The sequence below is a fragment of the Arachis ipaensis genome, chromosome B9 (assembly GCF_059453495.1).
Source record: "Arachis ipaensis isolate K30076 ecotype BB chromosome B9, ASM5945349v1, whole genome shotgun sequence".
In the NCBI taxonomy this organism is placed as follows: Eukaryota; Viridiplantae; Streptophyta; class Magnoliopsida; order Fabales; family Fabaceae; genus Arachis; species Arachis ipaensis.
Genome location: NC_142444.1, coordinates 2788388 through 2860476, shown reverse-complemented (window position 1 = coordinate 2860476; position 72089 = coordinate 2788388). Strand labels below are relative to the sequence as shown.

The 72089-nt window shown below is 27.2% G+C and overlaps 3 protein-coding genes and 1 long non-coding RNA gene across 11 annotated transcripts; 2 read left to right on the top strand and 2 right to left on the bottom strand.

Annotated features, from left to right (window-relative positions):
• The first annotated feature begins 36807 nt into the window (after positions 1–36807).
• LOC107616691 (uncharacterized) lies at positions 36808–38820 on the top strand. Its single transcript, XM_016318634.3, has 3 exons — positions 36808–37529; positions 37678–37791; positions 38724–38820. The coding sequence occupies exons 1-3, from the start codon at positions 37026–37028 to the stop codon at positions 38799–38801; spliced, it is 696 nt and encodes a 231-aa protein (XP_016174120.1). The 5' UTR covers positions 36808–37025; the 3' UTR covers positions 38802–38820.
• A 3930-nt stretch (positions 38821–42750) lies between these two features.
• LOC107619556 (uncharacterized) lies at positions 42751–48517 on the top strand. Its single transcript, XR_001615691.3, has 2 exons — positions 42751–46272; positions 47933–48517. It is a non-coding gene; the product is annotated as an uncharacterized LOC107619556 (long non-coding RNA).
• A 6666-nt stretch (positions 48518–55183) lies between these two features.
• On the bottom strand, positions 55184–58835 carry LOC107619778 (receptor-like protein EIX2). Of its 2 annotated transcripts, none has more exons than XM_016322064.3 (2): positions 56100–58835; positions 55184–55625 (listed from the first exon to the last, which is right to left on the bottom strand). In XM_016322064.3, the coding sequence occupies exon 1, from the start codon at positions 58711–58713 to the stop codon at positions 56146–56148; it is 2568 nt and encodes an 855-aa protein (XP_016177550.1). In that variant the 5' UTR covers positions 58714–58835; the 3' UTR covers positions 55184–55625; positions 56100–56145. The 2 variants fall into 2 exon arrangements, with proteins under 2 accessions (XP_016177550.1, XP_088355972.1); XM_088499846.1 differs by having other exon boundaries at positions 55187–55643; positions 56100–58822.
• A 5285-nt stretch (positions 58836–64120) lies between these two features.
• LOC107614651 (uncharacterized) lies at positions 64121–67492 on the bottom strand. 7 transcript variants are annotated; one of them, XM_088497759.1, is made up of 5 exons: positions 65678–67492; positions 65270–65492; positions 64982–65079; positions 64662–64886; positions 64121–64459 (listed from the first exon to the last, which is right to left on the bottom strand). In XM_088497759.1, exons 4-5 carry the CDS (start codon positions 64882–64884, stop codon positions 64173–64175), a joined length of 510 nt encoding a protein of 169 aa, XP_088353885.1. In that variant the 5' UTR covers positions 64885–64886; positions 64982–65079; positions 65270–65492; positions 65678–67492; the 3' UTR covers positions 64121–64172. The 7 variants fall into 7 exon arrangements, with proteins under 7 accessions (XP_088353885.1, XP_088353884.1, XP_020966156.1 ...); XM_088497758.1 differs by having other exon boundaries at positions 64982–65052; positions 65678–67491; XM_021110497.2 differs by having other exon boundaries at positions 64662–65082; positions 65678–67491.
• Positions 67493–72089: the final 4597 nt, after the last annotated feature.

Below are 72089 nucleotides of genomic sequence, written 5' to 3'. Positions count from 1 at the left end.
TTTCTCTCTCTATACACTAGTTCATTTTAAATCTGTTCTAAGCTTTCACCAAAATTATTATTGGTGAAGAAAAAGAAAATATTATTTGTTAGCTAGATTCATTCATTATTATTCATGGCACTCTTTTATCTATAACATACAACAATAATATCTTTATCTCTTTTAATACTTTATTACTATATTAATTAAATATATATATTTATAGATAAATATAATAATTAATTTTAATATATATATATATAATATTTTATATTTTTTAAGATCACAATTCACATATAAATAATAATTTTGGTAAACTCAACAGTAGTAGAATAAATATTAATATATCTTTTTTATCGTCCCGCCAGCAGCCGCCAAAATTAAAAGTGTCAAAGTCTTTTTAAAAAAAATTGTAAGTCATAGAATAAAAAAGAAGTATTATTTGGATAAATTGTAATAATATTTTATTAATATTAAAGTATAAACTAATTTTGTTTAACATGTTCATTTATTAATATTAATATTAAAGTATAAACTAATATTTTATTAATATTAAAGTATAAATTGTTAAATTTTACCGATTACAAGTTTATATTTTATATCTACTGCTAAATTTGTCGGTAATTAACGGCAGATGAAAAATCTGCCACTAAATAATTACCGACGAGATTTATACCATCAGATTTATTCATTGCTAAATTTGACAGTTCCGGCGACTTTCTTATAGTGTTAAAATAAACTAAAAAAAATTTTCGTTTTTAAAATTAACATGAAATTCCTAATTTTTTATACAATAAAATAATATAAATTAATTTTAAAACGATAGTATTTTAAAAATTAACCTTAAAATATTGTTTTTTTTATTTGAAGTCTTTTAATAGGTTTATTTTGCTCAACCTTAGTTTTTTTTTATAAAAAAAATATCAAAATTACTATGTGTAATATAATTATACAACGTTTTACTCTAAAAAGGTAGTTACTCTTTTTTACGTAGTATTTTAGTAATTTTAAAAATGTTGCTTAAAGAATATTTTAATCTTTTTAAAATAAATGCTAAAAATTATTTTAATTATTTAAAATGAACTTTGCGAATATTTTAATATTCTTAAAGTAGAATACAAGTCTTTCGAAATACAATTAAACAATATTAAGACAAAAGAATTTTTAGTCTTTTTAATATTAATAATAAAATACTATTTTTTTAGAATATTATAAAAAATTTAATGTTTTTAATAAATTTAATTAAGAGAATATTTGAGTATTTTTATAATTAATTTAAAAGATATATTAATATTAAAGAATATATAATATATTTTTACCACAATAAATTATTTCTACGGATGATATAGTCCACATGTTAATTTATCATTAAACAATATATGTATTAAATCAATACGTATTTATTTGTTAACATATCATAGTAATTAGTATTTATTTTTTAACGTATCGTGGTAATTATTTTAAAAAATTTTATCGTAAGAAATTCATAGCTGCCAAACACATTTAAATGAACCCAATAATGCAATGTTTCAATAAAGTGCAATGAAATATGTGAAAACTTTCCTATAATTTATATAGAAATTAAAAAATAATGTGAAAACTTACCTATAATTTATATAGAAACTAAAAAGTAACGCTTGCACTTTCTTTTTTAAAGAAGCAAAGCATACTTAATACTTTCTACCATTACTAAAACATAGTAATTATCCTCTTTTTTTTTTTCCAGTAACCATATTTGGTATTAATGTTTTTTTATAGGCTTTGAATTCATCACTCGGCGTGGTTCAACCATGTGCGTTTTCATAAAGTGATGATGATATAAATGGTACGCACTCATTTTTTATTTTTGCTGATTCAACAAATTGGTCAACCCAAATTTGTAACAGAAATGTTTGGTAACTAAAGAAAATTAGCCAAAAACAGGCATAACTTACCTTATTTAGCATTTATTAATTGTTGCGACAATTAATGAATGCTAAATAAAGCAAGTTCTACCTATTTTTTTTGTCTCCCTAGCATTACTCATTTATAATTGCCCAATTGCCATACATGAAAAGCTAGAGCATTATCAAAAAGTTAATAAGTATATCTAATAAACTATGATTAAATTTTCACAAGTTAATTAAGTGCTAAGACATGACTATTTTAAAGACAATAATCACTTTGTTTTCTTTCTACTAAATTTCCACAATTAAAATGATCATTTAACATTCATTTCTCTTATACACAGCACATACACGACTTTGAATTCATCACTAAGAGCAATAAGGACCTGTATGTCAATTATTTGCATAAAAACTTAATTGTTTTCATTTTCATATATTTTCATAAAAGCATAGCAAAATTTGTTCCTCTACTTATTGCTATGGAAGCTTATGATACTTGAGGCAATCGGTTTGAGCTTGTAGGTCACAATGTCATAAAATTAAACTGTGAAATAGTTGAAAATTTAAAAAATAAAATAAAATAAACAAGTTAAGATCGAAAAATTTGATTTAAAGTATTATTCATCTCTTATTGATAAATTCAAAGTTGTATGTATAAGAGAAGTTAATGGTAAATATGGTCATTAACTTATTGGTTCATTATCTGAAAGAAAAGAAGAATAACAACGATGTTTTAGCAATTGTGAAGATTTAGTCAATTAATCTGTATTTGGAAGAGAGATTAAGGTTGAGAGATAGAGACTAAATTAAATTTATGTATTGTGTTTATATACAATTGACTAAACAAATCAACTAATCAAATTAACACACACTTACTTACAATTTGTAAAAACTTTTTCTTAAAGATTGATTGGGATATTTCTCCACTCTTATTGATAATTGATGAATTCAAAACGTATAAGAGACATTAATACCAAACATGGTTACTGAAAGAAAAGTAAGACAATTGCTATGTTTTAGTAATTGTAGAAAATATTGAATGTGCTTTGCTTCTTTGAAAAAGAAAATGTTTTGCTTCTTTGAAAAAGAAGGTGTATACTTTGAAAAAGTCTCATAATTTTATTTCTAATAGTAACGATTGATAATAACAAAACTTGCTATCTTTACTCGTCAAAATGCGTTTAAAATAGGGAGATATGAGATATCCACACTTTAAAGTATCTTTCATTTTCCTTTTCAACCAAAATGTAAAATTATATATAATAGGATAATAAATAATTCAAAATAATACCTAAAATATTATGCGTACATCAATTTAGGTTATGAAAAAAATGAGTATATATGTAAAATTGTAAAGATCCCATAAAAATGTTGAAAACTATATTGGGTTACAAAACAATATTTTATTTCTACTTCTTCTTTCCTTAAAACTCTAATTCGTAAACAACTTCACAGAAAAAAAAACCTTCAAGCTGATATGGATTAGACTAAAGTGTTTTTGTTTGAAACTATATTTATTTTCTTTTTATTATGAGTTTTTTATATCGCTTTGTCCAAAAATTTATTTATATTTTTTAATAATTGTTGAATAATTTAAAAATATTATTTGTATATTTTTATTTTATAATTTAACTTTCTAGAAATTAGAATAAATTATTTATGTTATGAAATTAACGCTTTTATAAACAAAAACAAAAAATGAAAGTCACAAACTTATTCTGATACCACTTGTTGGGCCACCAGGGAGAATTTTTTACCACCGAAGAGACTTTAGAGAATAACCAAGTGAGAGAACAGACTCTGATACCACTTGTTTGGCCACCAGGGAGAGTTTTCTACCACCGAAAAGACTTTGGAAAAGAACCAAGTGAGAGAACAGACTCTGATACCACTTGTTGGGCCATTGTGAAGAGTTTTCAACCACCAGAAACACTTCGGGGAGGAACCAAGTGAAAGAACATACTTTAATACCATTTAGACCACCGTGGAGAGCTCTCGACCACTGGGGGAGGAATAAAGTGAGAAAACATACTCTGACATCACTAGTGCATAGAGAGAGAAAAGAAAACAAGATTAAAGTGAAATTTGTAGCTTATGGTTTTGGTTTGAATAAATATTTTGGTGTAGCTTTAGAAAAGAAAATTAAAAATAAATAAAATTTGTTATCATCATCATTACACATATATATACTAATAATTTGAAAATCAAAAGTAACATATAACAATTATTACAATGTTAAAAAATTATATAGTGCTATATAGAGATGAAATTGGAAAAAAAATAGAAATGAAGATGAAGTATAACTTGAAGTTTGTATTGATTTGTTATTTACTTAAAAGTCACAAGGTTTAGGATCCTTTACTTTATTCATAAAAAAAAATGTGACATAATACAATGTGATTGATGGTCTAGTCTTTCATATTTCGCTACAAAATGTAAATATGTGACATAATATTATGTTCCCTTCCTACTACCAAACAAGAATCATTAAGTTCGAGTATGTAAATAAATCAATTTTGTGACAAATAATTTTTTTTTTAATTTGACATATATGTGCAGGTTTTGGAGTTTCACGCAAATGTGCAAAACAGATGGTAAAGTACCTTTATTTCTTGTCTCCCGAAAGAAGCTCACAAATAAAAAATTTACTTGAAAATGACCGTTCTTTATTCTAATAGTTATTAATGGTTAGGATTGAATTGTATAAAATTACGAGTGACATATTCTTAATTGATATCTCTATTTAATTAATAATTTATATTAATTGTTTAAATCATAATTAATATAACTAATTATAATAAATATAATAATAATTATATTGTAGAGTCATGTGATGCAATATATAGATGAAATTTAAAAACGTAAAACTACAGAGGAAGAATGACTTGAACGTGATATTGATCTCGTGATATGTCCCTCTTATTAATAATATCTTAAGTAGTCAGTACCAAATAATTTAATTTAATTTTTAATAAATTTTAATTATTAAAAATTTATAGACTGGTTTAGTGACTAAAATTTATTGATGAAGATTAAAATGTTTAACTAAAAATTTCTTGAAAAAAATTGATTTAAAGTATTATTCCTCTTTTATTGATGAAGTCAAAATTGTATGTATAAGAGAAGTTAATGATAAATATGGTCATTAACTTATTGGTTCACTATCTCAAAGAAAAGAAGAATAACAACTATGCTTTAGTAATTGTGAAGATTTAGTCAGTTAAACTGTATTTGGAAGAGAGATTAAGATTGAGAAATAGAGACTAAATTAAATTTATGTATTGTGTTTATATAAAATTAACTAAACAAATCAACTAATTAAATTAACACACACTTACTTATAATTTGTAGAAACTTTTTCTTAAAGATTGATTGGGGTATTGCTCCACTCTTATTGATAATTGATGAATTCAAAGCGTATAAGAGACATTAATACTAAATATGGTTACTGAAAGAAAAGTAGGACAATTACTATGTTTTAGCAATTGTGAAAAATATTGAATGTGTTTTGTTTCTTTGAAAAAGAAGGTGCATGATTTGAAAAAACCTCATAATTTTATTTCTAATAATAACGATTGATAATGACAAAACTCGCTATATTTACTCGTCAAAACGCGTTTAAAATAGAGAGATATGAGATATCCATACTTTAAAGTATCTTTCATTTTTCTTTTCAACCAATGTAAAATTTTATATATATATAAAATAGCATAATAAATAATTCAAAATAATACCTAAAATATTATGTGTACATCAATTTAAGTTATAAAAAAAATGAGTATATATGTAAAGTTGTAAAGATTCCATAAAAATTTTGAAAATTATATTGGTTACAAAACAATATTTTATTTCTACTTCTTCTTTTCTTAAAACTCTAATTCGTAAACAACTCCACAGAAAAAAAAACCTTCGAGCTGATATGGATTAGACTAAAGCCTTTTTGTTTAAAATTATATTTATTTTCTTTTTATTATGAGTTTTTTATATAGTTTTGTCCAAAAATTTATTTATCTTTTTTAATAATTGTTGAATAATTTAAAAATATTATTTGTATATTTTTATTTTATAATTTAACTTTTTAGGAATTAAAATAAATTATTTATGTTATGGAATTAACGCTTTTATAAACAAAAACAAAAAATGAAAGTCACAAACTTACTCTGATACCACTTGTTGGGTCACTAGGGAGAATTTTTTACCACCGAAGAGACTTTGGAGAAGAACCAAGTGAGAGAACAGATTCTGATACCATTTGTTGGGCCACCAAAAAGGGTTTTTTACCACCGAGAAGACTTTAGAGAAGAACCAAGTGAGAGAACAGACTCTGATACCACTTATTGAGCCATTGTGAAGAGTTTTCAACCACTAGAGACACTTCGGGAAGGAACCAAGTGAAGGAACATACTTTGATACCACTTGGGCCACCGTGGGGAGCTCTCGACCACTGGAAAGACTTCGAAGAGGAATAAAGTGAGAAAACATACTCTGACACCACTAGTGCATAGAGAGAGACAAAGGGAATAAGATTAAAGTGAAATTTGCAGCTTATGGTTTTGATTTGAATAAATATTTTGGTGTAACTTTAGAAAAAAATTGAAAATAAATAAAATTTGTTATCATCATCATTACACATATATATACTAATAATTTGAAAATCAAAAGTAACATATAACAATTATTACAATGTTAAAAAATCATATAGTGCTATATAGAGATAAAATTGAAAAAAAATAAAAATGAAGATAAAGAATAACTTGAAGTATGTATTAATTTGTTATTTACTTAAAAGTCACAAGGCTTAGGATCCTTTACTTTATTCATAAAAAAAATGTGACATAATATAATGTGATTGATGGTCTAGTCTTTCATATTTCGCTGCAAAATGCAAATATGTGACATAATATTATGTTCCCTTCCTACTACCAAACAAGAATCATTAAGTCCGAGTATGTAAATAAATCAGTTTTGTGACAAATAATTTTTTTTTAATTTGACATATATATGCAGGTTTTGGAGTTTTACGAAAATGTGCAAAACAGATGGCAAAGTACCTTTATTTCTTTCCTCCCGAAAGAAGCTCACAAATAAAAAATTTACTTGAAAGTGACCATTCTTTATTCTAATAGTTATTAATGGTTATGATTGAATTGTATAAAATTACGAGTGACATATTCTTAATTGATATCTCTATTTAATTAATAATTTATATTAATTGTTTAAATCATAATTAATATAACTAATTATAATAAATATAACAATAATCATATTGTAGAGTCATGTGATATAATATATAGATGAAATTTAAAAAGGTAAAATTGCAGAAGAAGAATGACTTGAACGTGATATTAATCTTGTGATATGTCTCTCTTATTAATAATATCTCAAGTAGTCAATACCAAATAATTTAATTTAATTTTTAATAAATTTTAATTATTAAAAATTTAAACACAGGTTTAGTGACTAAAATTTATTGATGAAGATTAAAATGTTTAACTAAAAATTTCTTGAAAAAAATTTGATTTAAAGTATTACTCCTCTCTTATTGATGAAGTCAAAGTTGTATGTATAAGAGAAATTAATGGTAAATATGGTCATTAACTTATTGGTTCATTATCTCAAAGAAAAGAAGAATAACAACTATGTTTTAGTAATTGTGAAGATTTAGTCAATTAAACTGTATTTGGAAGAGAGATTAAGATTGAGAGATAGAGACTAAATTAAATTTATGTATTGTGTTTATATAAAATTAACTAAACAAATCAACTAATCAAATTAACATACACTTACTTACAATTTGTAAAACTTTTTCTTAAAGATTGATTGGGGTATTGTTCCACTCTTATTGATGAATTTAAAGCGTATAAGAGACCTTAATACCAAATATAGTTACTGAAAGAAAAGTAGGACAATTGCTATGTTTTAACAATTGTGAAAAATATTGAATATGCTTTGCTTCTTTGAAAAAGAAGGTGCATGCTTTGAAAAAATCTCATAATTTTTTTTCTAATAGTAACGATTGATAATGACAAAACTCGCTATATTTACTCGTCAAAACGCGTTTAAAATAGAGAGATATGAGATATCCACACTTTAAAGTATCTTTCATTTTCTTTTTTAACCATATATATATATATAATAGTTTCGAAATAATACCTAAAATATTATGCGTACATCAATTTAGGTTATGGAAAAAATATATATACGTAAAGTTGTAAAGATTTCATAAAAATGTTGAAAACTATATTAGGTTACAAAACAATATTTTATTTCTATTTCTTCTTTTTTTAAAACTCTAATTCGTAAACAACTCCACAGAAAAAAAAAAAAACCTTCAAGCTGATATGGATTAGACTAAAGCCTTTTTTTTTTGAAATTATATTTATTTTCTTTTTATTATGAGTTTTTTATATAGCTTTGTCCAAAAATTTATTTATCTTTTTTAGTAATTGTTGAATAATTTAAAAATATTATTTGTATATTTTTATTTTATAATTTAACTTTTTAGAAATTAAAATAAATTATTTATGTTATGAAATTAACGTTTTTATAAACAAAAAATGAAAGTCACAAACTTACTCTGATACCACTTGTTGGGCCACCAAGGAAAATTTTTTACCACCGAAAAGACTTTGGAGAAGAATCAAGTGAGAGAACAGACTCTGATACCACTTGTTGGGCTACCAGGGAGAGTTTTCTATCACCGAGAAGACTTTGGAGAAGAACCAAGTGAGAGAACAGACTCTGATACCACTTATTGGGCTATTGTGAAGAGTTTTCAACCACCAGAGACACTTCGAAGAGGAACCAAGTGAAAGAACATACTTTGATACTACTTGGGTCACCATGAGGAGCTCTCAATCACTTGTCAAAGAGGAATAAAGTGAGAAAACATACTCTGACACAACTAGTGCATAGAGAGAAAAAAAGAAAACAAGATTTGTGCCATATACAAATAGCTAAATTTATTATATTAGATAAAATAAATTTAAAAGTGTTATAAAGTAATTTAATTATTTATTTATTTATTATTATCTTTTAGAAGATAGCGCTATGTGACATAATTTTAAAGTTTGGAGATTTAACTTCGCTGTCACGCACTTAAATACCAAATAAGAAAAGATAGACCAATAAACTATCATAATAGTGTTGAGCAATTCTATTATTTAATCACTTTAATGTTTATCAATTATCATGATAAAGCCACAATTAAAGGTAAATTTATTAGAAAAATAAAATTTTAAAGTGTCTCTTATGAGCCTGGACATTATTTAAAGAGCATAAATGAAAAAATATTTTATCATTAAATGTATAAAAAAAAATTTAAAGTTTATATTTGTGTCAAATTTTTATAATAAAATATTTTTTATATATATTAAAAAGTAGTCATTAAATTAATTATTATATATTTATGTATATTATTTATATTTATTAATTCACATATTTTTTGTTAAATGACTAATAAAAGTAATTAAATTTACAATAGAAAAATAGTTAAATTTATTTATAATAGTATAATAAAAAAGATTTATGAGATGGTATAGCAATGATTTATTAGTATCTGCTTTTTAAGGTATACATAGTACGATTAATTTCATAAAAATATTTTAAAAATCTTTAGTTAGTAATTTTAGAACACTTGGTTAGTTGGTAACAATAATGTTAGCACTAAATTGTTTGAATTCCAAGTATATTATTTTTTCCAATTTGTTGAGAGAACTTTTTTTTTTACACAAGAACAAACTTTTATAGTTTTATTTATAGAAATAATTAAACGTCACTTATAAATAATAAAAAAATATTAGTTTTAGAACTAAAAATGAAAACAAATATTTTTTATGTTGAACTATAAATCGAAAGAAGACACAATATTCGATCACAAAGAATTTAAAAAAATAAAAATAAAAATAAATCTAAATCATTTTATTTTTAAGTCTATACTGATGTGTTATTTTTTTAAGATAAATTTAGAAGTCTTCTTATTAATCTGTAAATATGTTAAGAAAATTTATATGAATATATATTCATTTACATTAGGGATAGGAAAGACTGAACTTATGTACATACCAGAAAATTGACATAAACTTACGGGAGATGAATGTAATAAATTTTTGCTTAAAATGTAAAAACATTGTGTCAACTTCACTTCAAAATTTTTTCATTTATTTGCTATCCTAAGTTTGAAATTTCCACACAAGTGCACAACCCACCAAATAGAAAATGTGTAAAAACAATATTTTAAAAATATTTATAATCATTCATCCTATATTTTTTGTTTATTTTTAAATATTATAATAAAAAATAATAAATATACTATAAAATCATATAAGTTTTTTTATAATTTCACGTAATCACAAATTCTACTAATTTGTTTTCTAATGTTATCATAATTGATGTGCATTTCTACCGCTATTTTGCTATATAATATATACAAATAAAACGGTGATCAAATGTATCGCGCATACTACAATAATTTCGGCAGATAACGACATAAATTTTGTGATGGTATTATAACACCAAGAATCAACTCTCTTACATGTTTGGTACGGTCTCGGTCTCTAAGTCTTTGAGCAAGTAGTCTCTGTGAGTTTGTAATTATTGGTGGAGTAACAATTTTGTGTTGTAAAAAAATGTATATCCCTTAACCCAATAATGGCTCATTGACTCTAAGATTAATTTAATTAATTTTTAAAATTTTAAGGATAAAAATGAATTACATCTAAATTTTTATAGACTATTTTAATTATACATAATTAAAAAATACCTAAAATATTATGCGTATATCAATTTGGTTTATGAAAAAAAAAAGAGGAGTATATATATAAAATTGTAAAGATTTTATAAAAATGTTAAAAAGTATATTAGATTATAAAATAATATTTTATTTCTACTTCTTTTTTCTTTAAAATTCTAATCCGCAAACAACTCCAAAAAAAAAAAAAAAAACCGCTTCAAACTTATATGGATTAGAGTAAAGCCTTTTGTATTGAAATTATGTTTATTTTCTTTTTATTGTGATTTTTTATATAGCTGTGTCTAAATTAAAAACTTCTTTATACTTTCTAGTAATTATTGAATAATTTAAAAAATATTATTTGTGCATTTCTATTTTATAATTTAACTTTTTAGGAATTAGAATAAATTTATATAATTTTAATATTTGATTATTTTATTATTACTTATGATAGAAAATTTTTATAATTTTATACCATCAATATTATAAAAAATTTAAAATTTATTTCAATAAGAATTTGAAATCCATAGTAATTTACTATTAATAATTAATTTTTCTCTGAAACTAAATGTAGAAAATTTATAAATGTGTTAAAAAATGTGAATTTAATTGTTATTGTGAACAAAATATAAGGTCATTAAAAATTTAAACTGGTTTTAGTCTGTCAAACTAATCTATAAATTTTTTTACCTCAAAAATAGGCTAATTAAAATGGAATGTTGAACAAATTTAATTTGATTAACGTGAAAAAAAAAGAGTCTAGCCAACAAGTTAAACATATTAACTCGTTTATTTAATTTAATTTTTTATTTTCAACTATTTCACAGTTCAATTTTATGACATTGTGATCTACAAGCTCAAATTCATTGTCTCAAATATCATAAGCTTCCATAGCAATGAGTAGAGGAACAAATTTTGCTTTGCTCTTATTATTTCAGCTTCATATATATGCTTCTAATATGAAAATGAAAACAATTAAGTTTTTATGTAAATAATTGACATGTAGGTCCTTATTAGAGTGAATATTGCTTGGGCTAAGCTATTTGATCATCACCAAGAAGCTCCAAGGATTGCATATTTGTATAGAATATATATTAAAATATAAAATACATATTAAAAATATATTAAATAATACATATATTTATTGTCAACAGAATCGAATCAGGCGATTCAACCAAAAAATAAATAAACTGATAGTTTAGCCGATTTAATTAATTAATTAAACTGAACATGTAATCAAACTAATTAAAATCGGCCAGTCGCCGAACTATTGTAGGAGCTCCGTCCACAACAATTCCAAAAAATTGCAGCCAAGCTAGTTCAAACACAGGTTGGCAAGCATGCAGCCTCTCTCCCTTTCCGCTATGCCATCTTACTTCTTAATAATATATATAACAAAAATTAAGTATATAATAAATCATGAATGAATTTTTATTTTTTTTAATTTTTTTAAGTATAGATTAACATGGATATCAAACAAGTAATAACACATAATATACAAACATATTGATATATTGATATTGATAAATTAAAAAAATATTTTATAATAATAACTAATTTATTATCTATTTTTATATCATAAATTATATCTAAAAATTAATATTTAATTATTATTAATATATTTTTTGAAAACATGCATTTAATTTCTTATTTTATTTTTATTTAATTATAATCGGATTAACCGGATAGCTAGATCAGTGATTATCAGTTAAATTAATAATCCAATGATTCAATCGTATGACCGAATTAATTACCAATTCGATTTTAATAACTATGCATATATTTATATATATCCGTTGTGGCTAATTTAGTGACTGACTTTTGATATGTACATAATATTTTTGATATATTATTTACCAATTATATTAAATGTAATACTTATTGAAAATAACTTAAATAATATATATATATAGAATAGATTTAATTGTTAATTTTTAGTGTTCACTTAAAAAATATTGCGTACAAATGATACATCCTTCGAAATTAATAATAATATTGAGTCATGTAATATTGTCGCCTTATATAATATTATTGAAGGCAGAAGAATCTGGCGATATATAGCAACATATATGTATTACAGTATATATTGTTAAACCATGCAAGGAACTTCAAAATATAGGTTATGATTCCAACAATACAATTTTAACATAATAACACTTGTCCGCCACCAGATGAAAAAGATAAAAATAAAAAGTTGTTATAAACAAATTAAAATAACTTTAAAATGAAAATACATGTCAAGTTATTATAATTAAATTTATTATTGTCTAAGTAATAACACACATTTAATTTTGGTGAAATAAAAAGTCCCATCAAGTAAAAATGCATCCCAGAAACCTCAAATTTTGTACATACATAGACCGAAGGGTAAGTTATAATTCTTTGAACGTTAATTTTAACATTAATACATATTATAAGCAATCTACAAAATCAACAAATATTATTATTTTAAAAATATTTAATAACTAAAATAAATTAGTTAAAAATAACCAAAATTTATCATATTTAATATTTATTAATTATTGTATGAATATTAAATATAATAAATTCTGATTTTTTTTAATATTTTTGTATTTTTTTTATCAGTACTTAACTAATAATAATAATTTATACTCATATTTATAGATATTTTACACATATATTTACCAAAATTTTGTACATATAAATTAATACAGTTTGTATTCATATTTTTTCAGAATGTACATATATAAATTAATAAAATTTATTTATTAAAAATAATTTAATATTTATATTAATTAAATAATAACTAAAAATACTAAAAATTATTAATTCCTAAAAATTTCTCATATTATTGTCAACTAAAGAATAAAATTTAGTACAGACTCGGGATTCCATTAACAATACATGTTAGAAACTTTTCATTAATCTTATCTACTTTCTAAATAGACTTTGACACTTTCAATACATGTGAGGTTCATTAGTAATATTTATTCTATTACAGTTGAATTTACCAAAATTATTATTTGCATGTGAGTTATAACCTTAAAAACTATAAAAATATTATATGTATACTAAAATTAATTATTAAAGCTAATTATTATATATTTATATATAAATATAAATTTAATTTAATTTATTTAATATATATTTTATATTTTAATATTTTTTTGTGATATTTTATATTTTAATATGTATCTTATATATTTAATATTTTAATATGTATTTTATATTAATAATTATATATTTTTATCTGTAAATATAGATATAAATTATTAATAATTAAATATTAGTTAAAAATAATAATATTTACTAGTCATATAGAATTGTTCTAGCTATAATAATAATAATAATAATAATAATAATAATAATAATAATAATAATAATAATAATAGTGGAAAGTAGGTGAAGATCACACAGAAATAAATTATAGTTTTATAATATGAATTTTATTCTATATCATCATAAAAAAATAAAAAAATAAAAATAAAAGAAGACGTAATAATGAGATACTGAGAGTACATGTGCATATTTTATGAAATTATGGTGAATTCATGTATGTTCATGAGACAGATTTATGAGAAATGTCCTTGTCTTCATCTCATAATGTGCTTAGCTTTTTTTATGAATGGTGTCATCTAATAATCAATAATGTGCTTAGCTTTATTTTTTAAAAGGCGTGAAATAAAAATTATTTTATCTATATATATAAAAGTACAATTTTATCCTCTAATTTCTTAGGATACTGGAATATACAATTGCTGTGGGCTTCTTGTTGGTATATATATATATATATATGCATAATAATAAATTAATAATTATAATATTTTAATATGATATATGTATAATAATAAAAATTTATATGTTAATTATCTTTGTATATATTTTGTTAAAAAAAATTATTAAAGGAGAGTAACTCAAAATGTAAATGAAATTTTGCATTCCTATAGTGTAATCAATTATAACCACCATTATTAAAGACATCTTGTTAAAATAAGGAAGGGTTTGAAACAAGGATCTCAATAAGGCAAGAAATGTCACATCGCATTATTGAAGGCACCTTGTTATTAATATGCAAGACAAGATGGCAATGTACTTTTATTTTTTGCCTTCTAAAAAAGCTCACAAATAAAAAATTTACTTGGAAGTGACCTTTCTTTATTTTAATAGTTAGGATTAAATTGTATAGAATCACAAGTAACATATCTTTAATTAATATTTTATATTAAATTATAACTAATTAAATTTGTGAAAATTAATGTAGTCATTATTAATATGCATATATTAGTGACAGAAAATTAAAATATCGTATCTTATTTTATCAACTTGATTGATCATTAAATTTGTCCTTTATTCTATTTAACTCGATCATAATTAATATAAATAATTATAATAAATATTATTTATATTATTATATTAAATTACAACTAATTAAATATGTGAAAATTAACTATAATTTAGTTACCAATTTTTAACTATGGTTTGATTAAGTGATGAGGTAGACAAATTAAAGTAAGAGTTAATATTCTTCACATGCGGTGTGGAATTGTCGAATTGGAGAAGAGGAAGAGTATAGGAATATATATTAGGGATAGAGCTTATAAGCAGGTGCATTATGCATGGGACCCATCACTTTTGTAGCAATATTAGGGTTCTTTTGTAGTCTACTTTAATTTTTTGGTCTTTTGCTCAATTTTGCTGAGACCCCAAGTCATGACCCAAAGCCAATAATAATAATTTGCGTCTTCAAAATGGTATTCTTTCTTTCTTCCACCAAAAAAAATCACAAATTAGAGATAGATCATATCCCAAAATTATATGTAGTTAAACAATAAACCAAATTTAAATATAGCTTGCCATTCCAATACATTTTTTCACAACACGGATCCAACACACATATATATAGTGCATAAAGAAGGAAAGAAGAGACAAGATAAAGTGATATTTGAAGCTTATGGTTTTGGTTTGAATAAATATTTTGGTGTAGTTTTAAAAAAAATTAAAAATAAATAAAATTTGTTATCATCATCATTACACATGTATATGCTAATAATTTAAAAATCAAAAGTATCATATAATAATTATTGCAATGTTAAAAAATTTATATAATGTTATATAGAGATGGAATTTTTAAAAATAATAATGAAGATGAAGCATGACTTGAATGTTAGTATTAATTTATTATTAATTTAAAAGTCAAAAGGTTTAGGATCTTTTACTTTATCCATAAAAAAATAAAAAAATAAAAAATGAAAATCACAAACATTATATTTAGCACCGTATTAGCCTTAAAATTAAAAAAAAAAGGCTACTTTTTGTAATTATTATTTTCTTAACTATTATTACTGTCAAGAAGATATGATTACATACGAAATAAAAAAAAGAAAATTAGGAGAATTATGATATTATATTAATATTAATTTGACGGAAAATGATGTATGTGCATTTTTCTTAGGATTGCACATAAATTTCTAAGAAAGGAAGAAAAAAGCTTAATTATATTGATATTAATTTAATGTAAAATGATATATGTGCTTTTGTTCTTGAGAATTCGTTCACATAAAAACTTAAAAGAATGATTATATATATACGGATCCACTATGTTTTCTTCTTGCACAGCGTAGCATACAAATTTTTAAGTAATCACTTTTATTTTTACACCTTAAATTCAATAAGCAAAGTATAAAAACAATACAAATTGAACGTCCATGTTTTAATTTCAAGGTCTTCAGTCTAAAACATAAATTTTTTGGATGAATTTAAAAAAATTAATTTAAAAAACTGATTTTTAATATATATATATATATATAAAACGGTAAAATTTACAATTATCAATCCGTCGAGTATTTATTTTCTATTTTTTTATTAATTTTTTTTTATCTTAGTTAGTAATGACTTAATTTATATAACCTAGATCAACATAAAATAATAGATAAATAATTTTGACTTTTTAATTTTAATATTTATAATTTTTTATCCAAAAATTATATATATTGGTGGTAATTAAATAGTAAATAATGATAAAATTTATTAATTTATATAATAAAAATAAATACTACTTTATTATAGTAATAATATTAGGTTACGTAAAAGGTGTCTAAAAGTTGATTTTTCAAAAGCATTCAATTATTTTAATGCTCATGAAACTTGGTTCAAGCTGGCACTTGGCACTTGGCACTTGGCACTTTGGCAAAGTTCAATAGTTCATATTAAAAAATAAAACAAAGGATTCAATGATAGCAACATTAATTTCGTAGAGTACAGATTTTTTAAGGTTTTATCTTATTATTAAAAATTTTAAATTTTTCAATAAGATTTTTCTATACTTAACACCAAATGTGGTTCAAAAAGCTTCTTTACAACGGTTCTAATTAAGCAAATAAAAAGAAAGCAAACTCATTTAACTTTTACTTAATTTCTTATCTTACAGAAAATCGGATTATTTATTTTTATAAGTTAAATAAATATAATAATTATTGAAATAAATAATTTTAAAAATATTTACTGAAATAAATATCTCTCTCTTATCACTACCAGAAATACAGGCGTTACCAACGGGAAGATACCCACGAATAAAAAACAGTGGTAAATTTATATGATCGTGTTAATCACTTGCAACGTCTTGTACTTCCGTGGCTAAATTTTTGGAATTTTTCGACGGTTTTATTTGTTCGTGGCCAACTTGAGATGAGTTCTCTCAATTACCACATATCTAATGATCACCGTGACAAATTCATACGATTTTCACTTCAAAATTTTGCGCTTAATTTTGTGTTTTCCTCCATCCCTCTCAAAATATTTTTATGCAGTTTATATTTTTTTCCAATTTTAAACTCTAATCTAAGGTAAATTCAACTTATCAGGGTGCAGGCTTTTCCAATTCCTCAATTGTTAGTTTTTTTTTTCCTCCTTTCTTTTGAGTGCTGCCACTGACAAAGTAATAAAGTTTGCTAATAGTTTGATTTTAGATGTGGTTAATCATGTGCAATTTTTTCATTTACTATGATTCTTATACTCTGCCGTATCTTCGAATCTTGTTTTTTTTCTTACTGACTACTAGTTCGCTGATTTGGTTAATTTACCCTTCTTAATTTAATACTAATTTTTTAGTGTGGTTATGTTGTTCATTACTTTGTAAAAATCATATTGTAATGTAATTAAACAGATTAATTCATATACATACAATTTTACTATTTATATTTTTTAGTTGTCAAATTTTTTATTCGTACTCTTTCTGACCAAATGCAGTTTCAGTGCCCAATTCCACAATATGCATTAATTTAAAGACTTTAGTGATGGAATAAAATGATTTAATTAAAAATAAATGTTAAAATTATAAAAAAAGTACCAAAGGAGTACAAAAAAAAGTACATATTTATCTTTAACAAAATAACTCTAGTTAATTCTAGAAAATAAAAAATACTAACTATAATTGATTGGAATAATAACTAATTTAATTACTCACTATTAATTTACGACAATATTAATGAACAAAGTCCTAACTCTTAAAATTCAGAATATTAGTTTTATACATACATTTTATTATTCTATCTATTTATTATCATTTGATTAGTTTAATAGAAAAATAAAATAAAATTAATTTTCATTTTCTAACTATGTACAAAATTTGTATTCTTTTTCAATCCAAGGGTATCAAATTCTTAAATTTTAAGTTTATTTATTTTAATTTTTATTGATACCATTTTTTTAAATCCAACAAGTTAAAATTCTAAATTTTAATTAGTATGTAAAATTTTTGAAATATAATTTAAAGTTATAAAATTTATAATTTAATATTTTTTATTAAAGTTAAATTTTATTCTAAATTAAAATTGAGAGTTACTTCACTAAACAAAATTTAAATTAACATCTATAATAAGATAAATGAAATTTTTAGCGGCAATGTTAAATGTAACTTCTTTTTGGTAGTCCACTTACCCAATTTTCATGGTAACTCCCTCACACTTTTCTTTTTTCCAAATCCCCTGTTTGTTAGCTCCTACAGGTGATTCAAGTTTGATAACATGCCGCCAACCCCTTTGCTAATAACATTTTCTTCAGTTTCTGTAAATCCGTAATTTCTTAGTTCCTATACTCAGATCAAGCCAACTAACCTTTCACTCAATCCGTTTCTGTTTAGGTTCTTAGTACGATCGCACTGGACATTTTGTGGAAGAGTAAGGGATCACGATTTGCAGTTCGAGTGCCATCAGTTCGAGTCGCCAAAGAAGCAAGCAAAATCAATCCAAACCCAAATCGCAAAGAAGACTTCCGCTCACCGTCACTCTCTCTGGTAGTGCTCTGAATCTTACTTCTCTAAAACACTATCCGATGGATTTAAGTTTTCTCTTGTTGTCCTATTGTTGGTGGAGATGAGTGCGTTGGCTTGGATTTGCATGTTTTATTCATTTATCCTTTTGATGGTATAGAGAATGAACTACTGGTACAAAGTATAATTTAAATGTATAAATATAAGTAGCTACTTAGTAGTATGTACTAATGTGATTAATTACATTCCTAATTAACCTTAGTTCTCTTTTATATGCTGAAATTCCTAAAATCAACATTATTTTGGTAATGCTCATGGCTATAGAAAAGTAGCAAACAAGAGTTATTGTTTACATTCCTTAGCATTTCTTGTGTTTCTTACTTTTGAATCTGATTTTATGCATTTAGTTCTGTATATTCTAAATCACTTCAGAAGAAGAAGTTCCACCATTTAGATCACTATGGTAGCATCCATTCTTCAAACATGTAATTTTTTATATACTCAACTTTTTTAAGAGCCTAATCTTTGTGAATATTTCTTTTTATATGAGTGTTATTTTGTGATCATAATAATGTTAGTCAGTGTAGTTCAAACTATTTTCATGAGAGAGATTTTAGTTGGATGTATGAGGAAGAAGGAAGCTCCAAGAATGGTAAGAAGCATTTTATGTGTTTACAGGGCAGATTGATCAATAAAAATGAGGTGGCAGTAAAAAAACTTCTTAAAAAATGTAAGGATACTTTATTTGATTTACTTCTTTCTTTCCTTATAGCACTAGACAGTAGTTGAGACTATTTGTTGACGATGATTCTTTCAATTATTAAAGCGTAGTTGTTGTTGTGTGATTGAAATTTGAAATTATTTAACAGAGAACAAGAAGAGAGAATTCATAATTGAAGTGGAGGCTATAGGTCATGTTAGAGATAAATATCTTGTGTGCCTGTTTGGAGGGAGTTAAACAGGTACTTATTTTTAGCAAAGCAAATTATTTTTAGCGTTTGTTTCAATGTTCAAGCTACTAATGGATTAGTATGTGAATAATGGTAACTTAGAGTAATGGATGCATGTTGCCATGGAACAAGGAACACTTACCTGGGAGGTTCGCATGCTCGATAGTTACCTGGCAAGTTCAACTTTCTACTTTAAAATATTGACTTTGATAATTGCTAACACATTTCTATTTTTACTTTTAAATTCTTTGTCTCTAAATGGTTTTGATTGCAATATGATATCTTACTTACATGAAGCAATTGAATTGAAAGTTGTTTAACAGGATATAAGTCTAGCAATATATATATTGATTGATGACGAGTTTAATGAGATGTATGTTTTATGTTGTGAAAATGAAAACTCAGCCTTATTGGATATGCATTCTTACTTTTTTTTAACTACGTTAAATTATTATTTTAAATAATGTCTTGGGACATTTTTTTTCTTGAATTAAGAGATAACACAATCTTATTTGAATGTTTTTGTAGGTACTCCCATGAAGACGTTAAAGATCTAATAATGATGCATTCTGATACTTGATTTTGTAATAGTTTAAACTCATTTACTTCAGGATATTTGCTTTTCAACATTATTACTTAAATTTCACATTTTTATTACTAAGAATACTACTTATATGGATATGGCTACTTTTTTAAATTTTGTATGATATAATTTTGTAATATATATATATATATATATATATATATATATATATATATATATATATATATATATATATTTTTTTTTTTTTAATTTATCTTTTATGATTAGCCACGGATAAAATTGTGGCAAAAAAGCCCAGCCTGCTAATATTAGCCACAGAAAAAATTGTGGCGAAATTATACTTGTTAGTTATATGGTTATCATTTAGCCACGGTTTAGAGTGTGGCTAAAGTAGTGAAAACCGTGGCTATGCAAATGTCTCCACGGATCACAAAACCGTGGCTAACAGGCCAAAAACCGTGGCTAACTGAAAATGCGTCGCCCTTGTTAGCCACGGATATCCATTCGTTGCTAACGCTTCATTGCCACGGTTTTTCTTGATTTTAGCCACGGTTTTTTCCGTGGCTAATCACCGTGTTTTTGGTAGTGTATCTCGTTTACACGATAAACGAGATACATGTATTTAAAAAAATTAAAATAATAAAAAAATATTAATAATATCAATAATTCAAATTTTTAGTAGGTAATTAGTACATAAAAAGGTTGGTAGAAGAAATTAAAATAGATAAGTTTGATAAATAAGTACTCAAAAAGATTAATGGGATAGTAGGAAGAAAATTGAAACCGTTTCAATTCTCTTCCCACTATTCATCAACCTTTTTAAGTAGTAATTGATCAAACATATTTATTTTAATTTTTTCTACCTATTTTTTTATGTACTAATTGCCTGCTAAAATTTTGAATTATTGATATTATTAATATTTTTATTATTTTAATTTTTTTTCAAAAAATACATGTATTTCGTTTACACTATAAATGAGATATACACTCTTACATATTTTTCTCTTGTCTCATTTATACTATAAACATTTTAAATTTGTTTCATTTCAATTACAATCTCATGCACGTAACATATTCACACTTATTCCTTAGTTTACGTGATAGCCCAATTCGTGTGTAATTCGAACCAATTAGGTTCGAATTATGTGTGTCTAGTTCGAACCAAATAGGTTCAATTTATATGCAATTGGAGTTCGAACCAAATAGGTTCGAATTACATATAAGTATGCTTTGGCTCATTCGTGAATCAATCTCCAATTTGGCTTATTCATGTAATAACTATCCTCCATTGGTTTATTTGTGTTTTTTACCCTCATAATAATGCTCGTGGATTTTTCAACGAGTAATATTTATTCATCATTTTGGATTAAGTTTAAAATATAGCTAACTTTTTTTAATTATAAATTTTAGTTTTAAATTCTTTAAAAAAAAAAAAAAAAAAACATTAACTAATATTAATTATTTAAAAATTGATTCCTTACATTTTTTTTAGGTTAATATTCATTTCTTTATTCAGATTAATCTATTGTGTTACAGTTCATCAAGAAAAATATAATTACTTTATAATATGAAAAATACATTATTGATATAAAAAATTTAAAACTTTAAATATATCTTTAGAGATATTAATAAATTTAATTTTATTTATGTATTAATAGTTTTAGCAGTGAGGCCATGGCCATCCAAAATTGTTATATATATATATATATAAAATAAAATATGTAGTAGTAAGATGGTGTAAATAATTTGCACAAACTAAAAAATATGCAGTATCAGATTAAAGTTAAACTAGTATAAATATTATTTTTTCTTCCAAAACTATGTCCTTTCTGTGTTCCATACCATTCATCACGATTATAGGTAAACTATAACTCCGTTAGTTCTTATTATTTACTAAAAATACACAATTATTATTGCTCTTCTCTCTTATTAGATGGAGCCATTTATAGAATTAAATAAATATGCATAATTATGTAACAAATATTATTTTGGATAAATTACAATCATTATCTATCACCATGTTGATCACATGATATATCTTGCACAGTGTTTTTTTTTTTAATAAATACAAAAAAATCATTATGTATATGCACAGATTTCTGAAAAGGATGTTAATATCATATTTATAAATAAACTAATAATATTATATATAACTTAAATTTTAATAAAATAACATATAACTTACAAATAAATTAAAAAAGTATATTCTTATTAAGGATTTCTCAATCTCAAGAACAAATATATTGTAATTGATTCAAAATAATATATGATCTTGCAAATTTTTGTGTGAATTAATTTTAGCTTGTAATTAAGGCTATTATAATAATGTGCCGTATGAGACTAAAGACTAATCATAGATCAAATAATGATAGGGTATCTTATATGGTACTGAAATTTTTTTGTTCTACACGCACAACTTCAATAATTACTTCAATTTTAAGGACATATGCTAATAATTTAATATGTATTCTAACGAGGCCACCATCAATATCATTTTTATTTGCATTTTAGCTTTAATAATTTTTATACCCTGCAGAGTCAGACACAATATAATCGATTATATTTTTTCTTTTTTTCTTTCTCCACAAATATGAAAATATGGTCATTGAGTAATTGATAGCCAAAGAAAATAAGATTTGATTATTGACTTCACAAAAGTGAAGGTTCATGAATCATAGGACGTTGAAATTTTCTTAGCAGTTTCTTCAATTGGTGGGTCCCAATTTTCAAAGGCATTCAAATTAAATTAACCCAATAAGACAAGCACAATAAACATAATCATTTCTTTCTTTTGACTGAGCACCAGGACAAATATTGAAAGCAAGCATTGTAAAATGAATGATCTCATATTGAATAAATGATAGAAAAGATGGTGCACTAATTACTTAAATTTTAAGGACATTTGCTAATAATCTAACATGTATTCTAACGAGGCCCACCACCAATATCACTTTCATTTGCACTTTAGCTTTAATAATTTTTATACCCTGCAAAGTCAAACACAATATAACCGATTGTATTTTTTCTTTTTTTTTCTTTCTCCACAAATATGGAAATATGGTCAATGAGTAATTGATAGCCTAAGAAAATAAGGTTTGATTATTGACTTCACAAAAGTGAAGGTTCATGAATCACAGGACGTTGGAATTTTTCTAGCAGTTTTTTCATTTGCTAATAATCTAACATGTATTCTAAGGAGGCCCACCACCAATATCACTTTCATTTGCGCTTTAGCTTTAATAATTTTTATACCCTGCAGAAGAGTCAGACATCATATAACCGATTGTATTTTTTTTTCCTTTCTCCACAAATATGGAAATATGGTCATTGAACAATTGATAGCCAAAGAAAATAAGGTTTGATTACTGACTTCACAAAAGTGAAGGTTCATGAATCACGAGACTTTGAAAATTTCTTCGCAGTTTCTTTATTTGGTGGGTCCTAATTTTCAAAGGCATTCAGATTAAATTAACCTAATAAGACAAGCCCAATAAACATAATCATTTATTTCTTTTGACTGAGCACTAGGACAATTATTGAAAGCAAGCATTGTGAAATGAATGATCTGATATTGAATAAATGGTAGAAAAGACGGTGCACTAATTTTTCTTAGAGTTTTCTTTTAACACTGACTACATTTTCTTGGAGTTCTACACGCACAACTTTAATAATTACTTAAATCTTAAAGACATTTGCTAATAATTTAACATGTATTCTAACGAGACCCACCATCAATATCACTTTCATTTGCACTTTAGCTTTAGTAATTTTTATATTCTGCAGAGTCAAACATAATATAACTGATTGTATTTTTTCTTTTTTCTTTCTCCACAAATATGGAAATATGGTCATTGAGTAATTGATAGCCAAAGAAAATAAGGTTTGATTATTGACTTCACAAAAGTGAAGGTTCATGAATCACGGGACGTTGAAAATTTCTTAGCAGTTTCTTCATTTGTTGGGTCCCAATTCCCAAAGGCATTTAGATTAAATTAACCCAATAAGACAAGCACAAATGCACAATAAACATAATTATTTATTTCTTTTGACTGAGCACCAGGACAATTATTGAAAGCAAGCATTTTGAAAAGAATGATCTGATATTGAATAAATGGTAGAAAAGATAGTGCACTAATTTTTCTAGGAGTTTTCTTTTAACACTGACTACATTTTCTTGGAGTTCTACACGCACAACTTTAATAATTACTTAAATTTTAAGGACATTTGCTAATAATCTAACATGTATTCTAACGAGGTCCACCACCAATATCACTTTCAATTGCACTTTAGCTTTAATAATTTTTATACCCTGCAGAGTCAAACACAATATAACTGATTGTATTTTTTCTTTTTTTTTCTCCACAAATATGGAAATATGGTCATTGAGTAATTGATAGCCAAAGAAAATAAGGTTTGATTATTGACTTCACAAAAGTGAAGGTTCATGAATCATGGGACGTTGGAATTTTTCTAGCAGTTTCTTCATTTGGTGGGTCCTAATTTTCAAAGGCATTCATATTAAATTAACCCAATAAGACAAGCACAATAAACATAATCATTTCTTTCTTTTGACTGAGCACTAGGACAATTATTGAAAGCAAGCATTGTGAAATGAATGATCTCATATTGAATAAATGGTAGAAAAGATGGTGCACTAATTTTTCTTGGAGTTTTCTTTTAACACTGACTACATTTTCTCGGAGTTTTACACGCGCAACTTTAATAATTACTTAAATTTTAAAGACATTTGCTAATAATCTAACATGTATTCTAACGAGGCCCACCACCAATATCACTTTCATTTGTGCTTTAGCTTTAATAATTTTTATACCTTGAAAAGTCAAACACAATATAATCGATTGTATTTTTTCTTTTTTTCTTTCTCCACAAATATTGAAATATGGTCATTGAATAATTGATAGCCAAAGAAAATTATTATTGCTCTTCTCTCTTATTAGATGGAGCCATTTATAGAATTAAATAAATATGCATAATTATGTAACAAATATTATTTTGGATAAATTACAATCATTATCTATCACCATGTTGATCACATGATATATCTTGCACAGTGTTTTTTTTTAAATAAATACAAAAAAATCATTATGTATATGCACAGATTTCTGAAAAAGATGTTAATATCATATTTATAAATAAACTAATAATATTATATATAACTTAAATTTTAATAAAATAACATATAACTTACAAATAAATTAAAAAAGTATTTTTTTATTAAGAATTTCTCAATCTCAAGAACAAATATATTGTAATTGATTCAAAATAATATATGATCTTGCAAATTTTTGTGTGAATTAATTTTAGCTTGTAATTAAGGCTATTACAATAATGTGCCGTATGAGACTAAAGACTAATCATAGATCAAATAATGATAGGGTATCCTATATGGTACTGAAATTTTTTTGTTCTACACGCACAACTTCAATAATTACTTCAATTTTAAGGATATATGCCAATAATTTAACATGTATTTTAATGAGGCCACCATCAATATCACTTTTATTTGCGTTTTAGTTTTAATAATTTTTATACCCTACAGAGTCAGACACAATATAATCAATTGTATTTTTTCTTTTTTTCTTTCTCCACAAATATGAAAATATGGTCATTGAGTAATTGATAGCCAAAGAAAATAAGATTTGATTATTGACTTCACAAAAGTGAAAGTTGATGAATTATGGGACGTTGAAATTTTTTTAGCAGTTTCTTCATTTGGTGGGTTCCAATTTCCAAAGACATTCAGATTAAATTAACCCAATAAGACAAGCACAATAAACATAATCATTTCTTTCTTTTGACTGAGCACCAGGATCATTATTGAAAGCAAGCATTGTGAAATGAATGATCTCATATTAAATAAATGATAGAAAAGATGGTGCACTAATTTTTTTTGGAATTTTCTTTTAACACTGACTATATTTTCTTGGAGTTCTACACGCACAACTTCAATAATTACTTAAATTTTAAAGACATTTGCTAATAATCTAATATGTATTCTAACGAGACCCACCACTAATATCACTTTCATTTGCACTTTAGCTTTAATAATTTTTATACCCTGCAAAGTCAAACACAATATAACCGATTGTATTTTTCCTTTTTTTCTTTTTCCATAAATATGGAAATATGGTCATTGAGTAATTGATAGCCTAAGAAAATAAGGTTTGATTATTGACTTCACAAAAGTGAAGGTTCATGAATCACGGGACGTTAGAATTTTTCTAGCAGTTTTTTCATTTGCTAATAATCTAATATGTATTCTAAGGAGGCCCACCACCAATATCACTTTCATTTGCGCTTTAGCTTTAATAATTTTTATACCCTGCAGAAGAGTCAGACACCATATAACCAATTATATTTTTTCTTTTTTTCTTTCTCCACAAATATGGAAATATGGTCATTGAACAATTGATAGCCAAAAAAAAATGAGGTTTGATTATTGACTTCACAAAAGTGAAGGTTCATGAATCACAAGACGTTGAAAATTTTTTAGCAGTTTCTTCATTTGGTGGGTCCCAATTTTCAAAGGCATTCAGATTAAATTAACCCAATAAGATAAGCACAATAAACATAATCATTTATTTCTTTTGACTGAGCACCAGGACAATTATTGAAAGCAAGCATTGTGAAATGAATGATCTGATATTGAATAAATGGTAGAAACAAACGTTCGTATAGGCCGGTTATCATCTACGTAACCGCAAACTTGCTTTCTTCAAGGAGAGTGAAGCCCTCGAAAGAGGGACGAGCGGAACGGCTTCGGTATTGGTAAGCATTTGCCCGCCGGGCTCAGTTTGGGCTTTCCAGTCTCGTTCCCTTTAATTGCACGATATAAATAAGGAGGAATATCAAGCGGGAAGGCAGTGACGGTGAGGAAAAGGCAAGTAGTCAGAAGCAGGAAGCAGCAGTAAGAGCAAGAGCAGTCCGCAAAGCAGCTGGTTGAAGCGGGTTAATATTATGAATGTTGAATGGGAACTGAGAAAGGAACTGCTGGGGGATGAATAAACCATTACTTTGCCTTGTTCAATGTTCACCCAATCTGCTCAAAGTATTTTCAACTCTTTCATGGTATCAGAGCACTAGCTCTTGGAAAACGTTCAGTTGGTTTGTGTGAAGTGTGGTCTGAATACCTTGTTACGTCTTTTCTCTTTGGCGCTGTCCACCGCTGCGGCTGCATCCTTTCCCCTAAGAATAGTCCTTAGGAAAGGAGACTCTATCTCTTTAAAGGAGTGGAATCAATTCCTTGGAGAGAATGATTCCTCCCAATAAGGTGGTCTAATTCCTGGAATTCTTGTTCCACAAGTTGGTTTGAACGGAACAAGCGAAAAATCCCATTCCAAAAAGGGGCTTTAACACTGACTACATTTTCTTGGAGTTCTACACGCACAACTTTAATAATTACTTAAATTTTAAGGACATTTGCTAATAATCTAACATGTATTCTAACGAGACCCTCCACCAATATCACTTTTATTTGCACTTTAGCTTTAATAATTTTTATACCCTGCAGAGTCAAACACAATATAACTGATTGTAGTTTTCTTTTTTTCTTTCTCCACAAATATGAAAATATGGTCATTGAGTAATTGATAGCCAAAGAAAATAAGGTTTGATTATTGACTTCACAAAAGTGAAGGTTCATGAATCACGGGACGTTGAAAATTTCTTAGCAATTTCTTCATTTGGTGGGTCCCAATTCCCAAAGGCATTTAGATTAAATTAACCCAATAAGACAAGCACAATAAACATAATCATTTATTTCTTTTGACTGAGCACCAGGACAATTATTGAAAGCAAGCATTGTGAAATGAATGATCTGATATTGAATAAATGGTAGAAAAGATAGTGCACTAATTTTTCTTGGAGTTTTCTTTTAACACTGACTACATTTTCTTGGAGTTCTACACGCACAACTTTAATAATTACTTAAATTTTAAGGACATTTGCTAATGATCTAACATGTATTCTAACGAGACCCACCACCAATATCACTTTCATTTACACTTTAGCTTTAATAATTTTTATACCCTACAGAGTCAAACACAGTATAACTGATTGTCTTTTTTCTTTTTTTCTTTCTCCACAAATATGAAAATATGGTCATTAAGTAATTGATAGCCAAAGAAAATAAGGTTTGATTATTGACTTCACAAAAGTGAAAGTTCATGAATCATGGGACGTTAAAATTTTTCTAACAGTTTCTTCATTTAGTGGGTCCCAATTCCCAAAGACATTTATATTAAATTAACCCAATAAGACAAGCACAATAAACATAATCATTTTTTTTTACTGAGCACCAGGACGTTTATTGAAAGCAAGCATTGTGAAATGAATGATCTCATATTGAATAAATGGTAGAAAAGATGGTGCACTAATTTTTTTTGGAGTTTTCTTTTAACACTGACTACATTTTCTTGGAGTTCTACACGCGCAGCTTCAATAATTACTTAAATTTTAAAGACATTTGCTAATAATCTAACATGTATTCTAACGAGGCCCACCACCAATATCACTTTCATTTGCGCTTTAGCTTTAATAATTTTTATACCCTGAAAAGTCAAACACAATATAATTGATTGTATTTTTTCTTTTTTTCTTTCTCCACAAATATTGAAATATGGTCATTGAGTAATTGATAGCCAAAGAAAATAAGGTTTGATTATTGACTTCACAAAAGTGAATCACGGGACGTTGAAATTTTTCTAGCAGTTTCTTCATTTGGCGGGTCTCAATTTCCAAAGGCATTCAGATTAAATTAACCCAATAAGACAAGCACAATAAACATAATCATTTCCTTCTTTTGACTGAGCACCAGGACAATTATTGAAAGCAAGCATTGTAAAATGAATGATCTCATATTGAATAAATGGTAGAAAAGATGGTGCACTAATCTTTCTTGGAGTTTTCTTTTAACACTGACTACGTTTTCTTGGTGTTCTACATGCACAACTCTAATAATTACTTAAATTTTAAGGACATTTGCTAATAATCTAACATGTATTCTAACGACACGCACCACCAATATCACTTTCATTTGCGCTTTAGCTTTAATAATTTTTATACCCTGCAGAGTCAAACACAGTATAACTGATTGTATTTTTTCTTTTTTTTCTTTCTCCACAAATATGGAAATATGGTCATTGAGTAATTGATAGCCAAAGAAAATAAGGTTTGATTATTTACTTCACAAAAGTGAAGGTTCATGAATCACGGGACATTGGAATTTTCCTAGAAGCTTCTTCATTTGGTGGGTCCAACTTCCAAAGGCATTCAGATTAAATTAACCCAATAAGACAAGCACAATAAACATAATCATTTTTTTCTTTTGACTGAACACAAGAACAATTATTAAAAGCAAGCATTGTGAAATGAATGATCTCATATTAAATAAATGATAGAAAAGATGGTGCACTAATTTTTCTTAGAATTTTCTTTTAATATTGACTACATTTTCTTTGCATTACAAGCCAATTATTTTAGTTAGTGACCAACAAACTTATGCTGTAAAAAAAATCTAAAATTTACTGTAGTTTTTAACAAAACAGATCAATAAAAGAAAAAAAAAATTCATATTATCTTAAATTACTTTGCTTCGCCAGAAATTTCCAACAGTATTACAAAGTAATGTATGTGTGGCTATAGAGGACCTCTCAAAAAAACAGAAAAAGATATCAACATACTGTGAAAATTATTAATTTAAGAAAAATTAAAATAACAACACAAGAATAATAAATTTCTTTCGTTTGTCTGTGCATGCATTTTTTTTTTAAAGAAGTAAAGTGCATTCAATACTTTTCACAATTGTTAAAATATAACAATGGTCTTTCTTTTTTTTTTTTTATTAGCTATATTTGGCATTAGTATTTTGTATGCACTTTGAATTCATATAAATGTGTTAATTTAATTCGTTGATTTATTTAGCCAATTACTTATTAACGTAAATAGAAACGCAGTTTAATTAATTTTTATTTTTTAGTCTCAATCTTTTTTTTTAAATACAATTTAACTGACTAAATTTTTACGGTTACTAAAATATATATATTTTTTTCTTTTACTGATAGTAAATCAACAAATTAATAACTATATTTAGTATTAATTTCTTTTATACATACAATTTTAAATTCATCAATAAAAAAAGAGTAATACCTCAAATCAAATATTTTTTAAAAAAATTTAGTTAAATATTTTAATATTACAAAAATATTCCTAATAACAAAAGTTCTACGCTCTACTTTTTTAATTATTTTTGTGGATAAACAAATAAGCTTACATAATTATCAACAAGGAGAAAGAAACTTCCGGTATTAGAAGTCTTATTAGACTCGAGTTAGCTAGACTCGAATCGATCATAATTCTTATCCAATATTAAAAAAAAAAAATAACTGAATCAATTCAATATATAATTAAATAAAAATTTACGTGTAGTTAACTTTACGTAAAGTTAGTAATTAAAAATTATTAAATAAAAATTTAGTCAAATTAATTAAATTATTTAACCGCTTTTAGCTATCAACTTCACGTGAAGTTGATTACACATGAGTTTTCACTATATAATTAATATATACGGTTTTAAAAATGACGCACAATAAAATAATAAAATCTTAGAGACAAAAGATAAAATTTAATAAATGTTATATAATATTTAAACTAAAATAAATGATTAGAATTCTAAAAATATTTTGCATACATTAAAAATAACGACCAAATCAACCATCATTATATATATGAATATAAATATATATTATCTAATTTATTTTTAGTATATATTATTTAATTTATTTTTAATACATATTTTTTACATAATTATTTTTTTAGTCAGTGTCAACTAATTTTTAAAAAATTATTTTATTTATTTTAAATTATAAATTTTTAACTCTAAATTCTAAAAAAATTGATTTACATTAAATAATTAAAAATTACTTTTCCTATGCTTTCTTCGACAGTAGTTTTAATACATGAATAATTCTATGAGCGAATGTCTTTGTTTCTTTTGGGATATTAGGGCGAGTCAACGACGACTTAAGTCTGATGCAATAACACCAAAAATGAAAAATCTATGCAACGAGTCAAGTGTAATTTGTGTGTTAGTGCCCAACAAAAATTTTTTTTTTAACACAAATTTTAATAATTTAGTTAATTTGTGCTCTAAAAACGCATATTAAATTATTGTTAGTAGGAATTTTTAAATTTTTTATTTTAATAAATAAGCAATAATAAATAAATAAATAATTTAAACTTTATATTATTTTATACAAACTTCATAAATGATAATTTTAAAATCTACTGCTTTTACACATCTTAATAAAATCTAAATTTTAAACTCTTCTACGTTAAGTTTCTTTGATGTTACTGTTTAAAAAATAAAAAATAAAAATGGCTTTTGAAGGTGTCAAATTCGTTTGAATCTGCAGCTATGAGTAGTTCAAGTGCAATTATTTCCGGAAGATTCTTGAATTTGGAATTAATTGAAAGTAATTTCAGAAAAAGATTAATTTGATTCAACATATTGTTAGACATTTAACGAGCATTTGGTGTAGTAAGTATAAGGTGATCTGTAATAAGTGTGTGTAATAATGTTTTTTTTTTTTTTTTCATGATGAATAGAAGACTATTTACCCGTAAGAAATTTGTTTAATGAATATTTTTAAATATTGTTAAAGTTATATAACCACCATCACCTAAGTACAATATATTTTACACTATTATTATTATTATTATTATTATTATTATTATTATTATTATTATTATTATTATTATTATTATACGACTATATATTTTACATTATTATTATTATTATTATTATTATTATTATTATTATTATTATTATTATTATACGACTAAAGGTCTGCCAGGCAGGTCGATCCCTGGCCCTGGCTTTGCCAACGAAGGGATAAGGACGGATGGTTCTTTTTAAAAAGTATTATACATGACGATTCTAATGAAGAAATGGCATAAGATTAATTTTAATGAGATGTGAGTATTGTTTTTGTCTCTAACATTTGGAGTAAATTCTATTTGTGTCTTTAACGTTTAAATCGTTCTATTTGTATTCCTAACGTTTGTAAAAGTGATTCAATGTTATCCTGCCGTCAATTACACATCATGAGTATTTTAGTTTGAGTTTTAAAAATCTCTTATTAAAGTTAGAATACAAATGTCTGTGATAGAATCGATGATCTACTCCGAAAAATAGCTCATCTAATAATATTGAAACTAATTCCTACAACATTTACATAATTCACTTTTCTGGGACATAATTAAATCTAAACACAAATAGTTGGTATAATATTAAAATCGAACACATCCAAGTGAGACCTAATTGAGAATGAATACATTCAAGTGAGAATAATTAAAAAATATAATCTGATTTGTTAGTATAATTTATAGTAGGATAACATTGAATCACTTTTATAAACGTTAAGGATACAAATAGGATGATTTAAACGTTAAGGACACAAATAGAACTTATTCCAAATGTTGGAGACAAAAACAATACTTTACTCATAAAAAAATTATAAAGTTTTAGAAAATAATTAAGAGAAATAGAAGATTGATGATATGATAAACAATAGAATGTATGATAGAATGATGGAGGTTAGAAGAAAAGCTTTAATTACTTACTATCAGAGATAGTATATGAAAAAAAAAAAGTACACTGAAAACAGATGTTTTGATTTTGATAAGCGAAGGATCGATATGGACAAAAATATAAGATGTTTTTGCAATATAATTTCAGCAAGAAAAAAAAATAATAGAATTGATATACTGATAATTAATGGTAGATTGATCAAGAATTAAATTAGAATAAAAATTGCTATTATAAAATTAAATTTTATAAAGATTTATATTATCAAAATGATATTCTCTTAAGGTGGAATTCAGAGATGGTATGATGGGTAGGATAGATGAAAAATATTATGTGACTTTGGAAGCATTGTCGAGGAAATTAAAAAGGCAGTGTGGAATTGTGAGTCATCTAATTAAAGTGCTAAGTTGTAAGGAATACAACATAAATTTCATTAAAAAGTTTTGGGATAAAATTGGGTCTGAATAAAAATTTTATTTTTATTTTGCTTTAAAAAATCTTTATATTTATGCATATTATTTATTAATGTTACTACACAGGCCGTAAAATTAAGAAAAAAAAAAGAATATTCACAAACTATGTATGTAGAAATAATAAAACAAAAAGAATCACTTTTATTTTCACAAACTTTGTATACAAAGTTATAATAAAAGATATTTAATAATAACTATCAATAAAAATATTTTTATTTATATTCAAATAAAATATCAAAAAACTTAAAACTTAAAAATTGAAATTCAAATTATGTGTTTAATTCAAATTCAAGAATATTGCGTTTTAAAAAACTTATAAATTTAAATTATGAATTTTGATTTGAAAAAATAGACTTAATATATAACTCTTTAAGACGGTACATTAGGTTAAACTTTATAGATTTTAGAGTTTAAAATAATAAATAATCATAACAAAACAATTTAAAAATACTAATTAGATTTATAAAATGTGATTTGGAGATATATATTAGGAAATAACATTAGTTAAATTATTATTATTAATTAATTTTTAAAATAACTATGAAACAAATGTTTTGATATGATTATCTGTTAATTCAAATTTTAAAATTTTTTAATGTAGGTGTGATTTACTCTTATTATTTCAGTTTGTTAATTATTTTAAATTCCATTTTACTATGATTAATATTTTGTTAATTAGAATTTAAAAATTGAAAAAACTGATAGAATCAAAATTGTTTTTAGTTTGATTCGGTTCGATTCGATTATTACAAAAATAATAAATCGATTGATTGATGTTATGAGAAAATCGAACAGATTGGTTTGATTGGTTTTTAATTTGGTCTAAAATCAAACTAAATTGAACCCATAACATTCTTATTGTCTTTTATATCATATGGAGAGTGATTATATCTTAAGTGCATCTTCCCAAAGTCAAAAGACTCAATAATGGTTCTTAAATATAGTGATAAATTAACTAATAAAATTTAATAAATTTTTTAAGATTGCTAATTATTTTGTTTTAAATTCATAAATTTGATAAAATACCATTTTTATTAAATTTCAAAATTAAAGAACAAAATCTAGATTCTTATTCTTATTAATTTATTTTTTATATTTTATTTAAATTTAAATATCTTTTTATTGATATTTATATTTTAAAGGTTATGAAAATAAAATAAATAAATAATTTAAACTAACAAATGTCAATATGATTAAAAACTTTTTTATACTAATGTTACATGCATAGCCAATAAAAAAGAAGTTGATTTCTTAATTTTGTAGTTAGTGTTTATAAAATATATTTTTTATTTTGTAGTATATATTTAAGGCTATTTGCGAAAATAATACTATTAACAAAGTTAACAAATAATACACCTAAAAGTGAATTAGTTGTTTCTAACACAAATTAGAAATTAACATTTTTATTTAAATAAAAAGTTTTAATTTATATAGTATTCTGAAAGATTAAAAATTAATTTATTATTATTATTGTTGTTAGAGACTATTTTATCTAAAATAAAAATTTAATTGCATATTAATAGAATAAAAATCGACAACTAAGAATACATTTAGTTTACATTTTTATATTTTGTTTTTATTTTTAGTATTTTTTATTTTTTAAATTTTATAAAAAAATTAAAAATAATAAAAAAAATTATTTTTATTTTTTAAAATGCGAACGAAACGTAGTATAATTTGTTTAAAGTTATTGTATACAATGTTCGCCATGTGATTTTAATCGTCAACAATAAAAGACAAAAATTGCATATGTGAAAGAAATGATATATGCTTTCAACTATATTAATTAAGTGTTGGATTGCCATAGATTCCATATTAGATTGGAATAAAATTAAAAAAAATACAATTCTGTGATTTTTTTATTTTAATTAGCAATTGACATTTTTTACATAATTTTTTTTCGGTTATTGTTTACCCCTTTTTTTATTTTGGTTTTGCCATGAAATTTGTACAATAATACACAGGTTTTAACAATATACAATTTAGGAAGCGTTTCAGTTTCAGGTGAGGTATTGTACTATGTTAAAAGTTCAGTATGTCTTCAGATATAATATAAAATGGTAAATTATATGGTAAAGATATAAGTTTATAGATTTTTTTTTATATAATAAAAGAGAAATTAAAAATATTATTAGGACCTATATTTTGAATATTAATAAAATAATAAAAAATAACTATAAAAAAATTTATATTCTCTCTATATAACCTCAATCTATATAGTAGAATGTCTCAAATAAAATATATGAAAGGATGAAAATATGAAAGAGATCAGAGGAATATTTTGAAGATGTGGACCATTAATCTGTTGGTAAATTTTATAGTGCTTTTGATTGTGTGTTTAAATTACTTAACTTGTTTTTATAAATAAAAAATTAAATATATAAAATAAAAATTAAATCTTTAAAATTTATTAAATATTATTTTTTACCTTTTTTAGTAACTTAAACATCATGTTTTAGGCACCATAACATTCACCTAACCTGTTTTTCCATTGTGAAGTTCGTAAGTATGGAAGAAGTCCATAATGTAGACCGGCTTATGTCATGTGTCTTGTAGTTGGCAAACTTGGCTTACAATGAAATGGTGAGCCAAGTCTGACGTTGATGGACCTTTTATCAAATGTTTGGCCCTTATGATTGAGACTAGCCGAGTATTTTATTCCAAGAATAAAAGTTACTTTTGTTGACTTGGTCGGTGATATAACATTTATTTGGATGTAATTAAATTGTTAAAAAAATATATTGTTTAATAATTTTTTAAATATATTTAATAAAATTTTAACAATAAAAATAAAAATATTTTTTAATTATAACTTATAATTTTTAAAAATTACTTAAAAATGATATTTTAACTTTAATATTATAAATAAATAAAAAAATTTATATTATCGTATCAAACATAATTATTAGATAATAAAATATTTTTGCACAAACTATTTAAACATGAAATTTTTTACCTTTTAAAAAAAATCACTGAATTTTTTTTTTCTAAAAACTCACAAAAAAGAAAATCCATAATTTTGTCCATTTAGGCCAATTATTCCCGATCATATTAGAGGGTGGCTACACTTTAAGGGCGTGATGAGGGCAGCAATGGTAGGGCCACTAAGGATTTTATTTTGATTTATTATCTTATATTATATTAGAAAAATATAGGTAACAAATAAGATTTTTGAATAATGTGTAAACAATGTGAATTAATAGAGTTAAAAGAATAAATTTAATTAATAATATTAAATTAAAATGTAGAATATTTTTATTTTATTAGTAATTATTTATATTGTTCAAAATTTTCATTGTTCCTAACACTCTCCTATTATATTTTATGCATGAAATTGAAAGCTAGCACTAACTACTAATTAAATATGGGGCCCTCTTGTTTATAAATAGATTACTTTCTGAAACTCAACACTCAACACTCCCAACACTCTTCTTTCTTCTCATGCCTCTTCAATCTTCTTTCTCCTCCTCTTCCACTTATTCTTTTTTCCCCTCTTTCTTGTTGTTCTTCTTCTCTTCAATCATGAAAGCCAAGCTTGATCTCCACCCTTGAGACCTCAACGCCTTTAGAACTCTCCAAAGAGACCTTGGTCTCAATGCACTTTTAGTCAACGGTAAGGCTTCCATCGATGCTGTGTTCTGCGACACCGCCACAGCCACCTACGTCCTCCAAGAATCTCAATCGAACCCTCTCTTCCGCCATTTTACACCTCACTCAGCTTAAAGAACTCTCTTTATCTCATAACCACCTCGTTGACCGCATCCCAAACTCCATAGTCAACCTCAAGAAGCTCGAAATCCTCGATCTCCGTGGCAACGGCTTCTCCGGCGAAGTCCCGCCTCACCTTTTTTCGCTTGCAAGGCTCCGACTCCTCGATGTCTCCTCCAACAAACTCTCCGGCAACCTCAACTTCCTCAAGTATTTTCCGAACCTGGAAAAGCTAAACGTCGCCGACAACCACTTTGTTGGTCGTGTCCCGGTTTCCATTCGCTCGTTTCGGAACCTCAGACACTTCAACTTCTCCGGCAATAGTTTCCTCGAAGGCTCAACGCCGATTGCCAAGAGTTACAATGAAGTCGAAGACTTCCAGTCTGTTGTCCCAAGACGCTTCATCTTCGCTGAGGACTTGACGGTGAGAGTAACGGCGGCAGCATAACCACTCTTGCGCCATCTCCGAGATCAAACAAAAGGAGGAGGAGGAGGAGCTATTTTCCTAGTTTTTGATATTGTTAGTTGAGAGTTGTAACTGTAACTGACTTTGTTTGATCGGTGTGATGTAGGGCGAAGCTGGATTCATCGGCGGAGCACGGTGTCAGAAAGTTCTCCGATTTCACGCCGGAGGAGTTCAAGAGGCATTACCTTGGGTTGAAGCTGTTAGTCCAGTCAAGAACCAGGTGCGTACGTATTATTATTATTACTGTTGTTATTATTAAAATTTTATCTGAATTTTTTAGTTTATTGATAAAGTTTATTTGAAGTGTATATAAATGTATTTTTCATATTATAAAGTGTAAAAATATTTTCTTTCATAAATAGTAATACAATAGATTAATTTTATATATTATTATGAATATAAAAATGAATACAAACCTAAAAAAAATATAAAGAATCAACTATTAAATAATTAATATTAATCTTTTTAATTTTTATTTTTAAAGAATTTAGAATTAAAATTTATATCAATCATAGAGTCACATATCTTTTTAGCATATTTTTTTCATGATTTATTAAGGAAAAAAGATTGTTACCAATAGAATAGAAGAGAGTTCAATGTAATAACATCATTGTGGAATGTTGTTGGAAGAGTTTTTACGCTCACCATAATATTGGATGTTGTTAAAGTTATTGTTGTCCAATTTTTAAATAACTTAAAAATTAAAGATCAAATAAAGAAGGGAGGTTGAATTCACCTGTTAAGTAATACGACTTGTCAAGATCATTACTTTAAATGGGATAAATTTCACAGGGAACTCCCTTCTATCGGCAACAATTTTTTTTTTCCAATGGATCATGAAGAAAGTATGCCAAAAGAATATGTGACTCCACGCTTGAATTTGAACAAAGTACTCTTGTCCTTCTCATCACAGCAAAGAATCTTGGAATTGCACATGGTTGTACATAGTAATAAACAAAGTAAAAGGATTTGAATGTGGTATTGATAAGAAAAGGAAACGGCCATATTGATTGAACAATAAGATATTATGTTGTCTTGTTTTAGAGTTTTGGGGATGGTCTTATATATCGTGCAGTTGTTTAAGGTACCATTTTATAATTGCCTCATTCTTTTTTTTTTTATTGGTTTTATTTATTGATGGTGTGTATGTAGGTGAGGTTTGGGCTAAACTTGCAAGTTTGGGGGGTCAAGCTAATCATCTCTGCAAGGAATGAAGCTAAACTGGAGTGAGTAAAGACAAAACTGAAAGGTACGATGGATTCATCTTACTTTTATGTGCAAATATTGATATAGGCTAATGGCTTGAGTTATTATTAATTATTAAGTTATTTGAATATCACTACGGAACCATGCACCGGAAGAAATCAAGAGTTTGCCTCATCTTTATTGATTTGTCCATGTTTAGAATGTACATGTTTCATCTTTATTGATTTAATTCATGATTAACCTAATAAAGAATATAGTCACACTATAGCCATCCATCTTACAAGTTCAAAGTTCTAGTAAAACATATGTAGAAAACGTTTATATTATTATTATTATTATTATTATTATTATTATTATTATTATTATTTAGTAAATATTTTATAAATTTAAAATGAGGTTTATTTATTTTAACCAATCTATAATTTTATTTTTATTATTATATTATTGTTGATTTTTTAAAATATTATTAAAACTTGTTATGTCATGGTTGGTTATTTAAAATTTGATATCAAGACTTGTTGTAACACCATACTACATAGAGCTTTACGCTTAAGTCGTAGAATAGAGGTAGTGCGATGTTACGGACCTCTAATCAGAAAATACATACGTATAATAGTGGAAAAGTATAATATACTGAACTTTGAAAAACGGATAAAGCAAAATCGCAAAATAAAAAACGCAACACTCAGAAAACGGAATTACTTGCGGGCTAAGAACCTAAATATCTTAGATATGAATAAGCGAAAGAGTGGATAAATAGCCAAGAATACAGCATAACTAGCCCCTGACTCAGTCTGCGAAGCCAAGGCTGTCCGAAGAATATTTACATACATATACAAGTATCCCAAAATACCCAAAATACAGAAATAAAACCTTAACTCTCCTTTAACCTCTATGAGGGACAAAATAATCAAGTTTCTTAGAGAGAAAGTTAAGTACATATATACACAAACTGATAATCAAAAGAACCCATGGACTACTCCGCTTCAGGGATCCAGACACCTAGTGAGGTGCCTCTCGACCTGCATTTGAAACAACAACATAGTATGGGGTGAGAACCGGAGGTTCTCACCATGGTAAAGGTGCCACGCATATAATATATAAGGTCTTGAGAATGCCAGGGGCAATCCTATAATGCCATCATACAGTTATAAAACTTAAACTCTAAGCAGAAGGCATAAATAGGGGTAGGTAACCTAAAGAGTTCTAAACTTACTTACTCTAAACCTAACATTAACACCAAACCGGTCCACCATTCCTCCGCTCCTCCATCACCATTGGTTTAGCAGAGACAAACAATCAAACAATTTCACGCACAAGTAGAAAACAGATAGTGCAAGTAGAAATATAACAGTTAGCATGATATATATTCAGTTAGGCAATTCCAAGTGATGCATAGCAGACAAAATAAACAAAATGCATATGATGAATGTCTATCCTACTGGTCATGAGCTCACGTGTCGGTTACTTTACTAGAACCCGACACATCTGGTAGCTAACCCAGACATTAGTCTCTAGGTTGCGCATCTCCAAGAGGATCATAAACGAAGGAGAGCGCCTTTCCACCTTCTCCTGGAGGTTTCACGAAGAAGAGTGCCTTTCCACATCGAAGGAGTGTGCCTTTCCACCTTACAACCAGAGAAGAATGTGGGAGAAACAATACAAAGGAGAGTGCCTTTCCACCTTCCCCACATCTACATCACGACAAGAGAGGGAACTTCCGTCCTCAACTTGCCATATCGACCATTTTAGCCACACACAGTCAAAGTTCATAAAAATCAAGTTTCGTTCAAAACCTCAAACCTTCCTTTTCTATAAAATTCAACTCACCATACCTACTTCTTGTCCCAATTAATCAGCACCAATACACATACATAGCATCTCAATACAAGTCCACCACCTATTCAACAAATCACAAACTCTTCAAACTTTATTTTTCATCAAATCACATACTAAGTTCTCACCTCCATCAACATTAACATCATCATTATACTAGCATACATATGTACATATTTAACCCACATTATCAATTGCTCAACTACAACCAAGCACCAAGAAAACATCATAAATTCACCATGACCATATTCCTCAACACATGCTTAACATCAAGTTATCAATCAACATTATAAAGATTAATCATTCAACATATTCAACCACTTCAACTTATTATCCTATAGTTCTCTAGCCTAAGTTTTCCTAGAGCATTACATATTAAATGCGCGAAACCTAAATCATACTTTGGCTGATTCCGGCATTGGTCCAAGACAACCCTTAAGTCATACACACAACTCCACAATTCACAAAACCACCAAGACCTTGACGCCAATCCTTCACCAAGCCTTCAAATGTCCACAATTCAATCCCAAAACTTGTATACACACACCTAGTTTACACCTATTATGCATATATGATTCAAAATTCAGAATTCACATACTCAAAACCAAGAATTTGGCCAAGGCAAGAAATTTCACCGTACGCCGGACCAAGAGAGCCAAAACCAACAAGCTCCACAAGCTAATTTGAACCTAAAGAATCAAAGTTAACAAATTATCAACTTGTGCACACATAATTTTCGAAAATTGAAAGGAAGGAGAGGCTGGAGTGTTAGAGTAACTTACAAAAGAAATTGTTCTGATAGAATTGTAGAGCTCGACGCGGTGAACGTGTAGCCGCAAACGATGCGGCGATTGGAGTTCGGATGAAGAAGTTATAGTGGATAGAAGGTGGTGTTAGGTTTATGTCTTCTTCCCTTTCACCATGGGTGCTGCTTCAGCGTGTTTGCTGAGTGAAGGGAAGAAGAGTGCCCTTCTTTAATTACTTGGGCTGACTAGTTGGGCCTTGGGTCCATTTTGGGCCCGGTTCAATTGGTTCGGCTTGTTCGATCCAATCTTGGAGTCAAATTTTTTGAAATTGGTGTCAAAATTCTCGTTTTAATGAACTCTATTATAATTTAATATAATATTCATATTTTTAATTTTTTTATTAAAAATTAATTTATTGACTAATTATTCGCTAATTTTCTAGGGTTTACACTTGTTATGTATATTTTTTTAATTTATAAAACCACAAATTTAATCTTGTCTATACCGCTTGATATTAGATTGAATTGAATCAGATTGTCTATAAAAAAGTATTTAATCCAAATTGCACTGTAAGTAAAATTAATGTTTAAATCAGATGAATTTTTGACACAAAACTGATCTAAATCGCATCGCAAATAACCCTAAATAAAATATAATATATTTTTTAGTAATTATTAAATAATTTTAAAAAATATTTTGCATTTCTATTTTATAATTTAATTCTTTAGGAATTAGAATAAATTATTTGTTATAGAATTAATGCTTTTATATATAAACAAAATGTTTAAAGTTTCATTGCTAGATGTGATAAGATTGAATAGTTACATTTTTTTATGAAACAAGTTCACACAATAAATCTGTAACATCAATAAACAGAGCAATTTCATCATGATATAAATGTCACCAAAAAAATGAAATATATATATATATATTATATACTAATTACTTCAAATACGAAAAACTTGAATTTATATATATATAAGTTTAAGTTTTTTATGTTCAAGGCGTTTAGCCAATTGCACCCTGTGTCGTTTTTTTTGTGAGATTTATGTTATAATGAAATTGTTCTGTTTCTTGATATTACAGATTTATTGTGTGAACTTGTTTCATAAAAAAATACAACTATTCAATCTTATCACATCTAGTAATGAAACTTTAAACATTTTGTTTATATATAAAAGCATTAATTGCATAACAAATAATTTATTCTAATTTCTAAAGAATTCAATTATAAAATAGAAATGCAAAATATATTTTAAAATTATTTAACAATTACTAAAAAATATAAAGAACTTTTTGGACAAGCTATATAAGAAACTCACAATAAAAAAAAACATAATTTCAACCAAGAAGACTTTAGTCTAATCTATATTATCTTGAAGGTTTTTTTTTTTTTAATTTTTTTTTTGGAGTTGTTTGTGAATTATAATTTTAGGAAAAAGAAATAGAAACAAAATATTATTTTGTAATTCAATATACTTTTTAACTTTTTTATGGAATCTTTATACCTTTACATATATATTCCTTTTTCTTAAACTAAATTGATGTACTTATAATATTTTAAGTGTCATTTTTAACTATTTATTATTTCATTATAAATATATATAAAATTCTATATGAGTTAAAAAAAAATGAAACATATTTTTTATAAGGGTGTGAATATCTTTCTATTCTAAACGCATTTTAATGAGAAAATATAAGAATTTTGTTATTATCTCTACTATTAAAAACAAAACTATGAGGCTTTATACCAAAACAGATAATCAAGTGATCAATGACTAGTCAATTAAATAGATGAAATAACGTTTAATAAGCTAAGTTAGATAATCGAGTCCAAGTGTCCAACCCATTATTTTGAACTCGTTTTGCCATCCCTTAGTGGCTGCTTAAAATATATATATATATGGTGAACTGTGTTCATAACAAGATGCACTATAAACTGTTCAATCTTATTGTAGCTAGTATTGAAACATTAGACATTTTATTGATAAAAGCATTCTATATCATAAATAATCTATTCTGATTCTTAACAATTTAAATTGTAAAATAGAGATGTTCAAATGTATTTTGAATTATTCAACAATATTAGAGTTATTTGCAAATTTTTTTTTATGAAAAGAAATAAAAATGAACAAAAATTTTTAAGCAAATAAACTAATATACATATAATTTTTGGGTAAAACACATAGATAAAATAAATGCAGTTCAATATTACACGAGATGGGTATAAGGAAAGCTCAACTCCCTTTAACACATATCCCCTCATACTAATAGCATTCAAATTTAAAAGGATGAGCTTCTTAGTTTTTTTTTTTTTGCTGATAGTAGGGGCAAAGGCCCATCTTAGGTATAATCTTAATACTCTCCTCTTTTAATATTTACAAGGATATAGTTAATAAATAATTAACTTAAAAGTAATAATGTCAGTAAGTAATCTGTATAAATAGAATTTTTAAAATTCGATTATATATTACAAAAGTAATAAATTGAATCAAGTTAATTTGATTTATTATTGTTCCATGTAATAAATCGAATCCAGTTAATTCGATTTACATAGTATAAGTGTAAATCGAATTAGATAGATTTAATTTACATATATTGAATCTGAATTCGGACATGCATGTACCATTCTTCATTTAGGATAATTGTGTAATATTGGACTACATTTATTTTATCTATGTGTTTTATTCTATAAATTAACTTAAAAGTAGTAAATGTCAATAATTTATATTAGTACTAAATCAAATCAGCTAAATTAATTCGATTTATATGTATATGCTACAGAAGTAGTAAATCGAATAAACTATATTCGATTTACTATTCATATAGCACATATAGTAAATCGAATCCAATTGATTCGATTTATATTGAAAAATCATAAATCAAATTTAGTTGATTCGATTTACATAGAGTTATTTTAGGACATACATGTAACTCATTTCATTTTAAGACATTGGTATAATATTGATCTCCATTTAGTTTGTTTGTGTGATTTACCCTTTTATTATCTATTTTACAAGTTCAATATCAGTTCTAATAAAGCATAATTAGAGTAAACTAATAGTATTATATTATATTTAGGGTTATTTGCGATGCGATTTAGATCAGTTTTGTGTCAAAAATTCATCTGATTTAAACACTAATTTTACTTGCAGTGCAATTTGGATTAAATACTTTTTTATAGACAATCTGATTCAATTCAATCTAATATTAAGCGGTTTAGACAAGATTAAATTTATGGTTTTATAAATTAAAAAATATGCATAACAAGTCTCGACATCAAATTTTAAATAACCAACAATGACATAACAAGTTTTAATAATATTTTTAAAAATCAACAATAATATAATAATAAAAATAAAATTATAAATCGATTAAAATAAATAAATCTCATTTTAAATTCATAAAATATTCACTAAAAAATAATAATAATAATAATAATAATAATAATAATAATAATAATAATAATATAAACGTCTTTTACATATGTTTTACTAAAACTTTGAACTTGTAAAATGGATGGCTATAGTGTGACTGTGTTCCTTATTAGGTTAGTCATGGATTAAATCAATAAACATGAAATATCCACATTCTAGGCATGGACAAATCAATGAAGATGAGGCAAACTCTTGATTTCTTCATGTGCATGGTTCCCTGGTGATATTCAAATAACATGTTGGTGCGTGGGCACAACTCTCATTTTATATTTTTTGTGCATACACATGGATAAAATGTGTAGGCACGACTCTGTTACCACACTACTTTACTTTTTTTTTTTTTTTCTCCATTTCTTCGCTTCTTTTCTTTTTTCTTCTCTTCTTTTTCTTTAATTATCATCTATCACTATCATTCACCATTCACTATACCTCCTTTTAGTTAGTTAGTTAGTTAGTTAGTGTTTAGCTAGTAAGTTAATTAGTTTAATTTTCTATTTTAATAGATTAGGTTATTAACATAGGTTAGATTTTTTAGTGATAAGTGTTGGATTATTGATATTGTTGTTGCTAAATATTGTTAGATATCTTCATTGAGATCATACTTAACTACTTGGTTGAATTTTGAATGTTGGATATTTAATTTGTATATACCAAATACTTATGACATTGTCTTCATGAATTTTGTTGGATTTCTAAATTGCATGGTAGCTAGCCACTATATAATTTGAATTCACTATTTGTTACTTGGCAATTGTATGTAGTTGATGTATTTTTTTTTTTTGTTAGGTGATGCTTCCTATGATCTATTTTTATTTGAGTCATCTAGTTGATGCATTGACATTAAGAAATTGTGAAATTGGATCGTAAGCCTATTTAGTGACATTTTTTGAGATTTTTAAGTTTTGTGGTCTAATCTTGCCATGTTTTTCACTTCATGTCATTTAGGTGTTGCAAACAAACTTTCCTCTATCATCCATTTCACAATTTCTTGATTTTTGTTTGAATACTTTTATGCTCCTTTATTACTTATTTATTTATCTTAATCTACAAGTTTCTTTTTTAAAAGTATTTCAAGCACACTAAAATGAGTGAAGTGCATGTTTCTTTGTGTAATTGTGACATAGCTTTCTATGCTATTGTGTGTTCTAAACTGCCCGCAACTTAGAATTTACACACTTGTTTTTTTCATGTCACAAACTAATTCACTCACTTTATTTTAGTGATTCTTACCTCATTCTAACAATTTATACTTCCTTGTTTTTGCATTTACTCATCTTACTATCTTATTTTCCATCTTTCATGGATGAGTCACCATAAGAAAAAAGGGAAGCGGGAGAAAGACGCAGCAGCCGGTTGATCTACCAGCTGAAGATGGCAATCCAAATAGTCGCCATACTCCCTTGCTCATCTTTGGATGCACCGAGGATGGTGCAAACCTTTAAGTGTAGGGAGGTCACCACCGATCGGCAATCTTGGGTGACAAATTCTAATCCCAAACACTTGCACATTTTATTTTTTTTCTTAGTCTGTATATATTTTAGAGATGTAATTGCATTTTTTTTAATTTATTGTATTTCTTTCCACATATATAATAAGCTTAGTTAAAATAATGAAATTTTTCAAGAAAAATATTCTTAATAAGGCATTGATATCTTAATTGATTTGAGTTGATATTTGTTGCATTGAAATTTGCTTGAAATATATTGTGGAACATATTTTTGAACTAAGAACACATAAGCATGTGAGTTTTGAGCCTAATTATGTGGTTACATCATATTAACCACTATTTTTATTCTTTTGTGTGTTATTCTCTTTTTATGATTGTAATCTTTGATTTGTTTGATTCTTTATTTCCATTGTTTGATGTATATATGCATTTGTATGATTGAGGCCATAATTTCATTTAGCCCACTTGTTCCAAATAGCCTACCCTTTTATCTTCCTTTGTTAACCAACTTTGAGCCTATTTTAATCCTCTTTTGTTCTTAATTTTAGCACATTACTAGTCTTAAAGCGAAAAATAATAAATGTCCCTTATTTGGATCTTTGATTAGCTTAGGCTAGTGAGAGTGTTTATCATCTAAGTGTGAAAAAGTTGAGAACTTTGGTTGAGGTAAAAGCGAATTTTTATACTTTTGTTAAAAATTTTGGGAATTGGATATATACTCATGCATTAAATGTTTAAACCATATGCATTGATACTTTTGTATATACTCTAGTTTGAAAAAAAAAAGTAACAAAAAAAAGAAGAAAAGAAAAAGAAAAAAAAAGAGAAAAAAAAGTAAGTAATAAAAAGGGGGACAAAATATCCCGAAGTAAAGTAATAATAACAATGCATGTGAGTTGTGATTAAAAAGAGAATGCATGAGTATGTGAAAAAGTGAATAATGGGTAGGTGAGAGAGCTTAAGTTAGTCAAAGATTCAAATTTCAAGCTCACTTGACCATATGCATCCTTACCTTGACCGTAGCCCCATTACAACCATGAAAAGTCCTCATGATATTTGTATACATACATTGAATTATTGTTGATTGTTAGATGAAAAACAAATCTTAGAAAGCATGATTAGAGGAGAATTGAGTGAATCAACCTTAAACACTTGAGCGATTAGAGTGCATATACACATCCGGTGAGGGGTTCGATTGCTCAAATTCTATGTTTCCACTTATTATTACTGCTTATTTAGCAAGTTTGTAAATTCTTTTCAATAACTCTAATCAATTATGAATTTGACTTGGTTAAGATTGCTTTTAGCCAATATGTTCATATATGCTTTCTTGGAAATTGATTTATTTTGACTGAGTAGTTGCATTCATTTAGATAGATTGCATATAGGTAGTTTCCTTGTTTTGAATAAATGTAGTTCCCCTTCTTATCTTTCTTTAACATAGCATGAGAACATGCTATTGTTTAAGTGTGGGGATGTGATGAATCCACATTTCATGATATTTATTTGCTCTATTTGGGTGAATTTCATTAACTTTTCTTGTATTTATCTATTGAAATAGCATAGTTTCATGATTTCTTTCTAAATTGTGCTTGAAAGTAAAAACATACTTTTTAGGTCTTTTAATTGCTAAATTTTATTCACTTTAATCCCATTTGATGCTTTGATGTGTTTGCTAAGTGATTTCAGGTTTCCAAGACAAGTATGGATTGAAGAAGTGAGAAAAGAGCATGTAAAAGAGAAGAAAACCATGAAGAAATGGAGTTTGGAAGTTTCAGCATCCGTGTGTGCGCACAGTAATGCGTACATACGCACAAGTGTGAGCTCATGGCGACGCGTACGCGTGACCCAAGCGTACGCGTGAGGGTGAATTTTGCCAGATGACGCGTACCCGTGACCCTTGTCACGTGAGCTCATTAATTGCAATTCGCTAGGGACGAATTCTGGGCCTCCAAAACCCAGTCCAACTCATTTCTGAAGTTATTTTAAGACAAAGTGAAGAAGGATGAAGGGGAGAGTAATTAGGGTAGTTTGGTATCATGTTGCAGGTCATTTTCTAGAGAGAGAAGTTCCCCCTTCTCTCTAGAAATTAGTGTTATTAGTTTAATTTTTCTATTTAATTCTTATTTTCATCTATTTTTTTTTTATATTTCTTTGTTCTATTGTCTCAATCTTCTTAGTTTATTTTGTTAATTTTTAATTTTGGTTACTTTTCATGTTGATGAACCCTTGTTAATTTCTATTTCATTTAATGCACTTTATGTTTTCATGTTATTATTGCTCTCTTTAATTGTTGGTTATTAATTTTTTGCATTTGGTAGCTTTAGAATTTATTTTTATTGCAATTTAATATGATTTTATATTCATGCACACTAAATGTTTGATAAAATTTTTGGCTTAGTTTTAATGTAGTTTTTCTCCCACTCTTGGCTTGAAATTGAGGACTTTGGTGACCTTGAGTCATTGATATCCATTCTTGATTGATATATTAGGGTAGTTAATTGATTTGGTTTCCACTAACTCTAGTCTTTCACTAAGCTAATTAGTGAGTAGACTAGGACTTGTGGATTGAGATCAATTATGTCTATTTGACTTATCCTCAATGTTAGGATTGACCAAGTAGGATTAACTCTTCATAATCATCATATGATTGTGGTCAATGACTAGGATAGGTAACCTTGACTCTCACTCCTTGCCAAGAGGTTTTTTAGCACTTAAATTTCCTTTCCTAGTTAAATTTGTTTTGAATCGTGACAATTCTTGATTTAAACTTTGATGTTGGTTGATTGTTGGTTTGAAATTATACTTACAATACCACTTCTATTTTAAGAAAAATTCCAAACCCACTCTTGACCATCATCAATACCCATTAGACCAATACTTCCACCTTCATAAATGATATCAATGATCCTTCAAACCTTCAGAAACATTTAACTCAAATAATAAGCAAATAATAAGAGTGGTCACGATAATATATATGATGTCAACTAAAACAAAAAAAAGAACTAATAATAATAATAATAATATATTACATATAAATATGTAATAAATTTATAATAAATATGGACTAAAATCAAAATAATAAGTTAGTCTATTTAATTAATTATAATATATATATATATATATATATATAAAATGATTGTGTCACTAATTTTAAAAAAAAAATATTTTTATTTTTGATTGAGTAATAAATTGTATATAAATATTTTTAAAATAAAAAATATTTTGACAATTTGTGCTCCTTTTTAAAATCATTAAATCATATAAATAATTACCAAAAAGACAATTTATGAGCCCATTTAGCCGTTTGAATGAAAGTAATTATAAAGATAATTGTGATTTAAAATTGTTTACTAATCATCAGTAATTATCATCTAACATTTTTTAAATGAGGATTATTTCGTTAGTGGAAATTTATGTGCTTTAAAAGCTAAATTAATATTTTTTATTGTTCACAAACTCATAAGTTTGATAACTTTTTTTAACTTATTTGTGTCATATTTAATTTATTTCAACTCCTTCTATTTTTATCTCTTATTTAATTGTGTCATATTTGATTTATTTCATTTGTCTTGTTTTAATATTGCAAAAACTTATTAAAATTGTTCATCCTTATCAATTCACCTCTTCTTAAGTATTTTGTACTTATTGAGTAATAGATTTTAGATTTATTTCAATTTTTTTCACTTTTAATTTATACCTAGCATTTATATGATTAATAAAAAATTTTAAATAAAAAGATTAACTATTCAATTTTATTTAACTTTTTTAATTACTTTAAATTTTTTATCAATTATAAAAAATATCATTCACAATGCACTATATTAGCTATAATTTTCAACTATAAATATTTTAGACCTGCTATACATATAAGTCGTTTTGTCATACAAGTTTATACAAGTTAATCCTAATCCAACAAAACTTACTTTCATAACGCGCGCGTGAAATCACGTTGTTCCTCCTCCAACGTTTGTATTCCGCGTTCCTCCTCCTCTTCCTCTTTCTTCTCCTTCTTCTTTGCATTCTTCCTCCTTTTTCTTCGCATTCTTTCTTCTTTCTCGCGTGTTTCATCTTCTTCGTCGTTTTTTTTATTACTGCGGTTGTTGCTGCACTTTTTTCCTCCTCATCTTTCTATTGATTTTGTAACATTATATATTTTTGTTAGAAGGTAAAACAAGAAGAAAAAGATGAATAAGAAGTAGCAGAAGATGAGGAGGAGGAAGAAAAAGAGTTTGAAATTATGCAGAATTTATCAGTACAAATTCACCAAAAATTGTTAAACAATACACATAAATGTCTTAGTTTTACACCAAAATTTGCTGCAAACTTAAAAAGTTTGTGAACTCGTCTGAGCCCTATCTCCACGACCGAGTGGTTCAGGAGGTTCTCTTGATGATCCTTGAGCCTGTTCTTTAGTATAGATTTTCGCCTTCCGACTGGGAAGAAGCGCACGCACTGTGATTCAAACAACTAAGTAATTTTGCTAGATACTTGTGGTTTCTGAAGGGCAATTTGTATGAGATTCTTGATACTGTGAATCACAATGTGGTCATGGTGTGTCTTGAAGAAGGTACAAAAGATAGGAAGCTAGGTTTGCTAACAAAGAAGGAGGAAGAGTGATGGATTCGACGGTGCCGGGTTTGCGCGAAGAAGAAGAAGAAAAAGGGGGTGGTCATCGAGAATGGAGCTCAACGGAGATGGTGGTGATAGAGATGGAGAGTCGGAGAAGAAAGGAGAAAGAAGAAGAAAGAGGGGTTTAGCCGGCGATGACGAAGGAGGAGATTGATAGTGGTTACTCAATAATGATGATCGTGGTGGAGATGATGGTGAGGATGAAAAGAGAGAAAGAGAAAGAGACAGAGGATTATGATGATGATGATGATAGGAATAAAGGAGGGGTATATTTGAAAAGAAAAATATTAATTATAAAAAAGTTAGTAATAAGGGTAAAATTGATACAAATCGAAAACTCGATAAACAAAATTGAAACAAATAAAAACTTAGGGATATCTTTTAAACTTTTAGCAAATTTCAGGAACAAAAAGTATACTTTACTCTTTTTCTCTTTTATGAGAAAAGGACAAACAGGTCCTTGACCTTTTGTCCCGCGGACATTTTTGTCTCTGACCATTGAAAAATACTTTTAAATCCCTGACCTTCATAAAATTTGGATGGATCAGTTCCTGACGGAGGCATTTGGACGGATCAATTCCTGACGGAGGCATTTGGACGGAAGGACTTATCCGTCCAAATTTTGTGAAGGTCAGGGACTTAAAAGTATTTTTCAATGGTCAGGGATAAAAATGTCTGCGGGACAAAAGGTCAGTGACCTATTTGTCCTTTTCCCTTTTATTCTTGTTAAAAAAGTAAAACAAGAAGAAACTTGAGAAGATAAAATAATAAAGGAAAGATGAATAAGAAAAAAGAAGAAGAAGATGGTGATTATGAAAAAAAAGAAGAAGAAGCAGCAGAAGATGAGGAGGAGGAAGAGGAAGAATTTTAAATTATGCAGAATTTATCAGTACAAATCCATCAAAAATTCTTAAACAATACACATAAATGTCTTAGTTTTACACTGAAATTTGCTGCAAATACACAAAAATATTTTCTTTGATACAAAACTCCTACATTACATTCAATTCAAACCATCAACGATGAACAACAATTTTCACAAACAAAAACAACATTATTCACCTACCGAATCATAAACTACCAACAAAAACATACATTAACTAGAATCGAACCACAATCCAGCCACTTGATTGGATTCAAAATAATAATAGACTTCGTTCTGGTTCAATTGACAATCTGAACTTGAATCATTCATTATCTTCAATAACGAGATAACTGTTCAAAACTGATTTCAGAACTTGATTTCAAAAATGTAGAGAACATACAAAAGAAATTGCGAAAAACAAAAACGCAGAGAACGAATGAAGAGAAACGCAGATATAGAAGAGAATGTAGATCGAAAACGCTGAGAAAATTCGAAAAAGGAAATAAAATCCTTTTCAAAAATGCAGTTATATATTCGCGCGTTTATTGAGAAGTTGGTTAGATAATAGCGTGTGAGATGAATTAGATTAAAGAGAATTGTATATGTAAATGACTTATATGTGGAGAATATTTGTAAATATTTTCCACCTTCAATAATGATTAATACTAAATTAACAATTCAACTTTTTAAAAATAAAATTCTAATTCATCATTCCAAAATAAAGTCAAATTATCCCAAAAAATTTTATTATCTTTATATAAATATTTAACTAGTAATTTAGTGCCAAATAAATAAAATTATGTATTCAAATACCACTTAAAACATTAATTTTTGTGTTTTCATATGTAAATATATATTATAATTTTAAATTTTTTTACCATTATTATTTGCATAAATCTTCTTTTATTGTAAATTTTATTTTTATTACAATAACATAAATTTAATATTTGTTAGGTATAACAAAAAAGATGTGTCATGCATATTTCACTGAAAAATATTAAAATTAAATTTTTTAATTTTAAAAACAACTTTTTTTTTTTAAAAAAAAATCTTCGAATTAACTACATAATATACAATGTCAAGGTAACTTGATTATTTTAGTACGAAAAGTTCAATTCAATGTTTTTCATGGACTCACAACAATATTTTTTATTTTTGGTTATATTCTAATTTTACCATTATTGTTTCACCATTCCCATGAGAAGAAAAAAAAATAGTGATTCTCATTATACACATTTATCAAAGAACATCCAAACTCATTATTTGTATTGGCTCTTGAGCAAGCTTTTTTAGCCACTTTTAGTATTGGATGTCAAAGTCCCTCCTTATTACTACACTTCATACCACGTGTCACTATATTTTTTATAGAAATAAAATATTTGTATATCTATACAGAATTAGATTTGTACTGTATAATTCTCCTAATATAATACATAAATTTTGTCATAATTTTAGTTTTTATTATTTTTATTTATTTTTATTTTTTATAGACAATATATATATAGTTTTATTTTTATAATTTTTTAATCAATAAATATAAAGTTAAATATTCTTTATTTTTATTTTTCTTATTCTTTTAAAATTTTATTTTTATTTTTTATAGATAATATATATATATATATAGTTTTATTTTTATAATTTTTTAATCAATAAATATAAAGTTAAACATTTTTTATTTTTATTTTTCTTATTCTTTCAAAGTTTTATTATGATATCAGCCGCATGCTATATTTTTATTCTTGCCTCCAATCTTTTCCTATATATTTTTCTTTTCTCAATATCCCAATTTGATGATTATTGCCTTTCAAATTAATATAAACTAATGATTTTTCATGCATCATCCACGAATTCGAAATCTCCCTTAATAAAAAATTTTAAAAAATATCTAAATATTTTAAATTATTTTTTTTTTGTCTTATCACATCAAAAAAAGAAATAGATCCAGATAAAGAATTGTTAAATAAATATAAAAGAGTGATATTTGATAATATTTTTGGTGATAAATCTAAAGATATAAAATCTTAAAATTATGAAAGTGTGTCACAAAATTATTCTTTTTCTAAATCCAAAAAAAAAAAAAGTAGTTAGCCTTTTACGAACAGAAGTCAATATTTGAAATACCAAAATTAAGATTAAAAATCCAACTTCCTAATTTAGCAGACACAAAATTATTGGCAACAAGATTAAGGACTTTAAAGTGCATAAAAATTAGTATATTATTATTATTAAAGAGAAGAGAAAAAATCCAAGCTGATCTGAATTGGACTAAAGTTTTTTAGGTAAAAAATATGTTTATTTCTTGTTACTATGAATTTTTTATGTAGTTTTGTCAAAGGATTTTTTTTATATTCTCTAATAATTGTTGAAAATTTTTAAAAATATTCATACATCTCTCTTTAATAACTTAGATTTTTAGGAATTAAAATAGATGGTTTATAATATAGAATTAATACTTTTTAAGAATATAACATGTAAAGTTTTACGGCTATAATAAAATTGAATAGTTCATAAAACATTTTGTTATGCATAAATTTTAAGTATCAAAATACATGTTTACAAAATTAATCTATAATGTCAAAAAATAGAACAATTTTAGCATAGTACATATCTAATAGAGGAAATGAAACAGGATACAATTGTCTAAACAAATTAACTAATTAAATTAGTACACATTTGTATCAAACTTTGTAGAAGCTTCATCCATTCTTGCCATCTTGTTGATGAATCAGGACCAAGTATCCATTCAATCTAATAAGGACATGCAAAATCGCATTTGTGGTGTTATTGAGATCATTAGCCCAATAATCCAAAAATATATATAAAAAATTCAATATTTCAGGGTGTGTCAAAGTGGTGTCACTACAAGGGAGGCGGGAATTGGCGGCGGTTTTAAACCGCCGCAAAACCATTTTCCGGTGGTTTATCGGTTTGCCATGGATATGGGTGCCGCGGTTGGATTTGGCGGCGGTTTTCAGCAACCGTTGGCATAACCGCCACTAAATCAAAATTTTGCGGCATAATAACAGAAAACCGCCGCCGAATTGTGCTGACACAATTTCCCTCATATTTACCGGTGGTTTCTTAACCGCCGCAATGTTTATCAAAATGTTTGGCTGGCTACACGTTTAGCGGCGGTTTTAAAACGGCCGCTAAATGCTAATGTAGTTTCTGTCAGAGATGCCGGCGGTTACAAACTGCCGCTAGATATAAAAGTTTTTACACTCATTGAACCAAAATAGAGGCGGTTTAAAACCGCCGCTATGTAAACAGAAATTTAAAAAAAAATAAAAAATTGGCTCTTTCAAAAAATAACGCCAAATTGGTTCAAAATATTATTTAATGATTTTTTATAATTCTTCTTATATTTTTTATTATTTTAAAGTTTGAATATTTTTAACCTTAGAATCTAAACTTATATCAAAAACAAAATCGAGATATAAGCAAAACAGGAAATATATATATCCATGAAAATACGAACAAAAAGAAATCTCTTTCAAAGAGTTGCTCAGTCTAATTCAATAAAATGTTTGCTTCAATGCAATATATCTCCAATCCTAATATTCTAGTATTCACTCTATCATTCCACGAAACGCATTCCTGCAGCGATGTCTGGTGGCAGCTCCTCACCCTGCCGTTGAAACAGATAAATCAAAAAGCACTCTCCATCGCCTTCATCTTTTTCTTATCTGCTGCTGCCTCATCTTCCATCGCCTTCCTCTTCAACTTCTCGCCTTCCAGCTGTGCCTCCAGTTCAAGCAGCTTCCTCTGAGTCTCCTCTAGTTGGACTCCGTTGCCATGCCCATGTAAATTTGGCCCGAAGAGCTGATTAGGAGTCGGTCCAAAACCCACAACATGTACTCTACCCGGTTTCTCTTTTCCGAAAACCTGAGCAATGGAATCATTCTGATACATGTATTATAGCTTCCAATGATGGACTGATATAAAGTTGAGTTATCAAAAAGTTCTAACCAATGCATAGATTTCATTTCCATTCTTCCTTGTTATAACAATATTATCAATATATATATTTGTACATAAATAATTAAAATGCTATATATACAAAAAAGAATATAGCTAACTAAATAATTAAAATGCTATACATACAAAAAAGAATATAGCTAACTAAATATGAATTAGGTGTTCAACTTCTAGCTAATAATACTTGTGTGTGAAGATTGCAAATCAAATGATTTGTGTTCTTTCTAAATATAATTACCATTTAAGCCAATAAATTACAATTATGATCAGGATTGAAAATCCAAGAATAAACCTTGGCATGCATAGAATACAAGAAAATATATCCATAAAAGTATCATACCAAAATTAAAAAATCTGATTGAAAAATATTAGTTTACTTACTTGTTACCACTATGAGAGCTTCTGATGATATAATAGAGTTAAAATTTTAGATCACCATGTCATAGAGTCGGTCCAAACATTTGAAATAAAAATTTCTGAATCTTCTATTGAAAAAAACTGCAATTAACACTGCCCAAAAACTTGTGGCAAATCCAATTCCTAAGCCCATATAGAACCATGAACGAACTTGAGAGTTGTCGTTGTCATCATCATCTTCTTTCATTTGTTTTTCATTTGGTAGTTTTTCATCTTGCGGACAAATCTTTGTGAGTGGAGGTCCACAGAGTTTTGGATTTCCCATATAGCTAAGGTTTGTGAAACCTTGAAGTTGGGTTCCTGATGGAATTTTTCCTTCAAAATTGTTGCATGAGAGATTCAAGACTTCAAGAAAAGACAAAGCAGACATGCTTTCAGGAATTTGTCCTGAAAATAAGTTACTTGAGAGATCAAGAGACTCCAACTGTATCAACTTGCTAATATCTTGTGGAATCTTTCCCACGAATTGATTGTGGGATAGATTTAAAGACTTCAATCCAGTAAGCATGAATAACTCTGATGGCAACGTTTCAGATAGATTGTTACATGAAAGATCAATAACAAGTATCGAGTGTGTATAATTTAACTTAATGCCCTTAATAAGCAACATGAGATTGATATTGAATTCAAAATTGACATGGTCTATCGTAGGAATGGTAACATCAAATGAATCAAATGATTCATTTTTAGAAATCATGCCTGTCATGTTGCGAACACAACTTGGTATTGGCCCTGATAATCTATTATTTGAAAGATCCAATATCTTGAGAGAATGAAGCTGACATATTGTAGTAGAGATATTACCACTAAATTGATTGGATCTTAGTTTGAGACCAATTACACTTTCTCCCACCCAGTTTGATATAGCTCCAGAAAACTCATTTTCACCTAGATTAAGGAGACGAAGCTTCTTACAATTTTTCAATGAGAGAGGCACTTCTCCAGATAACATGTTATTGTATAGATTCAATGCAATTAAGTTAGACAAAGAGCTCATTGAGTGAGGAATTTTGCCTACCAAATTATTGCTTTCCAAATTAACATAAAGTAATGATCTCCAATACATCCAACAATCCGAAATCTCTCCTGATAAAAGATTATGAGAAATATCCACATACTTCAAATTATTTTTTTCTTTTGTCTTATGGCATAAGAAAGAAGAAATGGATCCTGACAAGAAATTGTTAACCAAACGTAAAAGAGTGACGTTTGGTGATACTTGTGGCACACCACCTCTCAAATTGTTCTCGCCTAACACTACCACTTTGGAATTAAGCAAGACATTTGACATGTCAACATTGATTGAATTATTTGATAAATCAAGATATTCAACTTGATCAGAAACAAACTTCCAGAACTTATTAGGTAGTTCCAATGGAATTCTTGAATTTACAATCGCCAAAAGGGTCAGAGAATTCTGTGTATATATCCATGATGGAAGTTTATTAGAAGTCAAATAAGTCAATTCTAAAAACTGAAGTTGAAAAGGAGGGATCCATTCAGAATCAAAGTCAAAGATCAAATATTGTGAACCCAAAACTAAATGGTTTAATTTTGAAAGGGAAAGAAAATTTTGTTCAGAAACAATTCCTGTTAAACCATTGAATGCCAAATTCAAGTAAGTTAAGGATGACAGATTTCCTAAACTTGTAGAAATAGAACCAGAGAATGAATTATCAGAAAGATCAAGTCTTTTTAATTGTTCAAGTTGACCCACCCAATTTGGAATGAGTCCATTGAGATCATTGTTATACAAAGACAAGGTTTCAAGGCTTTGAAAGTGTGGTAGTGTTTGAGGAAGTTGGCCATGTATGAAATTATTGGAAAGTTCTACAATTGAGATACTAGAACTAAGATTGAAAACCCAACTTGGTAGCTCAGACACAAACTCATTGTAAGAAAGATCAAGAACTTTAAGCGCAGTGAAATTGGCATATTGAAGGGATGGATAGATGTTCTGAAGTCTACAATCCTCCAAATATAACTCTGAAAGTGAAGGAAGCATAGTCACTAACTGAAGCCAATTAGTTTCTTTTTGAAGATTAATGCCACTGAGATCGAGATAGTGTAAAAAAGAAAGATTAGAAATCCAATGGAGTATATTATCAGCTTGAAGATTATCATTATCTGATAAATTAAGATAGTAGATATTGTTGGAAGAGTTTTTACACTGACCATGATATTGGATGGTGTTGAAGTCATTGTTGCTCAAATCCAAATAACTAAGAAATTCAAGATCAAACAAACAAGACATGTCGAGTTCACCTGTTAGACACTGGGATTTGTCAAGATTATGACCGTAATCAGAGTAAATTTCTGGACAATGAAGATTGAGCTTTGTGACTCTGCCAGTGATGTTATCACAATGAACTCCTTTCCATTGGCAACAATTTGTTTCCTTAATGGACCATAAAGAAAGTACACCAGAGGGATCAGTGATTCCATATTTGAACTTGAGCAATGTGCTCTTGTCCTTGTCGTCGCACTGAATAATTTTGGAAGTGCACATAATTTTACACAATAATAAAGAAAGCAAAAAAATTTGAATATGGTATTGAAAGAAAGAGGAAGTAGCCATATTAGTTTTACAACAAAAAGATTTTGGTGATGAGTGGAAATATGTATCAAAAGTTTTCTCTACAGAGAATTTATTTTAAGAGTGTGAAACAAGTGCAATATGAAAAATTCATTTAACTTCTTCAACTATATCCATGACCATGTGTCCATATTTATATACTTGTAGCCTCAAATTCTTTCATTTCTTAAGAGTATTAAAGACATAATATTATCTATCAACCTATTATATTATTAGCGTGGCGTGTATGCACAGGTTTTATGGCTAGTCTCGTATTTATTCCAAGGTGAATTTTAACAAGACTATGAAATATGAATGGTATAATCTTTAAGGTAGCGTTTGATGGAGAGATAGAGACGGAAAGATTGAGACTGAGAAACAGAGATTAAGAGACAGAAATTGAAACAAATCTCAATATTCTGTTTGGTGCAAAGTGAGACAGAAATTGAAACAAGAATGAAATTCTAATTTAATTTGTACAAAGGGTAAAATTAGAATTAATTAATTGAAATGAAGATATTTTAGGTATAAAATGTTATTAAAGTTTCAGTCTCCATCTCTAAAAATTTTAGTCCACTGTGTCCTACTTTTTGGATGTACTGAAATACTGAAATTTTAGGGACAGAGACAAAAGTTTTAATACCAGTCTCTAAACCAACAAACATAATACTGAGTCTTAGTCTCTCAGTCTCTGTCTCAGTACCTTAAAACAAACGCTACCTAAATAGATTTATAAGTGTTAGTCGTTCCTCACACTTTAAATTAGTTTTTTGAGTTGAGTTAGACTCGTTCAATCTCAATTCTAATATAAAGAAAAAAATGTTAAGGATGTCACAAATAAAAATTTTAATAAACAATAATATTACTTTTTAAAAATTTTCAATATAATAAAAATGTATGAAAAAATGCTAAAAACCTTTTATTTTACCTTTGTTAACTAATAATGCCGAAAGTCCAACCCCATTTTTCTCCATTCATGGACTATGTCAATGTGACATGATAATGGTGATTATCAATAGCTTAAATCTTAGTACAACTTGTACAATAAAAAAAATATTGAAAGTAATAGATAGATTTGAGAAGTGAAATTAAATTATACATGAATTGAAGGATGACTCTGAAACATCTTATTAATCTCTTCCACCTCCACAATGATATCACACACTCCAATTCATAAATAAAAACATCAATTTTGATGCATCTTTTAATAATTTCAAAGTCCTGTGTTTAAGATAGGAGGGCAAAGATAACAACAATATATGATGGAAGCTTGAGAAAGTCAAAACAAGTTTAGTCATTATTATATAAACTTGGAATGAATCCTCCCAATTTAATATGAGAGAAGGATTCAAAGCTAAACACATTTCTTTAATTTTCATTCAAGTTCTCTATTATGTTACAAATTTAATATCAACAAATTAATAACAAAGCAATACATTATTAAAGAAGATTAATACACGCGATAAAAGCTCAATTCGTATTTTATAAGAACATGATTCTGGTCCTTATTACTATTACGAGAGCTCTTTTAAAATAATTTGTAAGTGATCTTTATACGCACTCATTGTAAGTAATGTCAAACTCTCGCAAATTAAGTTTCTCTACACATAATAAATATATAGAAGCAGCTTGCCAAGTAGGATTAGATTGATATTTGAGCTTAAATTCATTTGGGCCTAAATCTTAGTTTATTAAAGCCCAAAATCCAATACTGAGAGGAATAAGTTATATTCCGGGCCTTTTTTTTCTTAACAAAGAAAAAGAGAATATTCGATCATATCATCTGCCAACAAGGAATTCATCATTCTACACCAAAAAAATAAAAAATCATCATTTCTAAAAGAAAAATACTAGGAAATCATCAAAACTCAGAATTTAGTATTTTTAACTATTACTTAATTATCAATTCAATTTGTTTAGTCTAATTTCTTTAGTCTACTAATATAATAATATACTTTATCTTATACTTTTAAATATTAATAAAAAATTAACTAAAATAACCAAAAACAATAAATTTTAATAATCTTTTAGTATTTTCCTTTTTAAAATACTCCATCTAAAAGTAGATTATAGATACATATAATTGTGAATGTATTAAATATTTAAATTGCTTCAAGGATCTTAAAATGAAAGAAGTATGTAATGAAATTGAAACTAAGTGCACTAAATTCATAAAGAATCCTGCTACATCTATCTACACTGTTTTAAAAAGAAATAAAATTGGGCATTAGTGCTTTTTTTTTTTAATTATTATAGTGTAAAAGCAACGTATTGGAAAACAATAATAATTTACACTATAATAATTAAAAAAAGCTATATATATTGCTAATATAAAATTATTATATATTGTTAAATAATAAAAACAACTTTAACTTAATTTACGATTCCAACAACACATTTTTATCACAACTCAATTTAACATATGAAAAAGATAAAAATAAAGTGTTTATGATTGACAAATAATTAAAATAACTTTAAAATAAAATTCTGGTGAATACATGTCTGGTTATTATAACTAATAATTTATAGTTTAAATGACATAATTTTTTTATTTTCACTTAAAAATTTAGAATTTAAATCTCACTCCTAACTTATAAAAAAAAAAAAAAAGATAACACACGTGGAAAACCTTGGTAACTTAGCGAAATAATTATGCACCCCCAAATCCTGCAAATTATGTAGAGAGTCAAAGATAAATAAGAATTCCTTGCAAATTTACTTGAGTATTAGTAATTTAGTATATATATATATATGGTCAGAACTCAGTCTATACTTGCATTTCATTAACTAGCTAGTGCATGGATTTATGATTTTGGTCTTTATAAATATTTTGGTGCATTTTTAAATTGGCTATTATCATCATTATACGTGTATATATACTTTAAAATGGATACTTAACCCTACCTTGAACAATAGGTATACGAAAGAAATATCAACACTAATTCTAGAAGGATTAAAAGTTTAGTACCTTCTTCTACAGTTTGCTTAATGAGATTTGATAGCCGAAATATGCTTCAGAATTCCTTGTATAGTGTAGTGTGAAAATTAAGGCTGAGTTTGGTAAAGCCTTTTTAAGAGGTGTTTGTGCTTTTTAAAAGCACAAGCATGTCATTTTGCGTTTGGTAAATTAAAAAGCTCAAGTGCTTGTACTTATAGCTTTTAAAAGTTAGGAGTGCTTTTGAAAGCACCTAAGAGGGAGCTTTTCAAAGCTGACTTATGCTTACCAAATTTTTTTAACTATTATATTGCCATTGAAATCCTCGTATATTTCTAACTTCTCATCCTAACCTTCACAAATTCTAACACAATCTTCATATATTTTTTATTTTTCAACCTAATCTTCATATATTTTTTATTTTTTATTTTTAGTAATGATATTTAGGATAAAATAAATTTTTATGATACTTATATAAAATTTTAAAGTTAAAAAATAAAAGAATTTATTTATTATATTTATGTTTATTATGAATTTTTTATTTTAACATTATTTTATTTTAAAATATTATATAAATTTTTAAAAAATTTGAAAAAAATTATTTTTTGTTATAAATATGTTTATTATAATTTTTTCAACTTTTAAAAGTTGTTTTACCAAACATAATTATAGTGCTTGTACTTATTAAAAGTTATTTTTAATTTGATTTTACCAAATGCAAGTGCTGCAGCTTTTAAAAAGCTATCTTTTAAAAGACAGCTTTTATAAGTTACTTTTAAAAAACAAAAGCTTTACCAAACCAAGCCTAAGTGAGAGAGAAGCAAAGGTGCAAGTGAGCTATACAAGAAGTGTATGTTTTGAGTGTTGGCATAGGTGAATAAAAATTGTGTTTTTGTTTTTTTAAAATTACCCTTTAAGTACAAGAATAAACCTTTGGCATGCAAAGAATAGAAGAAAATATATCCATAGAGAATTAAAGATATTACACCGAATTTAAAAATTTGAATAAAAATTAGTTAAGTTACTTACGATTGCCACTACGAGAGCTTTTGATGATGTATACTTTAGAAAGTAAAGTTGAACTTTTGGATCACCACGTCATAGAATTTTCCTAAACATTTGAAATATGAATGCCGAAATCTTCTACTAAAGAAAACTGCAATTAACACTATCCAAAAATTTGTCGCAAACATCATCGTCATCATCTTCTCTTGTTTGTTTTTTATTTAGTGTGATTTCTCATCTTATAGACATCTTTGTGAGTGTAATCTACAAAATTTTAAATTTTTCACATAACTAAAGTTTGTGAAACTTTGAAGTTGGGTCTCCGTAAAACTTTGCCTTTAAAATTATTGCATGAGAGGTTCAAAACTTCAAAAAAAAAAAAAAAGTAGATATGAATTGAAAAATTTGTCCTGAAAATAAGTTGTTTGAAAGATTAAGAGATTTTTTTGTTGTTGCCTATGGTATCTCCCAACCCGACAGGTCAAGTACTAATTCGTTGCGGATCTGAACTCTATTTAAGGGTCTAATGGGTTGCTGCATGCGGCGGAATTTGAACCTCCAACACTTACTTAAGCGGACGAGTGAGCTGACCACTCGACCAACCCAAGTTGGTTAAAGATCAAGAGATTCCAACAGTGTCAAGTTGTTAATATCTTGTAAAATCTTTTCCATCAATTAATTGTGGGATAGATTTAAAGACAGCAATCTAATAGTATAAATAACTCTGATGGCACTGGTTCGAATAAATTATTATATAAAAGGTCAATAACACACATGGAGTGTGTATAGTTCAACTTAAAGTTCTTAATAAGTAACATATATAAGATTAATACTGAACCCAAATGCGAAGCTAACCATAGGAATGAGAACATGGAATGAATCAAATGATTCAATTTTAGAAAGCATGCCTGCCAAAATAATTTGGTACTGATCCCAATAATATGTTTTTTAAAAGATCCAATATCTTGAGAGAATGAAGTTGGTATATTGTAGTAGAGATGTTACCACTAAATTGACTGAATCTTAGTTAGAGAGACAATTTTTATAAAAAGACTAGAAACTAACCAACATTGAATCAACCAATAATAGAAGAAAGAATAAGCGAAAGTATACCAAGAACTAGAAGGTCATATTAATTTGAATTACGGTCATTTTTTCTGTTTTTGGAATAAGGGGATTATCCGTCTCGGATAATAGCATTCAATTTGTGAAATGATTGATGTACAAGAAATGGCGTTTTCACAATTCTCTTAACATTGAAACTATTAGATTTAAATGCAAAAGATGCTTCTTTTCCAAAATAACATCCTTAGAACAAAAAAAAAATAAATGAGCTAAAGTGAATCAAAATGGCAAAAGAATCATGAAGGTTTAGAGTCAATGCCTCAATGGTCTATACGAAGAACTACTTGTTTTTCCTATGTTGCTTTTTTAATAAAAAAAAAAGTAAAATAGTATTCAATTCCACAATTGTGAAGAAAATTGATACTTAAGTTAAAGAAAGATTACATAATTAGTAGCATTACATCCATTCATGTGGGAATGTGGAAATACAGTCATGCTGCGCAACTCCTATGAAATATCCAAACAAATTATCAAAGAAGGAAGTAATGAACAAATAGTTACCATAAATTTTCCGAGAAATCATATTGAATTTGTGAACTAGATCGACTCTCTTGTGATAATCAATTGGTTCTTGGATCTGATTAACATAAGTGTCATTAAGGAGTTGCTCTAGACCAGCAAGAGATGCAGGAGAAAACGCTGCTAATTTATCTAACTCGGCCCTCTTCGCCGTCTTCAGAAGGTCTGTCAGGGAAACAATGAATTAGGTCACTACTTCAAAGATTAATGCAGTAAATTTCCATTTAGAACAATACCACCACTACCAACAACAATAGTAGGAACTCTGAAGAAGAATTTATAAATTCGCTTATTGCATTTCAACGATGATCAGTTCTCAGCATCTATATTTATTGACATATTATAAAATGAAAAACTATGAAACTACCTTTTTGTTCATTTAAGATTGTAACAGCAACCTTTGCCGCATTTATCTCTGCTTGTTTCTTGGTTTTGGCTTCTTCTCCAGGGAAAACCTCCCCTTTAACTTTCACTCGTACGACAAATGTCGAATTATGATCATTGCTTGAACTTTTTGTAATATAAGAAGGCAGGCTACATCCTTCCTTTTGAACCAGTTCTTGTAAAAGTTTTTTGTATGAGTGTGTCATACCTGTAATAAATCACACAACTTAACATGTCCCAACAATAAAAAATATAAACCACATGTAAATGCAAGAATCTGCCAATTAAAGAGTTGCTCTAGACCAATAAGAGATGCAGGAGAGAATGCTGCTAATTCCTCTCTGACTCAGGCCTCTTCGCCGTCTTCGGAAGATCTAGCAGGGAAACAATGAATTAGGTACCTACTTCAAAGATTAATGCAATAAATTTCCATTTAGAACAATACCACCACTACCAACAACAATAGTAGGAATTCTGAAAAAGAATTTATCCCTAAGTTGTGCAGAAGTTCGCTTACTGCATTTCAACGATGATCAGTTCTCAGCATCTATATTTATTGACATATTATAAAATAGAAAACTATGAAACTACCTTTTTGTTCTTTTAAGAATGAAAGAGCCACCTTTGCTGCATTCATCTCTGCCTGTTTCTTGGTTGGCTTCTTTTCCAGGGAAAACCTCCCCTTTAACTTTCACCCATGCAACAAATGTCGGATTATGATCCTTGCCTGAACTTTTTGTAATATAAGAAGATAGGCTAAATCCTTCCTTTTGAACCAGTTCTTGTAAAAGATTCTTGTATGAATGTGTCATATCTGTAATAAATCACACAACTTAATATGTCTCAACAATGAAAAATATAAACCACATGTAAATGTAAAAATCTATCAATTAAACGTAAAGAATTAAGGGAGCAAATTCGAATTCAATCAATATCCAACTCAAATTCAAGACAGGCAAAACCAAATCAAGAGAAGCAAAGGTAAGCAACGAGCCATACTCAAGGGAGGCAGCAGCAACCCGAGCCCTACCGGATGAGGAAGTGACCAGGGCAAGAGACGCACAACGGCACAGGAGAAAGAATACGCGACGACACAGTGAAGGCGACTCATGGACGGAGGTGATGACGCAGTGCCGGAGATGCACAGGAGCCAGGACGTGGCGCAAAGGAGCCGGCGACGTGGAAGAAATCATGCGGTGGCGGTGGGCGGTAGCAGATTTGTGAGTGTGAGAGTGAGAAGGAGGCTCTGCCTCTCGAGCATAGTTATCAGAACCGAATCGGTAATTGACCCGGTCATACAACCGGGTCACCGGGTCACTAGTTCAACCGGTGGATCGCTAATTCACCCGGTTGACCCGGTCATAATTAAATAAAAATATAAAATTATAAAAATAAAATTGAAACTTAAAATGTATATGTCTTCATAAATATATTAATAACAATCAACTATCAATTCTTAGACATAACAAATAATGCAAGAAAAATAATAATAAACTAGTCAATAATACAAAATACTTTCTCGATTTAAAAAACAAGAAAAAACTAAAAATAACACAATCAATAAATCAAATTCAAGTCGGCATCTATATCTTCATAAAACAAATTTAAAGCTTGACCAACATTTCCTTCATTTTGATTTGCATCTATATCTACATTTGTGTATCTTTCACAAATCAATACCAAAAATAATTCATAATAATAGAAACAGAAAGTATGGGACAACAATTTAACTGAACAATTGCACAGAGCATGAACCTCATTTTCAACAACAAATTCAACTATAATAATTTTTAGCAACAAAAGATTCATCTCAAGAGATGATTTATATGTTTACACCAACAAAAAATCTAGATAAGTGATTATTTCAGCAAGACAACAATAGATTCAATCTTAAGTGAGGATAATAAGTAACAAATCCAACATGATTTACCGATTTACAACAACAAAAAATTTAACTAAGTGATTATTCAGCAAAACAGCACCAAATTCAAGGTTTAATAAACTAAGTAATGATTTTCGGCAACTAACAAACTTAATACAAGTGAAGCTAAGTGATTATTTTGACAAGCCAATAACAAATTCAAGGTTCATGATAATCCCTAACAAATTTCAACAACAAATTACTTTCAACAACAAAATCAAGTACAAGGTTTAATAAACTAAGTAATGATTTTCGGCAACTAACAAACTTAATACAAGTGAAGCTAAGTGATTATTTTGACAAGTCAATAACAAATTCAAGGTTCATGATAATCGCTAACAAATTTCAGCAACAAATTACTTTCAACAACAAAATCAAGTGCAGTGATGTAGCAACAAAATTGAAACAGAAAGTACAAGGGGAACTCACCGAATTGGGTTGCACGAAGGAAGCTGACGGCAAAGGAGAAGCTAATGGCAAGAGAGAAGCTGACGGCAAGGCTCGAAGCAAAGAAGACGACAACCAAGACCAGCTCACCGGGATCTGTTGCATCTGCAACCGGCGACGAAGAGCGCAGAGAAGGGAGAGATCGAGACCAGGTGCGAGACAGAGACTGTGAGAAGCAAGAAGACGACGACAACCACCACCACCCGAGGGACCAGATGCGGTTCCGTCTGCTTCTGCCGCCGGCGAAGCGAGTGCAGAGAAGGGAGAGCTTGACAGACCGGAGACGAGAGGTGAGAGACCGGAGATGAGACGATCTGACGAGAGCTTGAGCTCGTGGGAGAGAGTGACTAGAAACTGAAAAAGAGAGTCGAGAGAGGAGATAGGATTGGGGAAAGGGGGAAAAAGGCCGGTAGAGAGGAGATAGCTAGCTTGGTATATTAAACTGAGTCACATGCTGTCAATTTTTGGGCTAATTTTTTTTTATATTGTATAAATATATGTGTAATACACTGTTTTGGGAAGATTAAGTGTTTTTTTTATATGGTGTTTTATTCAAATTTGACGGTCCGATTTGTTTGAAAAAAAAAGTAAAGTACAAATCGGACTCTCCGATTTGTTTGATAAAAAAAACTACAAATCGCATGGTCCGTTTTGTATTTTTTATTTTTTTTTATTTTTTTAAATAGAAATCGGACCGTCCGATTTCAACAGTAAAAATTTTTTTATTTTTAAAAACACAAATCGGACCATCTGATTTGTGATTGTTGATTTTAAAAATGAAACAAATTGGAGGAACCCATTTGTTCACACCATAACAACAAAAAACTCATCTCTTCTCCCATCATTGTGAGATGCACTCAGCTCTCCCCCACACAAAAAATAATAAACGCAATTTTTGTGCATGAGACACAGAGTTAGTAAAGATTTAGTCCCCACACTATATATATCCGCTGTCAATTTTAGTGAAGATTTAGTCCAATTTAACTTAGATTCGCAGATGGATTCAGACACCCTTGAATATGATCTTACACAACTTGATCATATATATATACATCAAAAATTAACTATCAAAATTAGTTATATATACTTGTACATAAATATATATAATTTAATTTATTTTTTAATATATATTTTATATTTTTATTTATATTTTATATTAATAATGTATATATTGCAGATGTCTAATTTTTTTATAAATTTCTTTAAGTCTAATTATTTTATTTATTTTTATAGTTTTATCAAATTTATAATTAAATTTTTATTTTTTTCTTTTAATTTATTCTATACACTATTTTTAATTTTATAATTAATTTTTTCTAATATAAAAAATATTAGAGTTAACTAATATTTTTTCACAAATTGAAGGTATCCATAATTAAAAATTTAATTAAATATTTGATCATATGTATTTTTAAAAAAATATTATATTAATTTTAACATTTTTTATATGAAAAGAATCTAATTATAAAATTTAAAATAGTATAGAGATATAACTAAAAAAATTATAAAAAATTAATTAAAAGTTTAATAAAATTACAATGATCAAGAGAGTAATTAAACCATGGTTTATAATGCATTTCAAAATATAAAGTTAGTGTTTGTAGAAACAATTTTTAATGCAAAAGTTTTAATTAAATGTTAATTTATAAATATTTTCTTTATTTTTAGAGTAGCAAAAAGCCATTTCTCCATTATGAATTGGTGAGAATTATTGAGGAATTTTTCACGTCAAAGTATATATGCTTTATATCAACTTGACATATATAGCGTTGGGATCATCTAGCGGTGTCAAAAATTTCCAAGAGGTGGGAATTTCCGCGGGGGCCGCTCTGAATGGGGCTCTAATGATAAAAAAAAATTTGTAGGATAGAGATGGGGAGCAAAATTTCTCCGAGACAGGTGCGGGGACTCGAACGGGGATTCCCGTCCATTTCCGATAATTCCCTGAATGTTGTGAACTTGTTTAATAACATTTACTTTATCTCTAATATAGGAGTTTTTTTAGTAATTTCACTCCTTGAAAACCCTAATCCTATTCAAAATTTTATTTTATGGACTATGATTTGTTATATTATATTTCTGGACTTATAATATTAGATAAGATATGTTTGTGTATTTGTAATAATATTTTGTAGTTTGTTTTTTTTATTTTTTTATATTTTTTATTATAATTTCCATATGAAGGTTAAACATAGGGAGATGGGGAATGGTGCCCCGCGAAAAATGTAGGGAACGCGCAAAATGGTGATGGAGACAATTATTCTTCCATGGCGGAGAATGGGATGGGGACAGGGATTAATTCTGGGGGCGAGGACGAAGAGCAGGGAGGCATCCCCCGCTTTGCCCCGTCCCGCCCCATTAACATCCCTCGGACCATCTAGCAAAAAACATATGTATATTTGCTTAACAGCTAGACAAATACTAATATTGACGGGGTCTAAGAAATTTAGAACTATATCTTGTTGGACTAATTCTTTTGAATGGTCAAGTCCAATAATTAGAATTATTTTTCTCACTTGAAAACTAATTTTTTTTTTCAAGAAATTGGTACCGAATTATAATTTAAATGAATCCAATTTAGAGAGAGGTAACTTCTTTTCAATATTAATCAAAATATTTTATTAAATTAGAAATTTTGAACTCTAATAGAATTAAAAGAATAATTTTATAATAAAAAATTAACTAACTAATAAATAATTTTTTATACCTATCAATTTAAATTTTAAAACAACTTTTAAAAAAAATTAACTTACAATTCTCGTATCAAAAGTTTCGTCATTGTGGCCCAATGAGAATATTTATTTTGGTTATATTTGTTGTTCTCTTGTCACATACTCTTTGTTGTTATGATAATTTTTTTAATTTTTATTTTTGGACATTTAAATATTTTTATGTTGTTGTTTTGATGTATAATTACTTTACCACTCTTATATTTTTCCCTATGCATATTTTGATGTTTTGTAACAAATGTTTTTAACAATATATAATATTATTCTATATCAAAATAATATAACTAATTTAGCATAGGTTGTAACTTTTGAAGGTGAATAAGTAATTATTATTTTTATATTTTATTCTCTGAAATTGTACAGTTAGAGAAGTATGAAAGAATTGTATAATATGTTGACTTAGCAAAGCATCTAGAAGCTGCCGTTAGAAATTAGAAGAGTGTAAAAACTTTCTGTTAGAAATTTACTGCACTTATTGTAACTAACTATCCAGCTCATCAAGTGTAGTAACTGTGTATAAATGACCTGTACGTAAATATCTCCATGCTATTATTGTTATATGAAACTATAATCACTAACCAAAAATTCTTCATTCTCTCTCTTCTACCTCCATTTGCTCTTCTTCAACCGTTTCTGATACCTTACATGGTATCAGAGCTGAATAATCCATAGAATCTGAAAATAGATGCATATATTTATAAAATTATTAAATATTTAAATTGCTCCAAGGATCCTGAAATAAATGAAGTATATACTGAAATTAAAACTAAATACACTGAATTTATAAATTTGACGAAAAAATGTGAACATAACCGATATAGTGAATAGGGTCATCAAAATGATATCCAAATCTATCAAACTATTTTGTTTATTTTTTAAAATAGGCAACTTTATAATCTCAAAAATACTCATAAAATTAAAATGTTGAATGAATTTAGTTTGATTAATTTGAAAAATAAAGAAGCTGGTCAATGAGTCGAATGAATTAGCTCGTTTATTTTATTTATTTTTGAAAATTTCAATTATTTTACGATTCAACCCAGATACTAAACTCCAAACTCAATAACCCAATTGCAAGAAAAGAAATGTCGTCCAAAGTTTGGTATCTAACTCAAAAATTGATTATTTTGGGATATTATTAAAAAAATTCAATTTAGTTTGAAAAAAAAAAAAACTAATTAACGTATTACTTTGATGGATTGGATTTAGCTTATCAAAATCAACCATAAAAATTAGCTATTATATATTTATATATAAATATATATTTTATTTAGATGTAATTAAATAAATTAAATAAAAATAATGTGATTAAGTGTAATTTATTTAGATGTAATTAAATAAAATAAAAATAATGTGATTAAGTGTAATTTATTTAGATGTAATTAAAAAATAATTGAATACTATGTACAGTAAAAAATTAATATTATTGAAAGATATAATTAAATTAAAATTTATTTCTATGTATCGTTCTTGTCCCCAATGTTTTCGTTCTATTTAAGTCCTTAATGTTTCAAAATCGTCTCAATTTTATCCTGCCGTCAATTCTGTTAACGGATCCCTAACGGCAGGACAACATTGAGTCCGTTTTAAAACGTTAGGAACAACTTTGGACTTACACCAAACGTTGGGGACAAAAACAATACTTTATTCTTTATGGGTTTATAAGTGTTAGTCGTTCCTCACACTTTGAATTAGTTTTTTGAGTTGAGTTAGACTAGTTCAATCTCAATTCTAATATAAAGAAAAAAAAAATGTTAAGGATAGATGTCACAAATAAAAATTTTAATAAACAATAATATTACTTTTTAAAAATTTTCAATATGATAAAAATGTATGGAAAAATGTTAAAACTTTTTATTTTACCTTCGTTAACTAATGCCGAAAGTCCCATTTTTCTCCATTCATGGACTATGTCAATGTGACATGATAATGGTGGTTATCAATAGCTTAAATCTTAGTACAACTTGTACAATAAAAAAAAAATATTGAAAGTAATAGATAGATTTGAGAAGTGAAATTAAATTATACATGAATTGAAGGATGACTGTGAAACATCGTATTAATCTCTTCCACCTCCACAATGATATCACACACTCCAATTCATAAATGAAAACATCAATTTTGATGCATCTTTTAATCATTTCAAAGTCTTGTGTTTAAGATAGGAGGGCAAAGATAACAACAATATATGATGGAAGCTTGAGAAAGTCAAAACAAGTTTAGTCATTATTATATAAACTTGGAATGGATCCTCTCAATTTAATATGAGAGAAGGATTCAATGCTGAACACACTTCTTTAATTTTCATTCATGT

Excerpts from the sequence above, each read along its gene's own strand:
- LOC107616691 (XM_016318634.3), top strand. The coding sequence starts at position 37,026 with ATGCTGTGTTCTGCGACACCGCCACAGCCACCTACGTCCTCCAAGAAT. Across the intron at positions 37,530-37,677 it reads TCTTCGCTGAGGACTTGACG|GGCGAAGCTGGATTCATCGG; the intron begins GTGAGAGTAACG and ends GGTGTGATGTAG. Across the intron at positions 37,792-38,723 it reads TTAGTCCAGTCAAGAACCAG|GTGAGGTTTGGGCTAAACTT; the intron begins GTGCGTACGTAT and ends GTGTGTATGTAG.
- LOC107619778 (XM_016322064.3), bottom strand. The coding sequence starts at position 58,713 with ATGGCTACTTCCTCTTTCTTTCAATACCATATTCAAATTTTTTTGCTT.
- LOC107614651 (XM_088497759.1), bottom strand. The coding sequence starts at position 64,884 with ATGACACACTCATACAAAAAACTTTTACAAGAACTGGTTCAAAAGGAA. Across the intron at positions 64,460-64,661 it reads AATCTTAAATGAACAAAAAG|ACCTTCTGAAGACGGCGAAG; the intron begins GTAGTTTCATAG and ends TTTCCCTGACAG.